Source organism: Camelus dromedarius, chromosome 8 (genome assembly GCF_036321535.1).
Source record: "Camelus dromedarius isolate mCamDro1 chromosome 8, mCamDro1.pat, whole genome shotgun sequence".
In the NCBI taxonomy this organism is placed as follows: Eukaryota; Metazoa; Chordata; class Mammalia; order Artiodactyla; family Camelidae; genus Camelus; species Camelus dromedarius.
This window is the reverse complement of record NC_087443.1, coordinates 75,797,992-75,870,080: the sequence shown is the minus strand read 5'-3', so window position 1 is coordinate 75,870,080 and position 72,089 is coordinate 75,797,992. Positions and strand designations below refer to the sequence as shown.

At 43.5% G+C, this 72,089-nt stretch overlaps 1 long non-coding RNA gene across 1 annotated transcript; it reads right to left on the bottom strand.

Moving 5' to 3' along the window:
- Positions 1 to 14,652: 14,652 nt before the first annotated feature.
- Positions 14,653 to 56,852, bottom strand: LOC135321848 (uncharacterized). The gene is made up of 3 exons (XR_010382005.1): positions 53,924 to 56,852; positions 49,425 to 49,547; positions 14,653 to 17,035 (listed from the first exon to the last, which is right to left on the bottom strand). It is a non-coding gene; the product is annotated as an uncharacterized LOC135321848 (long non-coding RNA).
- Positions 56,853 to 72,089: the final 15,237 nt, after the last annotated feature.

Sequence of the window (72,089 nt, the reverse complement as noted above, 5' to 3'; positions counted from 1 at the left end):
AAAATAAAAATAAAAAAGCTTAAATCTTAATATCTCCCTTGTTCTAGCGTGTGAATGCCTTAAAATCTCCTGACTATTTCACAAGCCGGCACATGGCTGAAATAAAAAGGCCTAAGTCCGGATCCTGCCTTTCATATTACTGCCCACTATTAAAATGTTAGTATGCCTGCCCCGGGGGCTATTAAAAGGTGATGCGCCGTCCTGTCTGCAAACGGTGTAATTTGTGGTCATGAGTCCAGGTCTAGGTCTATGCAGAATCAGATGCAGATTTCACACCACTATTACACCAGGCAAGTAAGTCTAGGTTCCGAGTCAGCAAAATGATCATCCTGAAACTAGCCAGATAATCACCGACAATTAAGAAAATGAAGTATCTGAGACTCAGTCCTCTTTTTACCCACTTCGAACATATATTTGTTCTTTTGATGTCCTGTGTGAATAGGGGTGATTTATCTGACTGCTGATGGGCTAAACAATGCGTCCGAGTTGTAATATAGAGCTCAATTTGCTGGGACTATCATCTGAAAGGCCCGGACAATTTATCGAACACTGCAGATGAAAGAAAGAGAGGGGGAAAAAATTTTAAAACTGACCACTTCTAAAATGAAGAAAATAGGGCAGTAAAGGGTATTGTAATATACTTTAATCTTCCGTAATGTAGAAAAATACGAAATGCCATTAAATCTCCCTTTGAAATGGATGTGGTCACATGTCTTGAGCACCCAAATCTAGTTAATGAATCTATTTTTAAGGCAAATAAACAGGAAAGAAGCGGTGAAGGAGTGATCTGTGCATTATACGACTAATTCAGAAGATGAAAGGCAGAAAAATTAAAGTTAAATTCACATAAATATTAGAGGTAAGGAGAATGGTTGCAGGTGTGAAAAAGGGAAGCCTGCATTTCCCTTTGGTTGGTGTTGGGAACAAGCAGACCCTTTCTTCTCAAGAGCAAAGTCGGGAAAGATGAAAGTGTTTCAGGGGGCCCAATAATTAACATTTTAAAAGGTTTTCTTAATAAAAAAAAAATCCAACAATACTAGCAATTTAATCATTTTATTTGAAAAATTAAATTGATTGCCAGCGTTCATTTGTGAGGAAGTGGCGTTTATAGAATTTGGATGACCCTATCCAATCAGATCTCCGATCTCCACTTTAATCACTTTAAATGGAGCCAAGACACCAGAAGGAAGCTGGAAGCAGTAGAGGTGCATAGGGCAGTAATCTGAGGAGATTAACAGCCCTTCACAGAGGGCCCACACCCACCTATTTACCCTTCTTTCTTTGCTGCAGCCTGAACTTACTAATGGGACTCAGACCACGTGACTGTAAGTCTGCAGGGGAGATGGGCTTTACTGGGGAGTCTCCCTGGTGTCCACAGCCACCACCCACATGGAAAAACGGGCTCGGGGGCACAGTGGCTTCTCCGTAAAATAAAGGAATTTTTAGCAAGTTAACACAGTGCAGAGGATTCATCTTGGCCAACCTTAAATTAAAAAAGGATGCCAAGGCTTAATACCTATTAACTTTTAAAGCATTATAAATGATACTTTGTCCCAAGAGCAGAGTACATGAAACTCTTTCCAGACATTTTTTTTTAACGTGATCTTCACATCGGAGCCCCTTTTCTGGCAAGAAACAGTCTCTTCTTTCTCTGCTTTGGACACCACATGGGCGACAGGGACCTCCCCCACCACCCAACACTACACATTGAAGCAAACAGTGGAGATCGACCCATCTCTCAGAACCCCAACTGCATATCCTTAGAGAGGACCTGAAGGCCCAGCTTGGGTCTGATGTCCACTTCGGCCCCATCCATGGTCAGGAAACAGATCGCATAAAGGTGGCTGCAGGGACATGTTGGGGGTGGGGGTTAATCCTCAGAGAAGGGGAGAATGGGCCTGGAAGACATCTTAAAGGCACCTTTTGCACAGAGCAGAAGAACATAAAAATTAACTTGAATGCCAGATTGCCCAGCTGTGTGATCTTGAGCAAGGGTCTAAATCCCTGTGCCCCTCTGTTTCCTCACCTATAAATTGGCGTGATAAAGTTACTCATCTCCTAGGGAGGGTTAACGTGGGGATTAAATTAGCCGGTACAGGGAGCACTTTAAGAACTATGTCTGGCAGATGGTGTCGGGATGTACCCCTTACAACTGTTGATTGTCACCACCATTGGTGTTGTTTGCCCCATTTCTTTACATGAGGAAACTGAACTTCAGAAAGGTTCCGTGCCAGGCTCACAGTTGTAAGAGGTGGCCTCTGACATCAACCTTTTTCGACTACTGCTCTGCTTGTGCCCCGTTGGGGCTAGACTGACGTGTGCTCACACTGTAGCAGGCTGGCGTTTTACACCATGCACTCACTCCTCAACAACTCTTCCCTGAGTGCTGTCCTGGCCATGTCTTGTGTGACACAGAGGAGAGGAAGGAGGAGGGAGAGAGGGGCGGCCAGGGGACAGCGTTCCACCCTGCAGTGGACTAGCCCACTCATCAAACCAAGATGGTGTGGTTTCCCAGACCCACCCTCCAAGGAAACCCATTAGCTCTGATCACTCGGACTTGCCCCACTTCAACAGGGTGTTCCAGAGTGTTCCTTCCAGCCACGTTCACTCCTCTGCCTGGGAGCAGTGTAAATACACTTAATTTCTCCACCACCACTTAATTAATTTCCACTGATGTGAAGCCACCATACAGGGCCTGGCACTTAGTAGTTGCTCAATAAATGGTAGCCATTACGGTTCCGAAGGGAAAAACAAACAATGGTCAAACACCTGCAGGCTCTGAGGGGTGGAGACAGGTCCATACCTGGGGACACTGCTGGTGCTTCCACGCCAAGCCTTGGGCTCGGGCTCCAACAAGAGCCTCTTGGTGCCGAGATGATCAACAATTTTGGACTGGGAATTGGCCAGCCCAATCTCATAACACACTCTTGTTGTCCAGAGACCCATGGACAGGGGCAGGATACACCAAGCGTCGCTCTAGCCTGGGGCTTGGAGGGTCTTCCAATATTTGATGCACACCAATCTTTTACTGTATGTAGTGGGGTTTTTCAGTCATAATCATGTGCCTTCCAGAACTGAACACCATGGAGACACTCCGGTGCATTAATAGCGTTGCTACTTGTTTTTGAGCACAGCTCAGGATACATTTTCTCCTTTATTGCTGTCTAATTGACAAGAATCTTAAATCTCAAAGTAAGCCATTTTTTAAAAATTGTCATTTGCAGGAAGGATTTATTCACTGCTATGAAAAAAATAATCTAATCTGAATTGGAGCTGAGGCTGCTATAGGTTGCAATGGTAATTCATAGACTCAACTTCAAAACAGTTTTATGGTTCTTATTGATTGATTTTTAAATACTATTCATTTGAACTTCTAAAATAAATGTATACTGCTAAACTGTCCTTTTTATCTGTTACATATGTTAGTTTTCCCAATAAAATTACATTTGAAAAAAGACCAAAAGTCTCCTAACTAATCTCTAACAACAATAATTTTGAGGGATAATTATGTCCCAAACAGTGCATAGGACATTTTTCAGGGTTTTTTTTTTTAAACTGTTTTTAATAATTTTAGTATTGGTTGTTTATCTGAAATTCACATTTACCTGGGAATTCTGTATTTTATCTGGCAACTCTACTCCAAATCCAAACCAACTGACTCACATATTGAGAAATTTTTTTGTTCAGTTTGGTTTGGTTTGCTTGGGTTTTGTCGATGCTGGTTTAGGTTTTGTTTGTTTTTAATTGGCTTCCCTGCCAAATCTCTTACACCAGGCAGTCCTCAGTTTCCTCACATGGATGAGACAAGGCACAGTCATGAATCCACCCACTCTGCAAATGGTGAAGACATCAGAAGATGACAAGAGGGAAGAGTCCTGAAAGTGGAGCCACTAAGATGCGAATCTCTGAACAAGGGCAAAATGGGAAGAGCGATGGGTTTCAAGGAGGCCTTTTCCCCTTCTTTGATGGGGATACTGGGACACTGCACCTCTGTTTAAAGGCTGCGCTGCAGGTACACGGACAATGAGTTAAACAGTCAATCTGCAAACAGCCCCAGTAAGTTAAAGAGAAAGCTATCAGCCCCCAGTAGAAAAATGATGGGACATGCCCCGCAATGCACCAGGTTCTTGCGCCCACTAACTGTGCGTCTCAGGAAGGATCCTCAACCTCACCAAGCCTCACTCGGACCATCGAGTCTATGAATGGGGTTAATGTGAGGATTGAATGAAATACCACATCCCACAAAACACGCGGTGCTGGCACTGTTCCCTCAGTTAATGAAGGCTGTACTTAACCATCTCGAGAGAAAAAGTACACATAAATAAGCAACAAGCAAAATATTCTACTTTACTAGAAATAAAATGAAATAAATTGAAATTAAACTAACAATGAGGCATCGTACTGTACTTATGAAATTTGCAAAGGTTTTAAGGATTTTAATAACATTATTTAAAGGAGCAAAAAGTGTTCATAAATATTCAACATACGAAGAATGGTTAAATAAGCAATACGAGAATGGTTAAACATATGGAGAATGGTTAGATAAACAATGGAATTTTTAAACAAACAAGAGAATGGTTAAATTATGGAATTCTATATGCTGCACATTCTATAATAATGACTAGGTAGTATTTTTATAACAACAAAAAAAATTGTTGGGTAAAGAAAATTGATAATAAAATGCTTGGAAGTGAACATGGATTGGAAGAAGATTATGGGATGTTCAGTGTACGTGTGTATGACAATCTTTTCCTCTTTCTCTTCTCTGTCTCTCTGTCTGTCTCTGTCTCTGTCTCTGTCTCTGCCTCTGCCTCTTTCCCCCTCCCTCCCTCTCAGTGAAAGCAGTGGGCTCTGGTTTCCTCCAATGCACTCACTGCATCAGTGAGGGTCCTACAGAAGTCCTAAGTGTGGGCGTGTGGTTACAGACTCCTGACATCCTATTTGGAAACATCCCACAGCGAACATCTTGGGGGCACTCTTCCCAGTAGAACTGCTCCTTCTCTAGCCCCTGGCAGACAGCCACCCTTCACCCCACGAGCTGAGGCAGACTTGAGAAAAGGGGGACCTGGCCTTGTTGTGGGAACACCGACAGAGTTCACATGGGAAACCTCCCAGGCCATTTTCTCTAATCCTGCACCAACATCCAGTGGCTGCATTCATTCTCCAAAACAAGATGTAACAAGCACCCAACCTTGGGGTACGCTCAGGGAGCCCTCAGTCTGAGGGGAACACCGACACTCAGTTACAGTATCCTGAGCAGCAGTAAGATTGCTGTTGTCATGGTGAGGTACACACGGTACAAGGAGCACCAGGGGAATAGGAAACGGGGTCCAGAGTCCGGGAAGTCTTCATGAGGGGAAGTGCAGGCGTCAAAGCAGGGAAGGATATCCCACACCAAGAGAACCGTACACTCAAAACCACCAAACTCAAGAACGTGGCAGATCCGGGACCCTGTGGGTGTTTACTGTGGGGTCGGGGAGATGTGGTTGGCAGGCCACGCAGAGCCCTGAATGCTCAGTAAGGAGCATCTGTTTTATCCCAGTGATGTAACATGATGGAGGGACAGGAGGAGGCTGGCCAAGATCAGCACCCGGCGGACACTCAATCACATGTTCCCCGCTCCCCACGGCCTCTTTGTGCTCAAGGAGAAGTCTATTTCAACCTCAAAGCCCCAGTTTTCAGACGGTCCCTGCAGAGGGCTTTGTTCAAACACCAGGCCAGACCAGGCCAAGGAGGCTTCCAAGGAACAGTCATCACTCCACCCAGCGCAATAGCCATCCTTCCCAAACACAGGTCCATAGCATTCTCACCACCTTTTCTAGACCTGCCCAGAGTGCCCAGCCTTGGCCCCAGAGAAGACGTTTGCTAGACAGCGGCTGAAGGCCATGCTCCTGTTCTCGCCAGGCCGACCCTACAGCCCCGGGGGCTCAGGCAGACGGGGAGTGGCCTCTCTGCACAGTCCCGCTCCCAGGGGGCAGCTGGGGAGCTGGTACACACTCTGTCCTCCGCCCAGGACAAGGCGTGCCTCCAGCTACGTACAGCAACTCGGAGAAAACAAAACAAAGCACCACCATTAACTCCTTGCCCACACCGGCCCTGTTTTCTTTAAATCCAATTGCAATCTTAGAAGCCCGACATCGCCTGAAACAAAAAAGCCTCACTGATGCCTGGAAGATGGCTTTGGTGAAAGTCGAGCTCATTTCAGAAAATCAAAGCAAAGAAAAATATTGAATACAATTCAGAGGCATAATGCATTATTATGGGCTTTTATGGATTTTATGTATAATTTCATGTAAAGTTAAGAGGCTGAAGCGATCTCTTACATTCAGCTGTATTATCAGCCCGGCACCAAACAATGTTCCCCTATCTTATTATGTTCACAGTTGACACACTGACAGAGAAATGTGCAGCTGTCTTACTCTGCTATTCATTTCCTCATTACTATTTTATAAATATATGATTAACAGTTATTGCAGCTGCCTAATTCACATTTATTGCAAATGCAACCCCACAAATGAATGCTCAAAGCAAAGAGATGTGGTTTTAGAGTAATTTAAATTTTACAGTTCCATTTACCCTGCTTTTTAATTTACTGCATAATGACCCCATTAGAATAAAGCACATCTGGAAGTTCTTGGGGGAACATTCAATTTTCTGTGGCTTCAGTACTAACAGAACTTGTACCATAAAGCCCACAGATGCCTTGAAGACTGTACAAATTTCCACATTTTATGCCGAGATGCCAGTTAATTGTACAGATGAGACAACTCCAGCAAGGAGTGAAGATACGCTTCCTGGTGCTGAAAAGTGAAGACACGGACCCCAGGAGCATGCTCTCTGCAAAGTTTGCATGTCAGAATCCTGAAATCAGATCTCTGCTTTTTGACGTCCATTTAGCCCTCGCTTTTCAAGAAAGAGGCCACCTCGGGCTGTAAGTTCTCCTGGAGTTACTCTTGCTTTTTCCACACAGCTTTCTCCCAAGCCCTATTTGGCCATTATCGTGTATAAGGGAAAGCAAGGTAGTTTGCTGAACTCTGGAAGCCACGAGAGGCTGGTGTGTTAGCTGAGCTCAGCCTAGCCCTCATCCGAGAGGAGGCCGCAGATGCCACCAGATTCCAGCGGGCTACAGGAGTGGGATCATTCAGAGTATTCGAAATTGATTTGAATATTCAATACAGATCACTGCAGCAGAACTCATGTATGAGAAATAATGTGAATCCATTGCCATTGATTAGCTAATTTATGTTCTACAACTAATCGAAGCACAAATCTCATTAGCCACAGGTCAGTAAGGCTCGGAGAGAAAAAGACAATCATTTTGGTAGCCTAGTTGGCTGTAAAGACACAATTAGAAGCCAACCGGTTTTCCAGGCTTCTCTGCCCATCCTCCCAGCTCTCAAGCCGACTGGGAAGGGAAGGGAAGGGAAGGGAAGGGCAGGGAAGGGAAGGTAGGTCTTCCCCAGGGTTCTCGAGGCCACTGGGAAAGAGATCTTTATGTGTAGCGATCTGAGATGCTTCTTTCATTTAATGCAATAACACACGTGACTTTCTTGCTTCTAGATGGACATAGAGCCCATAAGCTATTTAGAGCCACCACATGCACTAGGAGCACAATGTTAATTGTTACCTTTTCCATATTTTAAGCATTGGGAAAATACAAGCGTTCACGACTGGGGCTGGGCATGGTGGTGGGGAGAGGGGAATGGCCAAGTTTTTCCATATTCTGATGTTATATGAGTTTTAAAAACCTATCTTTGTAAAGCACAGGGAAGCCATGCATTATCAAATTAGGTTTTGCAATTTAAACGCTTGAGCCCTGCTTAGTCCATTTTGGGCAGAGATTTTTAACCCATTTTAAATATGGGAGATGACAGTAAAACGGCAGCGGGAGGGTGCAGAATCCTGTTTTAACTTCACAGTAAGAAGCAAAATCCCTGATACTGATCGAATTAGGATCGCCAGCAGCAAGATCCTTCTGCTAATCTCTGCTGGTGATTTCCATAGGACGGCATTTTTTTTAAAAGGGACATGGTTTCAACAGTATCAGTGTAAGCAGAAACCAAGACTCCCATCGGACCAGCCTTCTTGGGGTCTGTAGCCCCCTACTTCTTCTGACATAAAAGACAATGGATCAAACTGGGGACCTTTGTTAAATGACTGGGAACAGAACCCGCAGTGAGATTTTTCTGAATAAACAAATAAGAAAACAACACCCCAAACTCCAGATGCTTTCACTGACCCCTTATTTCCAGGTCACTGCAATGCCACACCAGCTCCATAAAAGGCATTACTGTCGGCCGCTCAGTGCATCTTTAGGAGTGTTAATCCACGTTCTGCTGAAACAAAGGACCATCCACATTCCTTCAGGTCCACTCTACTGAAGAGAGGCCATTTTTTAACAGGCAGGGTTGGGAGCAGAAGAAACAGGCATTTGATCTTTCCCCACTGGGGCCTGGTCCTAATTCCACAGGGCAAAGAGCCTTCTCATACGCTCTATCTTTGAAAGAACACACTACATTTCATTTTTGAATTTTACTTCATTGAAAATTCTCTAGGACAACAGACATTCAGTAGACTAGTTCTTTCCCACTGTCTTTGTGCTTCAAAACCACTGTGTTCCCAAAACTGTAGAAAAGAGAACGTCCCAGGTGTTCATTCCAACAGCACCGTGTCCCTACAGACAGATTAACGGCTGTGAGGCTGAAGCTCACAGACGTCCCCCCATCACAGCAGCCTTATTTTTTATGTTAAAGAGTCTAGTAACAGCCTACACCACACAACTCTAATACTGGACATTAAGTGGGAAGAGAAGTCCCAACAGACCACCGTTGGCAAAGCCGGTTCCCATCACCAGGAACTCTGGGCTCTGTTCTCTTTCATATGTGAATTTCCATGGGTGGTCCCCCTCCTTTCCCAGGATGTCCCCAAACATGTTGGGGATCTTGGAAGAAGCCTGCATGAGAACGTCACGTCTCCCCTCCTCCCAGGGTGAGCTCAGCCTCTTTGGTTACATGGCTCAGGGGTCTTGTCACTCCCCACCTTCCCGAGAGCCAACCATGCCTGCAGCCACAGCCAGTCAAGCCCTAGCCCTTCCACACACTCTGTGCTATTTCCGGTTTTAATTACACAATACTTGACTCACAAAAGGAGTATGACACACAAAACATATTTGAAACAGTGTGTGCAAGCTATGAAAGAAGCATAATAATAACACACACACATTGTGAAATCAACACGCACCCAAGAAACAGGAGGTTCCCAGCACTGGTGATGTGGTCTGTTTGCTCCAACCCAGTTCATCCCCTGGCCTCTTCCAAAGGGGTAGCCTGGATCTTGAATTGTGGTCTTACCATTCTGTCATCCAAACAATATTCTTCCATGTTGAGTGGGTTTTGAGTTTTATAAGCATGGCATTTTACTCTGTATGATCTCCTGAAAGTTGCTTTTTTCACTCAGCACTTCGTTTCTAAGATTCACGCAGGTGTTTGAGGGGCACGGCGGCTCATCTGTTTTCACGTATGTGTAATCCTCATAGCCAATCTAACCATTCTCACATCAGTGGACATTAGGGTGGTTTCCAGTGTTTTCCTTCTCCCCACAGGGCTGCTATGAAAGTCCTCAGAGCACGTCTTGTGCGGTGCATGAAAACAAGAGCTTCCCTGAGGTCTAGCATGTACCTAGGAGTGGGAGTGCTGGGGCGCACACACGTAGCTTCGTAAGACAATGCCTGTTTGTTTTCCAAAATGGTTATTCAATTTACTCTCTCTCAGCAATAAGTAAGAGTTCCCATTCTCCACATCCTCACGGATACAGGGTATTGTCAGACTTCTTAACTTTCGTCAACCTGTCAAGAGTGAAACAGTAGGACTTTGTGGGGTTGTGTGTGTGTGTGTGTCTAAATGTAGCTATATCGTTATTATCCTAAGGTGATGAGGAATACTTAGGACAAAATCAAGGAATAAAGAAACTTCAGTGGCTGGTTGTGTGGAACAAGCAGAATTAGTCATAGTACATGACTGGTGGACAGATAATGTTTTTCTAAGCTTTATGAAGACTGACATCAAGCAAACATTGTATAAGTTTAAGGTGTACAATGTAATGATCAGATTTATGTATATGTTGTGAAATGCTCACCACAATAAGGTGAGTTAATACATCCATCATTTCACACAGTTTCTTTGTGGTTTTAATTTGCATTTGCCTCATAACAATTGTGGTAGAGCATCTTTGTAATTGGCCAGTCCTTTTTACTAGTTCATAAACTATACGAACAAGTCTTTGCCCACATTTCTGTTGCACTGTTTATTGGTTTCTTACTGATTATTTCCCATTTCTCTATACTCTGAATACTAATCTTTTGTTATTTGTGTTGCAATTAGCTTATCCAAGTCTTTGTTGAAACAAGTTGTGAGTTTTCAGGCAGTCTAACTTACCAACCTTTCTGTATTTTTCTTAAGGAACCCTGTCCCATCTTGAGGTCATGAAGGAGTCTCCTCTGTTTTCTTCTTAATATGTTCAAGGTTTGCCTCTCACATTTAATCTATCTGGGATCAACTTTTGTGTATGGTGTGAGGTCAGGATCCCATTTCATTTCTCCCATGTGGTTAACCAGTGCTCCCGGCTTCCCCACAATGGTCTGCAGTGTCATTTGTGCATGGTCCACATCCACCTTTTCTATCCAGTTCCATTAGACGTGTTGTCTGTTGTTGGGCCAGGACCACACTATCATGATGACTGTAGCTGCATTATATATATCCTGATATTTGAAGGGGCAGGAACTCCTCACACCCTTCATGCACACACAGCTTTTATTTGGCCATTTCCGGTTTGGCCAGCCCATTTTCAAGGAAGAAAAAGAAGGAAGAGGAATAAAAGGAAAAGAAGAAAGGTAGCTGATTTCTATGTGCTAAGCTCTGTGCTAAGAATCTGACATATTATCCCATTTAAACCACAGTAACTCTGCAAGATGCTTATTCTTTACCTTTATTTCATAAATAAGAAAGATGAGGCTCCGAATGGTTTAGTGACTTGCAAAATTCGATGGCAAATAATTTGGTGATATCCAATGAGCAGCCAAGATGCAAATCCTAACTCAAGTCCATTGGGCTCTCAAGCCAGTGCTCTTTCAGCATGATGGGGGGAGCCGAGATTCCCAGAACCCTGTTTGGAATCTCTGCTTTCAATGCCACCAGACTTGCACTTTGCCTCTGTCCTGCTGGGAAGCTGCGGCTGGTGTCTGAGGCTGGGCCTTCACCCGAGGGCTTCATGACGCTGACTTGACTCCTCTGAATCCCTGCCCCTGACACACATCCTCTCCCAACATGTGCTGTCAGCCTGGCTAATTGCCCTTTGTTAGACATTTCTCTCTCATTGTGAAGCATTTTCTGTTCAACCTGGATTGTGGAGGGGATGGGAGGAGGCAAAGTGGAAGCTATTCCAGGTGAGATTCAACTTTCCACCTCTAGCTTTTGCCAAGAAACTTGAGAAAATGCCTGCGAGGGAACTAACACAGTCCTTTTCAGATGAGAACGGCCAAGCTCTCCATGCACAGAATAACGCTGACCGGCCTGGTGGATTCACTGGCGTTAATTATGTGGTTGAGGTTAAACATATTTTTACGGACAAAAGCAATGATAGACGGGTTCTTCGTACAAAAGATTTCAGCTCATTTGAGATTTAATCATTTTTAAATTTAATAATTAAAAGAAGAAGCCACAATTGTAAAGGTCAGATCTAATTCCACCGCCTATTATGAGCTGCCCAGCCCGAGGCTGCTGCTCGGAGCCAGCTGAGGATGACTCAGGACTGGGTGGGAGGGACAGCTGGACGAGGACAGGGCAGGCCTCCGAGTTCGTGTGAAGATCTGCCGCGTCAGTTAGGGCCAGTCTCGTTTCCTAGCAGGTCTAATGGCAAATGTCTAATTCACTTTTCCAATCTTATCACGGTGTTTTCCCTTTCAGTGTTCATCTACTGTCCTGATTTCCTTTGCCAACTGCCCTGCCTGTATCTGTGAATTTATTTTTAAATGGTGTTGTGAGGCCTAATATTACATTTCAAAACCAATCCAAGATACAACAGGATACTGACTGGAGCAGCAAGGTGAGACAGTGGGTCTCCTACACGTGTTGACTTGCTGGACCCTGCGCCATTGGGAAAAAGCAGTCCACAAGTCAGAAAGAGCTACCAGGAGACTCAGCTGTGAAACCCACCAATCCAGAAGCTCTTTCTGGATTCTGCTCTGTGCCCAGATCACATGGCCAGTTAGCACAGGTCCATAGCCTCACCCCACTCCCAGCATCCCGACTGTGTTTACATAGAGCCCTTGGTCACTGGACAGAGTGAGGGTTCTGCAGGGGAGGCGGGAGGGACCCTCAAACCCCAGGACTCTGAGTGCAAACTGGGCCACAGCCCCAATGCCCCAACTCTGTGGTACCATGCTCCACACCTTGCCCAAAGTGGGCACTTGAAATAAAAGTGAAACAGGAGGGAAGGGGGCCAGGCACAACCATTATAAGAATGACATAGCTAAAAAAAGAAAAGAAAAAAAAAGACATAGTCGTTGAGGATACGACACAAACTGGTTAGAATCAACCTGGCCCAAGACAGCAGAGGATTTGACTTCCAGTAGACTTTGAGCCTCATTATATGCTCATTGTAATACATTAACATGCTAAATAACACACCCACAGGTGCCATGACAGTTCCCAGGCTGACCATGAAATGCCAAAAAGTGGGTGGGTGGGGGCCCGATTCCTGGAAACCCTCGTCCCTTCCCCAAAATAGTTGGACTAATCCTCCCACTTGTTAGCATATGAAATTACCCAGCCCATAAAATCTAACCACCCCCACACCTCGGGGTCTCGCTTCTGAGACATTCTACACTCTGTCTGTGGAAAGCCTATCTCTCCAATAAACTTGCTTTCACTTTACTCTGGCTCACTCTTGAATTCTTTCCTGTGTGAGACAAGAACCTACTCTCTGGTAAAAAAAAATGTAACCTGGCTCTACACCCACTGGGCTGGGCAGGGGGCTCTGACAGGGGGCATTCCGAAATAGTTCCGTCCAAGGATCTAAATTCTCCAAAAGCTCTCTTAAACAAAACTATGTAAAACACCATTCATGATAAGACAAAATCCACCAAAACCTACCACCACCAAGGTTCTCTTTGGAATTGTTGCCAAACCTCCCTGCCCCTCGTCTCACCTGAGTTTGGAGGGACTCATTCTCCACCCTGTAGCCAGAATGATGTTTCCAAAATGCCTGATCATCTCCTCTCTACCTCCTCCCCGGCTTCAAGGCTCCCCGTGGCACGGTGGTGAAGCCCAATTTCCCTAGCCTGGCACCCAGGCTGCCCAAGGATCCAGCCTCTGCTGCTGCTCCCCACTCCTCTCCAGCCCAGCCATGCTCAAGTGTTCCTTCACAGGGCTGGATCTTAGCATGGGCTGAGCCCTCACCCTGGAACACACATCCTGTCCCCACCCCTAACAAATCCCTGCCAACTACTTAGTGAGTCCTTAGTAGACGCCAGACAGTCTAATAAGCACTTCAACATAGGTACCTACTTTACCTCCCCACAGCCCCAGGTAGATGCTTTTAAAGGTGGAAAAGCTGATGCCCAGGGATGCTAGGTGATTTCCCCACGTCCCACAACCAGCTGAGGCCAGGCTGGGATGCTGGGATGCTGAGAGGGCTTCCTCCCTCCACCCCAGGAGGTAGATATGGATTGGGGTGTTCCTCTGCACCCTGATAGCCTTCTGTGCTGTGTTGACCCCCAGAAAGTGGACCCCCTGAAAGTATTTGTTTTTGTGCCCAGCTCCTGGCCAATGCCCAGCACATGACAGGTGCTCAATTAGTATGTGTAAAAAGAATGAATGAACCACTGGGAGAGATACTTATTGGTAAATGGATTTGTTACACAACAGCCACAAAAGAACCCCGCAGAGCTGTGTGCCGTGCAGTTACTGTGACGAATGCTATTGGTGCACAGTGTCTGCAGGGACAGACGCACTCAGGACCCCAGTGATGGCTTAAGAATTGGAGGGTTGTCCTTAGCAAGTTTTGGTCCCCAGCCCTTCCTCTCTTGCCACCCAGCATGCTTCTTGGTTGTCTCCCAGTGCCATTAGCTGTATAATCAGGGCCCAAACTTAAGTATTTTATTAAACATATTATTAGAAAGATAAAGCGGTTGCCTGATTCAATGTTTTTTGAGGCACATGCATGTAAATTACATTTATCCAGATGTTTAGCAGGTCCGCGCCAAACCATTTAAAACATAAAACAGATAAGTTCCTTAGGCCTAATTTTCAGCTTCCCAAGGATCAGTCCTCGGCAGATGGCTGGGCAGATGAACGCTGGAGAAAAATTAAGGGTGTCTGTATCTTTCAAATTGACATGGAGAGCAGTTGGGTTCTGCTAGAAACTAAGAATGACCACAAAATGTAATTATGATTGTAATGAGAATGGGTTAAGCTTAAACTATTTCTCATTTTCATTGTAGTCACTGCCACAAGATGGAGTGGAGATTAATGCCAGGCCATTTCCTGTGCTTGTTATACCCTTTGTCATTAGAATAAAACATCATAATTTGAGCATCTCATGTATACTGAGAAGGATGGCCAGGGAGGGGTGGCCACACTGAACACCGGCCCAGTCTCTGTGCTCTGGCGGGCTCCCCTGGTTGGCACAGGGAACAGGGTGGCTTCACTGTACACAGAGCACCCATCCCGTCTCACCATTCTGCAGCCCGCACTGAGATTCAGCGCCTCATTCTCTTCAACTGTAGAATGGGAATAACAGCAGGTCCTCCTTCGCAGGGCTGCCACAGAAGAACTGACTGTGAAGCACTGTTCAAGGGCAAGGCAGGAAGACAATAAGGGCACCAGCCTCTGAGCTAAAAAGGTCTGAGTTCATTTCCCAGATCAACAGCCCTAATTGTGTAAACTTCATCAAGACAATTCTGAGAGCCTCAGGCTCCTCACTTGTAAAATGAGAAGACCATTCACCACATTAGGGTTGCACCTAGAATATCGAACATCAAATATTGCACGCCTAGAATGCGGCCCGACACATATTTAGTGGCCCGTGAATGGTGGCTACAACTGTGGGTGATGGTCACTGCCAATGTCATCATGTTCTTCCTTATTAGATGCAGACTCACTAATATTCCAGTAGTACAAGTGACAACGCTGAGGATTGCTCACTAAAGTCAGGAGTTTTGCATCACAGAAATTTTTGTTTGAACAAAGTCTTACCTAGAGGCACCACCTTTGAAACAGGCAGGAGCAGGGCTGCTTTGATTCAAGAGGAAATGGGGGGTCCAGGGCCCATTATCCAACCAGTGTCCCCAGCAGCATCTGAGGATGCAGCTCTGGAGAGCCTAAGTACCAAGTGAATATATTTTTTTGGTCCAGATCTTCCATCCTGGACCTGCTGCCTGGCTCCCTGGAACTCTTCCTCATCCCTTCTGGACCTCCTTTAGGGTGACCTCTATCTGACACCCCCAAGAGTTCACCCCTGTCCCTTGTGGATTGAATTGGCATTTAGCCTCTGGGAAGGACCTTGGCAGCCACCTATTTCCATGAGGTTGTATAGCAATTATTACCAGTTGCAAAAGAATTTCATCACCCCAGAAAGAAACCTGTGCCCCACTGTCAGTCACTTCCCATTCCTCTCCCACTACTGGTACCTGTCAACCACTAATCTACTTTCTACCTCTATGGATTTGCTATTCTGGGCAGTTCATATCAACGGAATCATACAACATGTGGTCTTTCGTGATTAACTTTTTCTGCTCAGCATAATGTTTTCAAGGTTCAGCCACACTGTAGCATGCATCAGTGTATCCATTACTTTTTATTGCCAAATAATAGCCCATTGTATAAATATACCATACTTTGTTTATTCTTTCATCGGTCAATGGATATTTTTTAGTTGTTTCCACTTTTTGGCTGTTACAAGTAATGCTGCCATGCCATCCATGGACACGTTTTTGTGTGGACATATTTCAGTTCTCTTGGGAATAGATCTAAGAATTGCTGGATCACGTGGGGGAATTGCTGGATCATGTGGTCACTCTAGGTTTAACATTTGAGAAACTGTCAAACTGGTTTCCAAAGCAGTTGCACTATTTTATATTTCCACCAACAGTGAACAAGAGTTCCAGTTCTCCACGTCTCTGTCAATACCTGTCATCTTTTGGGTTTTATTTTTAATTGTAGCCATCCTAATGTGCATAGGGTGGTATCTCACTGTGGTTTGGGTTTCAGTTTCTCTAATGATCAGTAAGGTAAAGTATCTTTCCGTGTTCTTGTTGGCCATTTGTATATCTTCTTTGGAGAAATGTCTAAGTCCTTTGCTCAATTTTTAAAACAGGTTCTTTGGTTTTCTGTTGCTGAGTTGTAGGAATTCTTTATACATTCTGGATACTAGACGCTTATCAGATATATGATTTGCAAATATCTTTTCCACTCAATGGGTTGTATTTTCACTTTTTTAATAGCATCTTTTAAAGAGCAAAAGTTTTTTACTTTGATGGGGTCCAATTTATTTTTTCTTTGGTTGTTTACCCTTTTGGTTTCATATCGAAGAAACCATTCCACAAATATCTGTACCTGCTTTCTCCTAAGAGTTTACAGTTTTCTGTCTTTCATTTAGGTCTTTTACCCATTTTAAGTTAATCTTGCATAGGTGTGGTGTGAGGCAGAGGTCCAATTTTATCCTCTTGCCTGAGACATCCAGCTGTCCCAGCACCATCTGTTGAAAACACTGTTTTCCCCATTTGAATGTTCCTAGCACTCTTGTTAAAAGTCATTTACTCATGAATATATGAGTTTACTTCTTGACTCTCAATTCTAGTCCATTGATCTGTGTGTCTGTCCTTATGCCAGCGCCTCACTGTCTTGATTACCTGTTGCTTGGTAGTAAGTTTTAAAGTTGGGAAATATGAATCCCCCAACTTTCTTCCTTTTTCAAGATTGGTTTGGCCATCCTGGGTCTCTTGGATTCCATATGAATTTTAAGATTGGTTTGTCAATTTCTGCAAAAAAAAAGCCAGTTGAGATTTTGATACAAATTGTGTTGAATCTATAGGTGAATTTGGAGAGTATCGCTATCTTAAAAATATTAAGTCTTCTAACCCATGAACACAAATATCCTTTCATTTACTTAAGTCTTCTTTAATTTATTTCAATGCTATTTTGTAGTTTTCAGTGTACATGCCTTAAATTCTTTTGTTAAATTTATTTATAAGAACATTACTCTTTTTTGATACTACAGTAGATAAACTGGTTTTCTTAATTTCATTTTTGGATTGTTCACTGCCGATATACAGAAAGATGATTTTGTGGATTCCTTACTGGTCTCCATATACAATATCATGTCATCTGCAAATAAAGATATTTTTACTCCTTCCTTTCCAGTTTGAATACTTTGTGTTTCTTTTTCTTGCCTAATTGTTCTCATTGCACTTGAAGTCTGTCCCCTCCAACTGAACTGTGAGATCCTTAAGTCAGGGGCTTTGTTTTATTCACCTCATCACATGCCCAGGCTTGGCACAGGGCCCAATCACTAACAAATGTCTGATAAATGGATGTGAGGACATAAGAGTAAGAATTTCAGTTAAAAAGTATCAAGTTTCTAAAAAGATTTCCTCGCCAAACATCAAGTGCATTTTGATGTGATAAAATAGGAAGTACCAAACACCATACACCAATATGCTGTGAAGGATTCCTGCCCCAAAATGTTCATTAGAGGTAACTTCTGGCTCACAAGAAATATAGGATATAAAGATACAAGTGAAATGACACCACAAAGAAGCAAACAGACGAATTCAGAATGGAGAACATTCTGCCGGACAACTGACCATTTTCTCCAATGGGTCAGTGGCTTGTGGGGAAAAAAGTATGCAAGTGAGACTCTTCTAGAATAAAAGATACTTAAGAGATAACTTGGAGACTCCATTATTTGCTTTAAAATATACACCCATTCAACTGTCTCCTAAAGACCCCTCTCTGTGGAAGGACTGCACTCCCAGCCCATGGAGAGCAGGATGAGCAAAGGAGAGCTGAGAAGAAGTGACATGGACACTTCCTAGATGAAGCTTGAAAAGTCTTTCATGTTCTTCCATCTCTTTTCCCAGAAATGGGCACTTCCTTCAAACTGCGCCTCAGGATAGAGAGCTGACGCCAAAGAAGCATGTGGAACATGAGCCAAAAAAACAAAACTTTGTAGTTGGAAGTCACTGAGATTTGGGGGTCATTTATTATGACAGCATAACATACCCTGAGCTGACTAACATAACAACTCCTATCAGATATTAACATAAAATTGTAGTTACACAAAGAAAATGCCCATCATTCATAGAAATGCATATTTAAGATGGTAGGGATGAAATGTTCATGGTAGGCAAAATTCTAAGACAGCTCCCAAGATGCACACCCCCAGGTGTATCCATTCTGAACAATACCCTCCCCCTGCATGGGGGCAAAACCTGTAATATGATGGTATATTGCTCCCATGATAGGTGGTTAATCAGCTGCCTATGAGTTGATCAAAAGGAAAATTACCCTGGGTGGGCCTGACCTAATCAGATGAGCCCTTAGCCCAAGGTAAATTATCAAAGAGATTCCCCCACTGGCCTTAAAGGAGAAGCAAACAGCCATGTGGTGAGATGCCTGTGGAGAGGACCTCCTCTAGGACCTGAGGGCCTCAGTCCTACAACCACAGGGAACTGAATTCTGCCAACAACCACATGAGGCTGAGGCCCCCGAGCCCCAGGTGAGATCCCAGCCTGGCTGACACGTGGACTGCAGCTTTGTGCGACCGAGCAGAGGACCCAGCTAAGTCGCACCCAGGCTTCTAAACCACAGAGACTGTGAGATAACAAATGTGTGTTGCTTTAGCAGCTAAATCTGTGCAAATTTGTTGTACAGCAACAGAAAAGGAATACAGTGTCTGCGATTTGCTTTAAAATAATTCAGCAAAACCCAGGAAAGATCAGCAAAGCACACACACAACAAAATCATATTAATGCTTGAATCTGAGTGCTGGGTAGGTGAGGTTCATTATAATATTCTGCCCACTCTGGTAAAGGTTTGAAATTTTTCATAATAAAAAACTTTAAGAGATGCCTCATCAGACCATTATTTTTTTTAGGTCAAGGGCCCTGACAATTCTGTTCATCGCTGTATCTCCAGCAACTAGCATGGTGCCCAGCACACAGCAGGAGCTCTGTAAATAACTGTTAGAGCAATCCTTTGACATACGGGTATGTCACAGTTTATGAACTCACAACATCTCTTTGCAGTCAGCATCATTAACTCCATTGTACAGATGCAAGAACTGAGGCCTGGGGAATTTGTGACTAGAGCCGTGTAATAAGTAATTGATGAGGCTAGAATTCAGGTCTTCCAGTTCCTGACCCAACATCCCTGGTCTCTCTTTGGAGTATAATATCTGCCACCCAGAGTATCTTTGGGATTTAAATAGCTGCTGTTTCATTCTGGTTTATCAGGAGAATTTACGCACACCGCCTCAGTCATATTGAGACATCCTTTAGAAAACCCAGCCAGGCAGGTTAAATGTTAATTTCCTTTCTACTGTACCATTGTCTAACCTCCTTCCATGAATCAAAGTGAGTAAAAGGTTCTTCACTTACTGACATAAAACAAATTGAACAAATTATGTTACTTAACTGAGGAAGAACTAGTCCTGCCATTGATTCCAGTCCAGCCTGAGCTGAGCTTTTGCTCCTTATTAACATTCACTTGCAAATGAGGTTTGGATTTTTTAATGTAACGTTGCATCGATCTCATTAGCATATCTGGCTGCATCACATTGGTGGACCTATTCCTCGGCACTGCTTCTAAGTAACACACCGCCCGTACCCGCTTCTTAGCAGGCTATGAATCACAATCATAACCAGGCCATGAATCAGAGCCGTGGGTGGAAGCCATTCCCAACGATGATATCAGTAACTTCGGAGAGCACGGAGGGCTCAGGGCGAGCAGGAGCCTTCCCAGGTGTTAAATAACTAGCACAGGCTGCTGCATATTTCTTTTCCTTGAAAAATGCTGATCACAGAGAGCGGGAATTTTAAGCTTTCATCCAGGGTCATTTTGGATTCAAGGGGAAGGACCTTTGGGGGACCTTGGGGGAGCCCTGTCTCTGAACCCAAGTCGTGCACAGACACACCGGTTGGTTATTGCTGGAGGGGTGACAGCTCTCTGCGTGGAGTGTATGTGAGAAGCCCCGTGCCCTCTTGGTGAGGCTGGAAGACGGGGCAAGATCTCACTGGTTTGGAGCTGGAGACTCAATGGCCCTAGGGAGGGTCGTGCCCTGCCATACTCACTCCTTATTAGTGCCCCTTATTCACCTCTCTAAATCTTATTTTCTTATTTCTGCAAAATGAGGATGGCAATCATCCTTATTTTTAATCCTATTTCACAAATGGGGAAATTGAGGCTCACAGAGTAACCAGGGAGTGGTAGATCCAAGCCTGGAGCCCAGATCTGCCCATCTCCACAGCCCAGGATTTTTCTCCATGGGACACTAGGTCTCAGGGACATCCTGTCTCTGGAGGAATGGATTTCTGCAGAGGAGTCAGGGAGCTAACAAATGACACTTGCAGCTCCCATCACTAACTTGCTCCCTCAACCTCTCAAAACTCTACGTGACCTGAGGAACAATCAAAGGAGGAGAACTTAAAAGCCACTTTAAATTTTCAGACCAATTCAATTTTGGAACATCACTCGTGAGGTGTAGCTTCTAGACGAAATATCTCAATGACTAATACTCTTCTTTGTCCATTTCAGGGGAAAATGAATGTTGCTGCTAACATTTGACATCAATCGCCCAATCACATGTTGTCACATCATTACTCAGCTCCGTGACAAAGGCAGAGGAAAGAGATCGCGGCTGAAATTGTGCTGTTGGGTGAGGAACCAATTCAGGGACTCTGGAGATGATGGAAGAGGGAACAGAATGAAATTTGGCTAAAGAAGCCCCATGTGATGGGCTATGTTGAGAAGGAAATAGAATAAGAAGTTTATGCTCTATCAGGATGGCTATTTGTTTCACATATAATTTTTAAAATTCTACCTGACTATTAATTTGGTCCCAGTGTGCCACTGAAGAGCCTGTCTGTGAAGGCGACTGGCCACCAGGGCAGAAATGGTGAGACGTCCATTTCTGAAGTCATAGGTCCACCACCAACAACTTCAAAATCAGGCCTCCACATTTCCTGTTCACATGCCCATGGGGAATTATTTTTCTACTGCCAAGAGGAAGGAAAGGAATCCTCTGAATCTAAACCAAGACCAGCCCCAGAGTGCGAGGTGTGTGGAAGTTGATAATCAGAGCAGAACTGGAACCACCACGGCTCAGAGACACCTGTGAAATCTTCTTGTGCTGGGAGAACAGGTAAGAGGCTCCGAAGATCTGGAGAGGTCCTTGTGAGAGGACTAGGCCAGTGGTTTTGCTGGCTTCCGTGTATACCATTTTGCCTGTAAGTGGCTTATTTCTATAGGACCCATTTCTCCATCATGACCCAATTTTCCAATGATGTTATTAGCTTGCCACCTACATGGGCAACTTTGGCAGGAGAGAGCAGACCTATCAGAGATATTAATATTCACAGAAGAAAGCAGTCGATACTTCATTCTTTCTTCACTGTCTAAGGGAGAACACAGGGCTTTTAGACCCTTAACAAACTTAATTTTTGCCTTCCACCTGGAGCTGGGCTTCCAGATGCAAGTGTGCAGGTAACAAAGGTGGATGAGGGTAATCCCACCCTCACCCTGTGACTCCACCCCAGGGATATGCTTTTATGACCATGTCTTTGATGACACAGCTTGGCTGGTCCCTGTGGTCCTTCCTTCATCGTCTATGTAAGTTATGCTCTATGTCATTGACTGTCGGGGACAGTATTAATAGGGAGCAGGGACCTCACCAAGGGTTAAGGTTTTTGACATTAATTCTCATAGACATACTTCCTCTTTATAAGTCCTTTCTCCATAGGTTGCATTTTCCTGGGATGCAATCTTGACAGATAACATGGAGCCCCTCAAATGAGCAGCAGTGGTGAGAAGAGGGGGGCTGCGAAGGCAGCAGAGACCGTGAAAGTAGAAGTGGCCTGGCCTGATGACGGTCGAGGTAGGTTTGGGGCAAAGTGGTGGGAAGACCCGAAAAATAACTAAAGTCTCAAGTCTGGGGAAATGATGGTCCCATTCACAGAATAGGAAGCTAAGGAGGAGATGAAGCCGCCTGCAGAAATGGACATGGTGCTGGCGGGCATCCCAGGAGAGACCTGGCCTTGAGAGGAAAGTCTAGACAGAGCTGCGTGTGCACTGATTACGCAGTAGCTGAAGTCCTATGGTCAAGCGGGCTCACTGAGGGAGACAGGCACATGTAAATATTTACTTGGAACCATTTCTAAATCTGCACAAAGGATAAGAATTTTAATTACCCACAGAAATGAACAGAAATGTGATCAAGACCGTTAGGAAAAGGGGATCTCTTGCCTGATGCGTTCTTGTCAAAATATATATGGCCCCTTCCTCATTGCGTAAGTGGGTGGGCTAACCTCCCCTCAGATCTAGAATATTGACATGAGTTGCTTATTTTCCTAACAGCTCTAAATTCAAATATGTAGGTTTGTGTTTTCCTGTAATTAGCATAACGTATCTACTCAGAATAACTACAACATCCCTTCCTGGTAATGAACAGTGATTAATTACCAATTACAGCAAGTATCCAATTTCATGCAGTTTACCACTGGTCTGTACCGCTGAGTGGCTAGCATTCTAATTGCAGACATTAAAAGTTCTAGGTAATTATTGTTGGAAGATCAGTAATATTAAACATATTGGCTGCAGCTATTATTACATTTGCTCTAAACACAACGAAGACTTAAATTTACGTCTGAACTGCCAGCCATTTCGTTGGGCTATTTCTGTGATTGTTTTGAAACGACTAGTCTTTTTTCCCCTCCTTTTCTCAGAGCCTGTTACAACAAGTCTGTTAACAGCTCTGGGCTCCCCATTTTGTAAAGCTTCCGGTAAGTGAAACAGGCTAAAAAAAATCACTAGTAGGTGCCTTTAGCAAAGTAGGGAGGTAATTATCTCATTTACAGATAACTACGTGCATTTCATTTGTCAAAGCACAAAGAGAAAACTAGCTCTAAATGACACTTTCTCGTACTCATTACATTCACTAGAGAAATATCAAATTAGGAGTTTTCAGTGCAAATGCCATCAGGAACTCTGACAGCAGCTATCAACAACAGGGACATTTAGGGTAAATGTCTTCAGGCCCAAAGAAGAAATCAAGGAAGAGTTCTGGGAGCTTGAAAAGGTTTTTTTGTTTGGGGTTTTTTTTTTTCTTTTTTCTTTTTCTTAGTGTTGTTTCATTTCAGTCCTCCAAATACCTGGGTTGTACCTCTAAGTGACTAGTTTATCTGTGAGCGTGCCAGGCATAGCTCAGGAGACTGGAGGTTCCACACAAGCCAGGCAGTCCTGGGCAGCCAAGGGTGGCCAGAATCAACAAGGAAGATGACTTAGCTACACACTGTGCTCTACAGATCAACAGAGGGAGACCAGAGAGATGGCTAAGTACCATTCAGTGAGCCCACGGATGAACTAGCATGGAAGCTAACACAAAGAAGGGTGGGGCAAACTCCATGGAGAGAGAGAATCTGGAAGTCACAGAGGAGGGGTACTTCAGCTGGGTGTTGAAGGATGAATAGGAGTTCATCGGCTGCATAGAGAAGGCAAGGAAAGGGCACACTAGTAAGGGTTCATATCCAGAGGGCATTGGGGATGCAAGCTGTTCTTGCAGTGAGAGAAGATATTTAGAGACCAGGAAGTATCCAGTTCGGTAGGTCATTAAATTTGGAATTGCTTCAGCAAGCCCCTTTTGTTGATAATAACAAAATATGATAAACTATTAAAACACTCAACACAAAAGAATTGACTAAATAAACTATGATACATACTAACAATGGGATCAAACAGAAAAAGTTAAACTGCTTAGAGAATTGTTTCAAAAGCTAGAGACAAAATTGTACAGATAGATTATCTCAAATATGTAAAATCTCACAGAAGGCAGAAAATACAACACATACTAACAGAGGCTGGCCTTGGATTAAAATGAGGGCTTTTTTCCCCTCTTTTCCATACTTCTCTGTATTGTTCAGGTTTTTCAATAATGAACTTGTCTTTGTGATTTTTTTTAAGTGAAAATAAATCTGTATAATAAACGCTAGCCAGGGCACAGAAGCCAGAAGAAACACAGAAAGTGTATTTAAAGGAGCCCCCACAGGATTAAGTGGCCCAGCCCTGACAAACTTACTCAGGAAAGTAGGCAGGGATCTGAAGGCAATTCAAATCTGCAAATAGATCTTATGAATTATTGAGTATCTATTTAGATTCTGTAGTCACGAAGATTTTTTAAAACTTCCGTCTCATTAGAGCTGAATTTTGCCCCCATCCTCCTTATCTCATCACCACATGCTTGTCTTTGGCCTCTGAAGGCACCATTTTGAGACGACCCAGTTATGATGCTAATGGGAGTTGGTAGGCTTAAAGTGATGGGGTTCTCCTGGACAAGGACATCCCTCTCAACAGGTCCAAGAGCTTCCGGCTGTCATTATGAGCATTGCAGGGTGGAGCGTTATTGGTATGTTAAGCACTCTAGAGCCCTCCAGGAAGGGGTGAATTTTTTTGATATCATGTACTCATTTTGGGCACATCTACTGTGTATGTGGTTTTCCTCTTAACACACTGCATACAGCAGGCAGGTCTGCTGCAAGGGAAACCAGGGCTATAAAAACCCGATTGATTGATATGATCCATCACCATTTTTAGGGTCCGTTGCACAAACTATTTTGACAGTTGAAGCTCATAAATTAACAGGCAAGCCCAAAGTGACACAATGAAGAAGATGTCGTGGCTGCTTCAATTTAACCGCTGGGTGATTACTCAGAAACTCGGGGTGCAGAAGATGCAGAAGGCTGCCTCCCTCCTTTGTTCCTGCTTAGCCAGAAGATAAATGTCTGAAACTAAGGACCCCAGGCACTCAATAATAAAAACCTTTTAGAGAGGAGAGCCTTGCACTAGTTAAAAGAAATCTGTTCCATTTTTCTGGGGGAAAAAATGGAACTAAGGTTTCCCAATGGCAGACATCAGCCCTTTTATTGAGACTAAAAAGTTTGAATCCACGAAGGAAGAAAAGGAAGGAAAGAGAAAGGAGGGAGGGAGGAGAGAAAGATAAGAAAGAGAGAAGGGGAGGGGACAAAAATAAAGCTAGCAGAACCATAACTTAAGGCAGCAGGAGAAATTATTGAGAAATTAAAGCGAGTGAGTGTGGAGTGAATGCAACTGGGAGGCACCCGCATACCTTCTAAGGTGCTCGCAAGATTAATAAGAAAACGTGTGGCTCCAAATCCCCCAATCAGCTATTACAGGGCTTCACAGCACTCTGTTTGCTCAAAACAAATAGTGGCTGCTGCGTTTTAATCTCTAAAGAGAAGGAAACTCATACGTGAGCGGGAGGCTTAGATCCTAAAAGGATTTTATATATATACACACAGACGTCACAGAACAGAGCCCCCCAAATGGACTTTTTGTTCACAACCAAAAGTAATTATTGCCAAAGACAAGCGATGGTTTAAGAGATCGCCCTTCCCGGGGGTGCGGTGAAAGACAGATCCAATTAGAAATAGAGTCGCAAGTTAGATCAGAACATCCATTTTGTAATTGAGTAAAATGTACTCCTCCTCCTTCTTAGGAAAGTAATTCCTCAGGAAAAAAGAAAAAAATCAAGTGAATGGAATTACCCAGGTACAAACGGTACCCTTTCAGCTGAGTAGCTATCACCCCGTATTTCAGCTGGAGCAACTTTTAAATTACTTGGAGAATTCATGGAATGTTTTTCAGTTTGACAGCTGTCGAGCCAAAAAGCATGCTGCTATGTAGGAAGCAAACCCTCCAAAGATTTATTTTTTTAATGGATTGGAAATTAAAAGGGCTTCAAAATACCCTTTAGGGACCCAGCTTGGGGATTGGACTGTGTTACAAGGAGACTTTTTCTTACAAGTGCTGAGAATTGGGACTGAAAGGGCAGGTCAGAGGCACTTGGATTGTGTCCACATGAAGCCAAAGTGAGTGTTTGAAAAGTGAAAGATGCAATCAAGCCAGTGGGTTATTGTGTCTACACAGGACCAAAACGCCGAGTTGGCTGGATGTCTTCTATCAACTCTTAAGTCAAAGACAGGGAATCAGAAAGGACCACGGAGAGAGAATCCAGTGCAGAGAAGGAAACCAGGGTACAGAATGGGGGGTGGGGGCGGAGGACTTGCCCAGGGCCCTAAGACCAAGGAAGGGACAGAGGAGAGTCAGATCCTTGGCCCAGTGATCTCAGAGGGATTCCCCAAACCACTGGACAGTGACCCCAAATCTTGCACTTTCATGGAGCTGGAGGGGCCATTGAGTTGCCAGGTTTGGCAAATAAAAAATTCAGGACGACTGATTACATTCTAAACCAAACAAGTAATACTTTCTTAGTATTAGGCTGTCCCTTGTGGTGTTTGGGGCATACTTAAACTAAAAAACTTATTCATTGAGCATCTGAAATTCAATTCCTGTAGTGCATCTGGTACCGCCCTGAGGGGGGTCATTTCTTGGGGACAGGGACAGAATTCCTACAGCACTGGAGCCTAGGTAGGCACAAAGAGGCCCCCAAGTGGAGAACATTTGTCACCTAATGCGGTAGATGGAGTCAATGGCCTTAAATGGCTGCCAAAAAGATCAAGATTGGAGACAAAGAATCTGCTAAAAGAACAAATGTCCTTAAGTTGTGGAAGACCTGGAGGGAAAGAAGGAAGCAACTTGTGTTAAGAGGTTGTATGAATCTAATGCTTTCTACAAAGTGTCCCATTTAATCTTCCCTGTCATCCCTCAGCATAGGCCTCATCACCTTCCGTGGTTATCAGAAGAGGAGACCGAGGCTCAGAGAGGGCCTTGCTGAGTGGTGGGAACAGGGCTTGTCCCAGGTCTGTGGGCTCGGAGAGCCCCGTACTTTCTAAAACGTTAACAAGAGCAGTGAACGCCTCTGGAGTATTAGATGGCATGCCAGACACTACTCTGGGCACTGGGTGAGTTTATCATAGTTCAGCTTATCAACAAACCTATATGACTGATACATTTATTCTCTTCATTGTCCAGTCTAGAAACTGCAGCACAGAGCAGTTAAGACACTTGCTTTGGGTCACACAGCCAGAACTTAGCCAGCTGTCTGAGCCACATTCTCCCTGCTCTGCAGCCTACATCACATGGCCCTGCTGCCTCCCTCTACCATAGCTCACCATCCAGACACTTGCTTCATATTTGCAGGTCATACAAACACAGGTAAGCCCCACTCAGAGCTCTGAGTAGAATGCAAAGCCGAAATGTGCATTATTGGCAGACGGCTCTGGGTTCCCGGCTGGCCCGCTGCTCTTGACTGGACTTGCAGGACAGCAGGCACTCTCCTCGACTGAGAGCCAGATGTGGAGCAAAGGCACTGTGGGAGCCCACAGGCTCCCTGCAAGCAGCAGAAATTCTCTCTCGCCGGTCCTCCACTCTGGAAACGAACATTCAGGTTTGCTAGCAATTTTGACAGAACTGCAGTAAACCGTGATGTCCATTTGGTGAACATTACCCTTTAATTATTTTGCTTCTAGAACAATTTGACAATTCTCCTCATAGGAACTAAAAGCATATGCTTTGTGTCTCGAAGGTCTGCCAAACTTGACTTCTGCTTATATTTAGAGATGCCTTTCTAAGAGATCACATTTAGCAGGAATATGCTCTGAGGGGCCTTTTAAATTCCCGGTGATAATTCAACACAAAACCACAAATACTCCTTGAGGGCTCATGCGCCAAGCACTCTGCACAGACCTGGCAGGGAAGACGTAGCTGGGCCCAGCCAGGGCAGCCCTGGAGGGGTGCCATCTACAGATGCACAGCCAGATATCCCAAAGGCGCATCACAGTCCTAGATGCCATTCTCACCCTCAGCTTCCAAAAGAATAGGAGTTAAGAGCTAAACTGTGCCATCAGATGGCTGTGGGTGTTCAAGCCTGGGGCCAGCACCACCCTCAGCTGTCTTGGGCAAGTTTCTTGCCTCCTCTAAGCCACAGTCTCTCGTTTCTTCCTCATAACACATATTGAGTGCCCAATAAATATTAACAAAAATCAATCAAGAAATAAGTCCTATCTGAACTGCAAACTCTACTGTGCTATATGAATTAGAATCACTATCCAAACATGAAAAAGTAGAGTTTACAACAGACACAGTGGAAACAATCTACCTTTTAACCAAAAAGAGTATTCCACAATATTAAGTCTATTGTGTAAAGGAGTAAGACCTATAAAAACAGTGCTGAACAGACCTGGGACAACATTTCTATATATGACATGAGAAAACATACTCATTTCTGCATAAGAAATTGCCCACAAAGAGGTCGTGATGTATGTTCGTTCTGTTTTTTCATATGTTCTTTTCACTAAATGGAATGAGGTGTGTCACCTCTGCCTGTCCCAGGTCTGCCAATGGGCGGGGGGGGGGGGGTCCTAAGACCTGCAGCCCACAGCCTCGGCCTTGCTCTGTGGTTGAGCCAGTGAGAACCAGGCCTGGCAGAGGCCTGCTCCAGAACTCTAAAGTCACCTAGTATGCTTAGTGGCCCCTCCCCAGGGCCACCCATGCCTACCTGACACCCCTTTTCCTGAGGGCTAGGGTGCAGTGCACCCCACAGAATCCCACAGGTATCAGAACACATGCCGCACACCTGGAGCCCTCCCTGGCCAGGGGGCCTGGGGCACAGAACCTTTCCTCCCTCTCTTCAGGCGTTCACCTGACTCATTTATGGGAAAGGACCTTCCACCAGGCATCTGTGTCAGTTTCCTGTGGCTCCTGCATTAATTACCGCAGACTGGGTAGCTTACAGTAAGAGAAATCTATCCTCTCACAGTTCTAGAGGCCAGAAGGCTGAAATCAAGGTGTTGGCGGGGCTGTGTCCCTCTGGAGGCTGTAGGGAGTCCGTTCCTCACTTCGTCCTGCTTCTGGTGGCCGTGGGCTTTCCCTGGCTCATGACAGCATCACCCCAATCTCTGCCCCCATCTCCACACTGCCTTCTGCTCTTCTGTCTGTGTTGAATTTTCCTCTGCCCTTCTTATTAGACATGTGTATTTACAGCCCACCCAGATAATCCAGAATAATCTCCCCATCTAGAAGTCCTTAACTTAAATGCATCTGAAAAGACTCTTTTTCACCTCACACCTGTCAGGATGGCTATCATCAAAAAGCCAAGAGATAACAAACGCTGGTGAGGATGTGGAGAAAAGGCACTGCTGGTGGGAATGTAAATTGGTGCAGTCACTATAGAAATCAGTCTGGAGCAGCTTCAAAACATTAAAAAGAGAACTGCCATGGGATCCGAAAACCCCACTTTCTGGGCAAATATCCAAAGAAAACAAAGTGACTTTCTCAGAGAGACATCTGCACCCCCAAGTTCATTGTAGCATTATTTACAATAGCCAAGACATGGAAACAACCTAAGTGTCCACTGACAGATGAATGGATAAAGAAAATTGGTGTATATTTACAATGGAATACTATTCACCTATGAAAAAAGAAAGAAGGAAATCCTACTAACTGTGGCAATATGGATGGACCTTGAGGGTATTAGGCTCAGTAAAATAAATCAGACAGAGAAAGACAAATACTGTATGATCTCACTTATACACGGAATCTTAAAACACAAAATTCAGAGAAATAGAGAATAGATTAGTAGTTGCCAGAGGTAGTGGGTGGAGGGTGGGGGAAGTAAGCAGAGGTGATCAAAAAGTGCAAACTTCCAGTTATAAGACGAGCAAATTCTGAGGATTAATGTACAGTGTGGTGACTATAGCTAATAATACTGTATTACATATTTGAAAATTACTGAGAGTAGATACTAAAATTTCTTATCACAAGGGAAAAATTTTTTGTTAACTATGTGAGGTGATGGATATTAACTAAACTTAATGGTAATCATTTCACAATACGTACATATATCAAGTCATTATGTTGTGCACTTTAAACTTATACAAATTTTATATGTCAATTATATCTCAATAAAACTGACAGGTAAAGATCCTTTTTCTCTACAAGGTAACATTCACAGATTACTGGGGTTGGTTTCAGGACCCTCCACAGATACCAAAATCCAAGGATGCTCAAGTCCTTTATATAAAATGATGTAATATTTGCATACAACCTACGCACCCTCTATTATACTTTAAATAATCCTAGATTACTTATAATACCTAATACAATGTAACTACTATGTAAATAGTTATAAACATAAATACTATGTGAATAGTTGTAAATACAATGTAAGTGCTATGTAAATAGTTGACAGAGCATGGCAAATTCAAGTTTTGCTTTTTGGAACGCTGTGGAATTTTTTTTTTCATATATTTTGGATCCACCGCTGGTTGACTCCATGGATGCAGAACCCCAGGAATATGGAGGGCCAACTGTATCTTTAGGGAGCATTATTCAGCCCATGACAGCATCCCTCCTCTCATGGCTCTGAGGGCAGACCTGGGAAAGATGTTTCCTCGTTCTCAGGCCAGCCACCTCTGCAGTCACTTCTCCCTTGTGATTTTGTGCAAAGCACAACTTTCCTAAGTGGTCATTAACTACATGGATGCCTGGTGGTATAAGTATATTGGCACAGTCACAACCCCACAATCACAGGAAATTCAGAACATGCTCTGCTGTTCTGAGCCCCAGAATCAGGCTGCAATCCCACCCCCCCACCCCCCACCCCCCCCCCCCCCCCGTCCTCTAGATAATTAAGAGGAATCCATTGAACCTGTAGAGGATAAACAATGCCGAATATGAATGGGTCACCTCCCTCTGCCTCAGGCAGTGAGTTGAGTGTCTTATCAGCATCACCTTATGGACCCACAGAAGCCCTGCTGAGAACATAGAAGCTATTCTTATCTGCATTTTACAGACTTTTTTTAATGGCTTAACAAAACAAATTAGATTGCTCCAGGGTCAGGACTTGAACCCTAAAGCTTGGAGAGAAAGGGACCAAAGGGATGCTTTCCAGGCTGATACCTTTGGAAAACGCTCTAAAGAAGCCCCGTCTCCCTCCACTCCTGCAGATCCTCTCTCTGGGAAGGTTTTCACCTCTGAAACATCTGCTGAACTTTGATCTGACAAATCGTTCCAGAAAGAGAAGCCTGTGTTCAGAAGCCACAAGTGGGATGGATGAGGAAACAGGGATTACCATGGCCCGCCCATCCGCCATCCCAGTTCCACCCCTGCCCTCCCCAAAGCTGTGTGTGTGTGCGTGAGTGCAGGTCCTCAGAAGATGATGGACCCCTCCTTCTCCATATGCATTTATGAGCCTGCATTTGGAACCAGCCCAACCTGAATCCCTACCCAGCCCAGCAGTGCAGGCGAAACCCTTCAAGCTTATCTCACAGAAAGACCTCATCCATCAGCCCAGTTTGGGATTGGCTCCTAAAGGTGAAAGAAGCAAACTGTGTATGTTGGATGGCAGAGGTTGGGGTGGGGAGGGGTCCTGGAATAGCCACAAAACTAATTTTAATTCTTTTTTATTAACCAAATCCAGGTGCATTGTTAATAGTTGTCAAATGGATTTTTTTCCTTCCACCTTGCAAATTTGGGCACTTAAAGTTGACCCACAGCCATCCCCCTAACAAGAAGCCCCTTGGATGTCCCCAAGCTCTAAGCTTGGCATCAGATCCCCACAATCCACACCCTCACAGCTCCCCTGCTCCCTCCTGCAGCTGCCAGCTCCCTCCCTTCCCAGCAGCAGCAGCAGCAACTACCCAGCCGTAATTGCTAAAGAAGAAGGGCTGCTTGTTTGCCGCCTCATCCGGGAATGATTAAAGGTAGAAGTTTTTCAGACATTAGCGACAGAAAGAGTATAGTTAAAGCTGCTTTAAAAAGGGAGAGGCGTCTAAAGAGATGGTACTCAAAGCACTATTAAAAGCATCATGCCTGTTAAAACCGGTAAAAAGGCTGGGAATCGGCGAGGGAAAGGCAGCTTCCTCTCCAATTACTGTGAGGGGCACACACCTTGAAGGTCTCTTTGAATTGTGGCCGCCAGCCCCTGCCCCCTCTCCTCCCCTGCCGCCCCCTCTGCAGGGCCATTCAGCGGTACATTAGGGAGGAGGCGCAGGGTGACAATGCTCCCCCAAGTTCACTTCTCGCTTGTTACAGGCGACCCATTTAGAGCTGAATGACTATGTTCAGAGACAGCTCTAAATGACACCCTCCACCTCTTCACGAAGCCACTTGGTTTTGTCTTTTTTTTTTTTTTTTATCCTGGAGAAATAATTGATACACCGAATGGCTGTCCACCTTAAAGCAGGGAGCCTCCCTGCCACCTGGTTAAAATCCCTCCTCCTCTCCCCACCTCCCTACATCCATTTTGCTCTGTGCTGTTTAAACAATACTTCATCAAACGCAGCCTAGAGCAAATAAGAAAGCTCAGTAGAGTAAATAAAAAGTCAAAAAAAAATCACCGGCTGGAGGGTAAGTACTTTTATTCCTGTACTTTCATTGCCTGGGGAATTATTATTCCACTGCCCAATCTGGGAGGGAGGGAGGCCGGGGAGGACTGTGTTATTCACAAAATGGATTGCTTCTCTCCCTTTTCACTCCTCTGGCTCTCGAGAGCCCACTGATTACAACCAAGTGTGGCCATCCATTCCGTCTTATTGACAAAGGTCCTTAATTACCGCGGCAGCAGTAATACCTGCTATTAAATTCTGCTAAACAGAGGCCGCAAATTAGCTGTGGATCTCAGGCACCTTTTGTGTGTGATTATGGGGAGTGGGACTGACTGGGAGGCCGGATAACTGACCCCAGCCAGAGCAGCAGGGAAACCTTTGTTTATCACCTGCGGTGGGGGCCAAAATGTGAAATTAAAAGCTCTCCATCAGCTGAAGGCCTTTGGAAGGCCCAGGGGAAGAAGAAAGGAGAAAAAAAAAAAAAAAAGCAACAGGCCAAGCAAACTGTGCTTACCGGTATTTATAAGCAGGTTTCTCAACCGCAGTTTACACTGACAGTTGATTAACCGAAAGCTCCGCTAATTCTGTGGGTAAGTAATGCAAAGTCCAAAATGGCAAAAATTTAGGCCACGTTTTAAGGTATATTCTATATTTCATGGAGGCCTTTAACCTGCATTTAAGAGCCTGTTTAATGCAATTGCAAACCATAAACACCTGTCACTTCCATTCTGAACTTTTCACATCGCTCCTTCCGGAGACCCTGGATTAATGAAAACCATTCCAAACATGGTTGCTCTCATCTGCAGCCGCCAGATTTATAAATTCAATCCTGACGCCTACTTGGTGTTTCATTGAAGGCAATTACTTTGGGGGAGATTTCATTTAAATATATTCAACTTTCTTTTCCATTAAGGGAGAGGTGGGTTAGCTGCCCCGAGCTTGCAGCGAACAATGAGTGGTCAGAATGCAATAACTTAACACAAAATGCTTAACATCAAGATAATTAAATTTCATTAAGGTTTTAATCACTCTGAATGGAGGCTATTAAAATTCATGGGGTTCCTGGCACACTACAGACAATGGGCCCAGGGCCCAGAACAAGTCTGAAAAGCCCACTTCTAGCCTTGTCCCAGGAAACAAGTAACTGGGGGCAGTAAGCTTTTCCTCCAACTGCCCATGGGCAATAACCAGTTCTTGGACAGACTCTGAGGGCCTCTCGAAGATGCGGTGCCCCAATGCTAGCCAAGTATTAAACTGGCTCTGTCTCCCCACCTGTCTCCATGCCTCTTGTTAGTACCCAATACAAAATGTGCACCTTCCACTCATGAAAGCACAGAAATCTTTAGATGGATGTCATTCGGCCCCATGCCGCCCTTGCACAGGTGAGGTGAAGTTTGAGGCTGAGGGTAATAAACACCTTGCTCAGGTCAGGACTCAAACACTGCCTCCTCTGGAAGCCTTTCCTGTCTCTAGGCAAACCAAGGTGCTCTCACTCTCAGCACTGAAGAGAGAGGGCTATCCTGAAGTTATTATCTTATTACACAGTAATTATTTGTGACACTCTTCCCATAAAACACTGAGTCCCATGAAGGGAGAGATAGTGTCTTTCTCATATCTGGTTTTCTAGTCACTAGTAACTGTGGGTGTTTGGTAATGATGGATAGATGGATGGATGGACAAACAGATGAATAGCAGATGGATGGATGGATGATGAATGGACAGGTGAATAGATGCTTGAACGGATAGATGGACAGATGGATGGATGGACGGACAGATGTATAGATGGATGAATGGACAGGTAGATGAATTTTTAGGTGGATGGACAGACAGATGACTTGATGGAAGACTAGATGGACGTTTGTAGATAGATAAATGGCTGAATAGACAGATGGATAGACAAATGAATGCACAGCTAGACGGTTGGGCACAATTGACCTAAGGTCACAATGAAGCAAAGCCCAGGCCTCTTGGCTCCCTTCCTCTTTTCACTACAGTTGCCTCTTTTGCACACATAGCTCAGCTCAACCTCTATCCTTGGACTGAAATAATCTTTTATTGCCCTTCCTGTCCATACCAGGTCCTTGGATCCTTTCCAGAAGCTCCCAGAGATTCCTTTTTTCATCATGGTGATTGACTTTCTCTCCCCCTTCACACACTCTTATTGATTCATTCATCGACTTATTCAGCATTTTCTCTGTTAGGAACAGTTCCTCTTATGGAGTATTGAGAGGTTCCAGTCTCTGGCCTCCGATACTTTCAGTCTAGGAAACCAGTCTAACCCTCATGGCAGAGCAGGCCAGACTGAGGGCAATAAACTAGCTAATAACAGGATGAAATCTGCCTGCTTTCCTCACACATAGGACGGGGCCCCACCAGATGCTCTGGTTCAATTTCCTCCAGGCAAAATGATGCCTAACTGAAAACACCTGTTTGAATGTAGTCTTTCATTCATTTGTCTCACCAACTAATCTCCTCTTACCAGGCAAGAAGCCTCCTTTGACATGGGCACCAAGCAAAAAGTGGAGAAGGTTTACAATTTTAACATGGCAAATGCTCAGAAAAAGTTTAAGGAATATGGAGGACCTGCCCTGGGAACCAGAGCAGCGAGTCTTGAGGGGAGGTAGGAATTTGGTAGGCAGAGTTGAGAAGTCCGATCCCAGCAGAGGGCCACAGCAAGCTGGAAAAGCCTAGAAAGTGTCCACAGAGGAGAGGTAAAGCCACAGAGCTATCGCAGGTAATGCTCAAAACCGGAGGACCAGGAGTCCTGGTACAACTGTCCTTGGTCGGTCCTTGGTCCCTGTGTGGTCCTACATGTCAAGGGTTATTGGCATGGCCTCTGAGGGGAACGGTGTCACAAGGCCAGGGAACAGCTACAGCAAAGGCGGAAAGAAACAAATGAGCTTGGGGCATCTGGGCTGCCAGCTGCGGAAGGTGAAAGAGGAAAAGGCCATCAAGTCCCATCGGAGGGCCTGGGTACCAGGCCTGGAAATTGGGCTCGATTCTTCAGAAAACTCACCAAAGGGTTTTTAGCAGAGGGGGTGACAGGATCAGGTCTCCATTTAGAAAACTTAACAAGAGTTTTCATTTTGGCCTATTCATTTAGAATTTGTAAATATGGGAGAAATCAGAGGAAAGAAGACCAGTCAGGATTTAGTTATCCAGGTTAGAGATGATTTCCAAAAACTCTTCTTCAAAAAAAGTTTTAAAAGTTCCATACCTACAGGGCACACGCTGGCAGGTTAAGGGGGACAAGACAACAGCAGGTAACACCAAAACCTGTTCTCAGTACATGAATCATCTGGGAGCCGCCACTCTTACCAGCACACAAGGCGCATCAGCATCCAAGCTGAGCTGACCGTGCATCACAGAAAAGCGCAACACACTGTTTTCCATCCTCCACCATCTGGGCTAATTCCAGTCTAACGTGATTGCTGTCACAAAACCACAGCCAGCAGAGCCCAGAATTTAGAAATATCTAGAGTTCCAGAAGAGAAACGAAAGGCCCACCCACTTGAAAGGGGAAAGGTCGGCTCTAGGTCCTTTCAGAAATTATCAGAAGGCACTGATAACACCATTCATAGGGCAACTAGGAATCTGAAAGGAAGTTAAACAATATTGACTAAAGGATTCTCCTAATTATCCCATTAGGGGTAATCCTGGTTTCTTTTCTCTTCATGATCTATTCTACCCAGAAACCTGCCTGATACACCACGTTTTGTGGTGTGTTTGGAGTTTGACTTTGGAATGAGGCCAAAAGGATCGTTTAGTGATTTTTTTTTTTCCTCTGCTCAGGCCTACACTGCAGAAATATGTAGCCCATTGCCCTGGGTCCTCACATCTGAGACAGAGACAGAAACTTTGCATAACTGGTATACCCGATTCTGAGTAATACTCACAAACTCAATTTGGTTACAGATAAAATTTTAGTTTCAACACATTAAGAGAAGTCCATCCTTAAAGGGTATTTTTACATAGCAAATGATCTTTTCACTCCCAATTTCCATTTTACTTCTCTACCTTGGTATAACTTTTACAAAAATACGCATTGAGTTTCCTCCAGCAACATGGAGACATGAGATTCTGTAGAATCCCCTCCCACTCATTATACATAGAAATATATACATCAAATGTAACCAAAAAATGTAGTACACAGAAAGGCTGTAAAGAAAGAAAGGGAAATCTCCAGGTACCAGAATTAAAGAGGGCCTTCAAAACCAGAGTGGTAAACAAAGAAGCTGAAAACGTGATGCCCAAGAGGGTATCAGATCCAGACACAGGTTCCACCGCTCAGGGCTGTAGGCAGAACACCAGAGGAGGACAGGAATCTGGGCCTTGGCCCGCAGTGGGAAGGAATCCCACACCGAGAGACAGCATAATAGAAAGGCCTCAAAAGGCTGCGCCCTCCATCAAAATGTGGCTAGAAAATTCCACCTTAGGAAGAATCAGAGAAATAGTGTCATCTGATGAGGTTCTAGGTGGGGGAAAAGTAACCCCCCCAAACATCCAAGAAGTAGAAACCCCAACATGCTTAAATGAGGGGTCCAAATTTGTACTTTCCATGTGCTACAGGAATCTCAAGATACAAATTAATGTTGTAACTGCTCCCAGTAACTAAAGCAGTGTTACAATATACTCTGTCGATGATGCTGATGTGGTGGGGAACAGGCAGGCTCCTACGTTGCAGGTGATTACAGGGGTGCACAATGAGAAGTCACCAGGGAGGGGAATTTGGCACTGTCTAATAAATTTACTCTGCAGTTACCCTTTAACCCAGAAATCCATTTTTAAAAATCTATCCCAAAGATACACTGGCAAAAATGCAAAGCCATGTAATCACAAGCCTATTGATTTCAGCATTGATTATAATAGCCAAGTGACGCAAATAGCCCAAATACCCAGCTCTCAGGACAGCATCGCAGTGCAGTACCAAGCACACTAAAAGATACGTATCTTTTGTCTAAGAAAAGAAAAAGTATGTTCTCTTTCTTCCCAGAAGAAAGGAAGTTGTTTATAATTTCAAAAGGAAACAGCTGAAGTATAAGCCAAAAACTAATGAAAATGATTATAATTCATTAGGAAGAAAGAAACAGAATAGGAAAGGATGGAAGCAAGACTTCTGTGGATATATCTATTATATATAATTAAAATATATATTATGTTAGTACATATTACACATAGTTTTTTAGTTTAGGATCTTATGTTTCTTTTCTTAAAAAAAAATTCTAAAATTTGAAAGCATGTTGAAATGAATGAATCTAACTATATATCAAGTTGGTGTTATAGATACACAAAGGGAAAAAATTTACTTTGATTGATGTTAAAGCACTGTGTTTGATTGTATATACCTAATGGGATATAATCTAAGAACAACAACGGGGGAAAAAATCTGAAACTGCATTCAGCATCTTATCATATGTATGTTGGTATTACTATTTTGAAGCCACTATAGACATATTCTAGAATAAAATAATATGTTAACTCAACAGAACCAAGATTTTCATTATAAAAGATATACAGGTGTAAAGTCAAAGGAGTAAAAACACTGATTAAAAATATCAGTATGAGTTTATAATTTTTCTCTTTAAAAATATATATATATATGTTAGCTCTGTTTACCAAAAAGCCTGGAACAGTGATAATCCACCAGCAGTGAGCACACAAGTACCCAGATTGTAGTGTCTGAAGCCCATGCCCCAGAAGAACCAGGTCTCATTGGAAAAGTGGCTGATTTCGGGAATGAGTAGTGTGATATTGTGATTTATAAAATATATATAAATATATATAAATATATATTATCTCATCCCCATTTCTGGCACAGAGCTCCTAAAACCCTTAGAATTTCCTAAGTGATAAGAATGACCAAGATGAAAGGAGTATCTTCTATTATTCTTAACAAAACCCTTTCAACCACACCTAAGCTTATGTTAATAAGGTGATTTTTGAAAGCCCCTAGATAACCACAGAATGGTGGCCTGTTGCCAGGGGAACTATCTGATTAGAGAAGCTGGAACTTTCAGCCTTACCCCAAATTCTAGGGAGGGGAGAGGGGCTGGAGGTTGAATTAATACCCAATGGCCAATCATGCCTACAAAAGAAGCCTCCATAAAAATCCCTTAAGTGCAGGGTTTGGTAAGCTTCTCGGTTGGTGAACACACGAAGGTGCTGGGCGGTAGGGGAGGGTTGGGCATGCAGAGGGTGGTCTGCCTGCCCAAAGAGGACATGGAAGCTTCACACCCCTTCCTCCATATACTGCCCTATGTATCTCTTTCATCCAGCTATTCCTGAACTGTATCCTTTATAATAAACTGATAAACATAAATGTTTCCCAGAGTTCTATGAGCCAGTCTAGTAAATACTGAACATGAGGAGGGGTGATGGGAACCTCCAATTTATAGTCAATCAGAAGCACAGGTGAAACCTGGACTTGCAATTGGTGTCTGAAGGGGGAGAGAAGAAGGGCAGTCTTTTGGGACTGAGCTTTTAACCTGGGAGATCTGATGCTATCTCCAGGTAGACAGTGTCAGAATTGAATTAAACTGTAGGACACTCAGATGGTATCCACAGAGAACTGGAAAATTGCTTGGTGTTTGCTGTTCAGAAGTGAAGTTCTGAGAGCAGAGTGGTGAGTAAAAAAGAGAAAAGGAGCTTCTTCCCGTCAGGTAGGAAATGTACAAGATTAGTCTGGGACACTAATAAAAGTGTCAGAAATAAAAGAAGTGATAAAAGTCTACTGGAACGCTGTCACAGGACACAAGAACCAACTTTAGAAGCTGTAAAAAAAAGTTGGTTGAAAAAAAACCCAAACACCTCATTGGTCACCTTTATGGGATACTGGTACACTAACTCATTATTCTGAAATTGGTAAATAAACAGAAAATATCAAAAAGTCACCATTTTATGACCTACAATGAAATATAGGCATACCTCAGAGATACTGTAAATTTAGATCCAGACCACCACCATAAAGCAAATATTGCAATAAAGTGAGTCATATGAATTTTTTTGTTTTGCCAGTACTGTAGTCTATTAAGTGTGCAGTGCAGTTGTATCCAGAAAACAATGTACATACTTTAAATTACAAAAGAATAAAAAACTTACAATAGCAACATCAAAGACAACTGGTCACAGATCACCATAACAAATATAATAAAAATGAAAAGGTTGGAAATGTTTTGAGAATTACCAAAATGTAATGCAGAGATACAAAGTGAGCAAATGCTTTTGAAAAACGGCACCAGTAGACTTGCTCAGCACAGGGTTGCTACAAAACTTCAATTTGTAAAAAAACACAATATCTGGAAGTGCAATAAAGCAAGGCATAATAAAATGAGGTCTGCCTGTAATGGATCTAGACAAAGAGCATCAGTCAATAATGAAAGCACCAAGAGAGTGCACCCATGTTCATAGCAGCAGTATTCACAATAGCCAAAAGCAATCCCAGTGTCCGTAAACAGATGAACAGATAGGCGAAATGTGACCTATCTCTACAATGGAATATTATTCAGCCATATAAAGGAAGGAAATTCTGACACATGCTACAATACAGATGAACCCAGGGGACATTATGCTAGAGGAAATAAGCCAGTCCAAAAGGACAAATACTGAGTGATTCCACTTACATACGGTGCCCAGAAGAGGCAAATTCATAGAGACAGAAAGGAGAATGGTGGTTGCCAGGAGCCGGGGGAGGAAAAATGGGGAGTTACTGTTTAATGAGTACAGAGTTTCAGTTTCAGATGATGAAGAAGTTCTGGAAATGGAGAGAGCAATGACTACACAGCATTGTGAATCTGCTTAATGCCACACAACTGTACACTTAAAAATGGTTAAAATGACAGGTTTTATGTTATGCATATTTTACCATAATTTTTACAAAGCATTACATGAAAAGTTGATGGAGAGGTTCATAATGAGAAATGTAGCTGATACCACCTGAACCCTGATCAATCTTAGTATCAATAAAACTGTGGGACACCAGACATTTCTGTGCCTCGTGGTGTGATGCAATCAGTACGTGGCAACATCTCGGAAGGGCTGTTACCCAAAAAGTCCTGAATTTCAAGTAGTCACTGAATTGAAACAAGAGTTTATAATACCTCAGGGCATAGAAGAACAAATCATAGGACATCAAGTAAAAGCAACCAGCTAAGTCCAGGCCATGGGGCATTTTACATTTTTTTCAAAATACAAGTATGATATGCAGACCTTATTTGGCCACTTATTCAACCAAATCATCTGTAAAAAGAGATTTTTGAGACAACAGGGGAAATTTAAGTATGGAAGGGATAGATGATCATATTAAGAAATTATTGCTAATTTTGTTTGCTAATAATGGCATGGTGGTTATATTAAGGAGAAAAAGTTCTTATCAACTAAGGTATTTCTAAGTGGTGACACGTTATATCTGGGGTTTGCTATAAAATATTCCATAATGATAATAACAATGGTAATAATGGGACAGATAAAATAACATTGCCAAAGCGTTCATTGTTACTGCTGGATACGTGTAAAGTTTTAATGACCTCATAGTTTAGAAGAAGGATAAAGATACTGAGAAACTTTATTATTTGTTAATATAAATATGCATGTTAAAATGTTAAGGGTAGCCATCAAACAAATGGAAATAACACGTCACTTCCAAATTTTGATTAATTCAATGATGGGTAGTTAGGGAAAGTATTCAGAAGTAAACCCAGGTAGAACAAAATCTCAAGTAAGGAACTGGGAAAGGATTATTCTGTATACAAACTGTGATAAAACAATCAACTTGACTTTGAACTTGAAACATTCCACAAGCCCAGAAATAATTCGTAAAGAATTGAGCTGGCCCTTTCTCTGACGGTGCCTTTTTGACCATGGGCCATAAGGTGCCCCTGAAATTGTGGGCTCAGGGTCTGCACTTACACTAGAATCAGCACACCCCCAACCAGCCAGCAATGGGCCCCTGCCCACCAGATCAGCCCACAGCGCCCAGTTAGACTTCGCCAAATGACGGCCACGCATGTTCTGGCACACCAAAGCACTCAGCCCTTAGGACTTTGGTTAGGGTTGTAGCTATGGCGACCCATTTGGCAACTCTACAGCCTCAGTCTTACCAACTCCACTTCTCAGATGAGAAAACTGGGGCATAATGTGGGACAGAATTTGTCCACAGTGACACAGCCAGGGGGTGGTAGAGTTAGAATTCTCTGATTGAACAGGTCAAAAGCGTCAGATCGGATGTTTCAGATCAGATGTTGAGAAGCCCGTGTCTGTCCAACAAACTCAACCCTGAAGGTGAAATCTTAATAATGAGAAAGAAAGCAAAGTGACAAGACGGTAAGGGTTTCACTACTTGGGACCCACGAGCCTGTGCTGAATAGCAATGGTGCTTTGCTGGTGCAAATTACAAAGTAACAAAAAAGGCATGGTGTAGAGGTTGCAATTTGAATTTATAATATCAAAACAGTAGAGTATTTTGTTGTTTTACAAGTTTTCACTGAACACATAGGGATGGGGAAACTTCAAATACCCTGACATAGGATGGAAGCCTATATGTAGATGTTTCAATTCATTCTCAGAAGAAGACGGGATAAAAATTATGAACAAGAACAAAGTATATATATATACATATATATATGTATATATATTTGTGTGTATATACATATGACTGTATATATATACATGTGTGTATATATACACATATATAACAATTCTGGATAATCATCTGATTGAGAAGCTGTAGGCATAATTCTTAAATTGGAAGGGAGAGTAACTTCAGGCACTTTATCTGGAGTTGGGGCTTTCGCTGGGGACCAACCATTCCAATTTGCCTGAGGGTCTCTGGTTTCTGGAAAATCAAGGACACATTGGTCACTCTACTGATGGCCTTGAATTCAAATGCATAATACAGCCAACTCTGTCAGACAGTATTTGATGTAGATACAACCCAAACTGAGGAATGAAACTAACACGCATTTCCACAAAACACACTTGCCTACCTCTGCAGAGAGAATTCTGGGATGAATGATATTTATAAAGTATAATGAATAAGTCCATCTTGAAACTGAGGTCTTCCCCAGAAACTGTGGGTTGGAGCCTCCCGGCGTCCCTGGGGACTATTTGTAGTGAAGGAAAACTTCTGGAATTTGAAGTCAGGCTTAATGCACCCACTTTCGCTTTGCCTCCTTGATCATGCTTATTATTAAGAGAAAGAATTTACAGAAGGACTGGCAACTTAAACCCCTATCCTCATTGGTCCATCCCATGAATTAAGACCAAGCCTTGGCAAATGTGCTGAGTGGGAAAGAACAATTACCAAGTTCATGGCTCCAGGTTCTGTTTACCCTGATACTGTCCAGGATAATCATTTATTTCCTGCTGCCTTCTAAGTTTTATTAAGCTGTTCAGAAAAGTTTCAGCCATGCTTTATGGCTATGTGAACTGCCTGTGTATCCTTTTCACAACTTGATTCATTCTGATTAAATTGTTCAACTGTTAATGAGTTTTAGATTGCAATATGGAGAGGCAAACAATTCAGAACATTAAGGCCGTAAAATATCTTAATATTTCACAAGTTCTCGCTGAAAACATAAAACAAAAGGCTCATTTCAGGAAGGAGAGGCTGTAATAATTACCCTCTGTAAAAATAAACGTGCTTGGCTCCCTATACATTATCCAGGCATCTGTGTAGGCACCCTCACATGGCGAGAGCCAGATGGTACATGGAAATCTCATAAATATCCACAGAAATTCTGATATTTTCAAGCCAATCGCAACAGATGAGATAACCATTTTGACATATTATTCCAAAGAATTTCAGGGGCTAGACAAAAAATTGATTCCTACTCGGCTTACTTCACAGTCTAATGGGTTTTGCAATCTGGAGGCAATGGTGCGAGGTGAGGTGCTGAAGGGTCTCAGGTACTGAGGGCTGTGGAGATAGATGGGAATTCTGAATCAGGTGACCAAATACTGCTCTTCAAACAGTTCAATGCCCCTCTCTCTCCCTCCTGCCACCTCCTGTGGGTTCCTGGCCCACCATCTGCTTCTCGGGTGATGCAGTTTGTTTTGACAGTAACTGAGGAAAGATGCATGCACTGGCCTCCCCCTTTGAACACTTTTCCTTGGAACTGCCCCCTTCTGGTGAACCCCCTGGGAGATTAAACATATAGCAGGTGGGGGCTACCAAAATACTGAGGGTGGTGAGGTCTTGGATGGGTCACTTAAGCTCCAGAAAATTCAATTGTTTCATTTGTAAAATGGGAATTAAAACACATTATCAGCCTAAAGGCAAAAAGCTCAAATTGATTTCTTCTGTTCCTTGCAGACCAGAAGCCATGCCTGTGATATATACAAGACTTCGTTTCAAACCAACTTTTCAGTTAAGCAGCTCTTCAAACTCAGGAAAAGAAGATGAATTTGCATTAGGCCATGAAGACTCAGAAGGGAACAACATTTAGGAACCTGGGAAAGCTTATGCCATATCATCGCAGAATGTGAAGAGCAGCAGGGCATCTCTGAGGCCGGCAAGGCCAAGGATACCATTTTGCAGATGAGAAGACTGAGGCCAGAGAAATCAAATGAGTCTCTGACATCTGGGACTGGCCAGCGCAGGTGTGGGAATACAGAACAGCTGTCAAGAGATGGAAGTCATAGCCAGATGCTCAGCCAGAGTGTTCTAGCTTCATCCAGTCCCTGCTGATCAGGGGGGTATTATTAGGAGCATTTTACAAATGAGAAATATTCACAGATTCCTTCCCTTAGGCCACAATCCTAGGAAATGGCAGAACTGAGACTCGAACTCAGGTTTTCTGGCTTCAAAGACAATGCTTACTTTATTCTGTGTCATCTTGTGGAGAGAAAATTGCTTAAGAAGAGTGTGAAGTGAGGAGTATGTACAGATGGAGACATCGCGATGCAGTCAAGTTTTGTTTCCATCACTATGATCATTTGGGGCTGGTGGGACCCTACCTCTGAATTTCCCCTTCTTAATAATCCCCTATTCTACCCCCAAAGAAAAAAGCCCTAATTGACATGAGTTTTTAAATTAAATTAATGTAAATCAATTTTGCTTTAAGAATTTGAAAGGTCTGGTAGCACCCGGAGTTTCCCCAAACCAGTTTTGGAAGTGGTGCTATATAGCAGTGAAAGGCAGAGCAACTGCTGGGGGAGTTGTCATGGAGTCAGCAGACAGGCCCCCAAATCCAAACTGGGACCTGAGTTATTAGGGTCAGCCTGCCAGACTCCCGCACACAGCAAAGTGGCAACTGCCCGCATTCCTCTGTTCTCTACTGCCTCTCCATCAGCTTCAGCCCTGGATGTGAGACAACTGCAGTTCATTCATCACAAGTCCTCCTTGAGAAACTGTAATTGTCTCCAGAAAGGATCTCAAATCCTTTCTAAAATCGCACTAACCACCAAATACCCCATGATGCATAACATTAAAGACATAACATGACAGCCTCCAACAGCATCTGAATTCTTGGGCATTCTTGACCGTTGGGTTCACCTTGAGCTGACCCATGTTGGCCTACACCTTGCAGAATGTCAGGCCCACCACAGAATTCTCCCCGTGTTGGCCATCCAAGATGACAACCAGGACTCCTTCAGAGATGCCCTAGGGATTGGGCTTTTAAAGGGACATTTCAGGAAAATATCAATAACAACAAACCAACCCCAGGTTACCTGTAATTGTACATGCCCATTTCATCACAAATAAATAGTAAAATGGAAAAAGTAAAATGGTTATGAGAAATGTTCCCTTCACATAGTGTCTTTTTGCTCCTAGAAGTCTTTTTTTTTTTTTCTTATTCCGGTAAAGTACAAGATATCTCAATAGCAACATAAATGCCGTATTATCTACTAGTTACTATAGCAACTACTATTCAGGTAATTGGCTCATGCCTAAATTAAAGCTGCCTAGGGTAGCTTTAACTTGCATCTCTCACGTATGACTTTTTGGTTGATGTTTTTCTTTAAAGAAAATTGTGTCTCTCAAATTGCAGGCAGCATGCTGTACCAGTCTTCCTTACTTGGAGCTAACTTTTGCCATTACCGGACTTTGTTTCCTCTGTTACTTTTAGGCGTTTGTCAAAGAGAGAACATGCTCTCTTAATGGTGTATATATCCCATGAGAGCGGAGGAGGGGGCGTGGAGAAGCAAGCTTTCCAAATGAAAAGAACAGAAGCATCTGCCCAGCAATGAACTTCACTGCTCTCGAGCTCGTCAATTCTTTTCTACCTCTTCATTCAACACAATGCAAAAGGCCGTGATGGAAAGAGGTACAGAGATCCACTAAAGGAAAAGGCACAATAGTTAATCACCTCTTCTCTGGCATCCTTCCTCCAACCCTACAAAATAAACAAGTTGAGAAGTTCTTCAGTTTTTGTGACTATAAGCAATGTGGTGGATTTGTGTTCCTGAATGCTAGCACTGAATAAATGAATTCATTGTTGACAAAGTTCTGGATGAGCCAGTAGCCAAGTACTACTAATTCCATTATATATCCTTGTTTGTGTCCACTCTGAAGTAGAGTTGGAAGAGGAACATTGTCACGAAGAAACCAATTAAATATACCTACCTTTGTAAAATAGTGCATTTCAGACCAAAGATTGACCATGTTTTTCTTAAAGAATCCAAAATTCTCAGTGGCCCTACAGAGATATGCAACAAATTTCTCAAAAATCACATCAGTACATAGCTGCTTATGACTCTTCGGTGAATCTTTAACCAATATATATCCATCTGGAATTAAACCAGGATGGATTCTTTAGAAGAGTCATCAGGTTCACTGTCCAACACAGTGACCCTCAGGACAGATAGTGAGAAAGTCTCTAACTGTCCCTTTGCTGGGTTTTCAAAGACCTCTGGATTCAGGTGCGGAAAACCCATCTTTAATATTTTCATTACTGCTCCCGGTGCATTTCCTGTGTCATTAATTCACATGCAGCATTTCGTTAAATGGGATCCTCTTTGCAAACACTATTTCATACTTTTCTTTCTTTTTCCCTGTAAATCTTTATCTAAATCCGAGCGCGTTTTGTGCTGGTTGTTCGCAGCAGTGTGGAAGATTGGAAACACGGTCAGAAAAGCACCGCGTGCCTCTGGTCTGCAGCCAGCCTTTCTATTTGCTGGTTTAATCCTCCAGACTTCAGCCAGTTCCCATTTGGCCCTTCACATCATCTCAAGCTAATCCGTCAAACATTTTCGACAGCCAAGCCAATCTCCAATTGCTTTGCCACAAGCACCATGTCTGTTAATAAGATTTTCATTTGGAAAGATGCCAGGATATCCATGTTTTCTATCGTATATAAATACTAAGATTTAATAGCTTCAGGTTTTGTTTAATATTAACACCAACTATTAAAAAAAAAAATCCTCAAATGCCTGGCCCGACAGTGAAATGCCCCACTGACAGCTATTTGCAAGGGTAATGTTGTGGAAAACAACATCCATCTTGGAAACAGTTTCATTAGCCCTGTCTAGCTGACCTCTCCACATAATGTTGTCAAATGTGACGGGCATCAGATTATCGGGAATATGGAGATCAATAAATATGCAACACCGCCGCTTAGAATGCTTCTGGCATCGGAGCCATACAAATGCCATCTAACATGGCTCAGAGTCGCTGTCATCTGTCACACCAGCTAGTAAATAGACAAGCTTAAGGGGAAGGCTATCCGTAATGGTAAAATATATGGGTGAAGATGAATTAGACAGGCAGTGTGTAGTCAGGGTCTGACGCATGAAGGTTCCAAATGAAAAACACCAGGCAAACACTCCAGAGCAGCAGCCTGCCTTCTTTGGGGAATCGATGCAAATTCTAGCAGCGGTCAAAGGCTGCTCCATAGTCCCGCTTCTGTGTCTTTGATGTCAGCTGCCAAGGGATTTCTGTCTGCATCCGAGATGCTTGCTAGAACCTTGGAGTATCAGAGATGCATTTCTATACACGATGAGGCAGCCAGACCATCCACTGACCCCAAATTCCTGCGTGTGTGAACCACACGATGTCTTCCCGTGTGACAGCTACCCAAGGCCAAAGAAAGTGCCTGCCTTGTCAATTACTTCAGCCTCAAATGCCTGCAACTTTGGCTCCACAAAAGAACAACCTGGTTGAACAACTAAAGGAAACTTTCACCCAGCTGGTGGTCAAGTTGCCCAGATATCAGACTTTCGGGAACCACTTCTGATGACAACTTCTCCAGCAGGCCACCCACTTCTAAGATCTCTGCATGCTGCCAGCCCCTTCTGCCAGAAGCCAAATGCCACCGCCCACCCTTTGCACATATCACTACCCAAAGACACCAGCTGCCAGCCCTTGCTCAGTCCTCAGCAGGGTTTTCTAGATCCCCCACAACAGTCATCCCTGTTTATAAACTCTCATCCGACTCCAAAAAGTGCTTGAGTCCAGCTATACCCACCTTTAAATTAAAGAAACTTAAAACAAGTTAAATTCTTGAAACATCCAGCACAGAGGATGTAAGCCACGCGTATGCATATACCCAGCCACCCTGCGCCCGAACAAACACGTTCCTCCAGCCCGAGTGATGTTGATGACCAGTGATGACCAGCATGCATCCACCCCTCTATGTTTTAAGAAATGTCATTCATCTCTATGGAAAAGAGAACAAACAAGAAGCATAAAGGTATTTTTGAAGTACACTGTTACGAGGTACTTGGCTAGTAATTTGCAGCCTAGGTACACACCATACCTTTTAGCACTGCTATTTATCTCTCAGGGAGAATGCTGCCGTGCTTACGATAAAGGCTCTGTTGGACCTCTTTATCAATAGCAAACCTTTAAGCACAGCACATCTCATAAATAGGAGTTCCACTAACACAGACTTCAAAAGGATAGAACTTGATAATTCAAAAATAGAGCTATATTAAGTGTTCCAGCAGTCCATCCATAAAAGCCATCGTATATTCCAAACGCCAGAGTCCTTCAAGCAACATGACAGGTCTATTAGAATAATAGCAGGGGAAAGCATAATTACAAGTAATCATTGGCTGGGAAGGAGCTAGTTGTTTTTGTAGAGCAAAATGCTGCTCTGAGCCCCGCGGAAAATGCAGCCCGAACAGCAGCGGCGAGGGCAGATAACCATCGAAAATAACCATGGCGCAAACCCCGCACTATTTATTTCTATTTATTAAGAACTCTTTGTACACCTTAATGTTTTCCTGGTGAAATCATCTTAATTTGAGCCCACATTTTCTTTGGATAAGATTATTACATAATTGCTACTTACCAGCCACTATTTTCTATACATTTGTTGGTCAAACAGTCAGGGTGTCTGTCTTTTCCAGCCCAACGGAGATCATTCCGTCAAGCAGGGGCTTCTGGTTGGCTCCGTGGAGCCATATTGAATATACACCATGCGCCAAAAAGGATGAAGAAAGCTTGGCTGGCCATTAACTTTTTAGTTCGCAGATTAATGACTCTAGTTACAAAGGCTTGGGCTGTTTCCTCATTAGGGGACAGCAAAGGATGAGGCACCTGTAGGGTATTTCCCTTTGGATGGGACTGAGTTCACTACCAGAAACCCCAGTCATCTGGTGGCTTTTGTTTATCCTCCTCCTTAATTAGATGGCCTTATCCTTGCCAAGCCCTTTACAGTTTCCAAAATGCAGGGAGAATATCGCACTCCTGCTGAGCCTTGCCAAACGAGCCCAGGAGGGAGTCAGGGCAGGGACCACTAGCTCCACTTTGCAGATGTGCAAATTGAGGCTCAGGAAGGGAAGGGGCTCCCCAGAGGTCCCACAGTTGATGTTCTTCCCACCCCATTCAACCCTGACAAAATACTTGCTTCGCATGGGTTTTTCCATCTCACTGACTCTGCGGGATGCGCGCATGAAGATAAAAGCAACATACCTGGTGCTGTTGTGCAGGTGTCAGCTGGGTCTTAACACACGGACATGGGTCATATGCTTGGCCTCCAGGATCCAGAGAGACGGAGCAGAGGCTCACACCCGACATGGACGGCAGCTGTGCTCTCTGTGTAAAGAAAGACATGATCAAGTCAGATTCACCCAAGTTGTCGCATCATTCACTTACCCAACATTTATTGATTTAGGGGCAGGATACCAGGAGTGGAGGGAGGTGGCAGGAAAGGGAGTAGAGAAATCTAACTTTTAGCCCAGAAATGAAAATATGCACCTCTGATGACTCAACCTAATAGTAGAAGGTAGAGTTGATGTGGACCACATGGGACAGACACCAAGGAGTCAGGAAGCCAGTGTTCCCAGGAAACACTTGGAACTCTAGCTTCTTCATCAACTTTTTAGCCATCTGAGTCTGAGCCATTGACTTAACACCACTGAGCCTCAGTGTCCTCATTTGGAAAATGGGAGGAACAATACCACCTGCCCCAAAGGGCTGTTGTAAAAGTAGGACATGATTCGTGTGATGTCCCCAGCACACTGCATGGCTCATAAGAAGCGCTAATTAGGTGCCCCCCAACACAAGATACACCATAGGAAGCCAGAGGAGGGAGTGACCCACAGGCCCTGGTTCTTAGGAGAGGCCTCCTGGAGGTGCTGGGAGGCTAGCTGGCCCTTGGAAGGTAGGGGACAGTAATCCACAAAGCTAGCACCCCAGGCCTTGTCATGGTGGTCTAGAAATTCAACTGGCCTCCTGCTGGGGGCTCATTTTTAATAAAAGCATGACAGAAGACCCTGTGGGAGCTCAGGTTTGTTGGGATGCTTGCTTCTCACTTGGACTCCTAGCAATATTGTATGAGCCAGCACTTAAAGCTTTCGGATTTCAACAGCATATCCACGTTGGTTATAAAGCTGTAATACACAACCCCACTCCTTCCCTCCGTGCAAAATATTCAAGTTTAAAATTAATTCTGTTTTGAAGAATCAGGAGACTTGGCATCTATTTCTGACTCTGCCACTTTGTGGGACGGGCAAATCTTATCACTCTCTGTGCTTCAGCATCTTCATTTGCAAAAATTGATAGTTGCATTGGATTATTTCTGATTTTAACCAAAAATAAATACAATATATTTTTGAACACACAAAAAAATTAATTTGGTTTTGGGATAGAAACACCAGGATATTACCAAAGCAAGGTTAGAAATCCAATTCAGGGAATATATTTAGAATTTAGGCCATTCGGCTCCACAAGAGCTGGGTCTTCCCCCAACTTGTGGACTAAAGCTCCAGTAATGCTTAGAAAGACTGTATCACACATCCAACAGACACGCCACAGAGATAAAGACATCAAGAAAGAGGATGATGGTGGTGGTGGTGGTGGTGATGTGATGGTGACCATGACAACCATTCAAGAGGAGGAAAGGGGCGACTCCAAGTTCATTTTGAGAAAAGGATCCAGGTAGGCAAAGAACACTGATCCATCCGTTCACATCAGTGTGAGACGTGAACACGGGCCTGAGACCTGAGACAATGTGTTTTGCCAGCTTCTTCAGAATGAGGGGTTCATGCTGGACTAGCTGGGATCTCCAAACACAGACATCTGACCAAAGGATTGACTCTGGAGAAGATTGTCAACCCCAGCATAACCCTTTTAGGCGTATCTTGGGCTTGGAAAAGGTACCAACAGAAGTTAACCCAAGTAAGCAAGAATCTGTAACAACAAGATAAAATCCACCCACCTCCTGTTTTACCGAAAGCCACACGTGTCCCTGCCACTCGCTCCTTGGAAACCAGCACAGCACGTGTCCAGGCCCTCCCCTCCTTGGCCCCACCAGTGGGGTTGGAGGATGATCTCTGAAATCACCTCTTGAAGGAAAGCCTCATTACCCAGTGACATGTTTTAATCCCAGCCAATGCTTCCAGAAAAGTTTCAATGTCCATTACATTAGCTAGCCTTAAAATTGAATACAAATCCATTTTAATCAATATGTTGTAATAAATAGATATTAAGGCACCATGGCACTAATGTACAGGTAGACTAATTAAAGCGCCAGCATTTGCAGCACTCACATACCTCAATTTTCTCTACAAAATCCTTATTGAACCACTGCTTTAAAAAAAAATAATTGCATTTGCAATTAGAAACACTGAAGTTACATTATCGATTTTCTGCTAAAAACCTTTTTAGTAAACAAGCACAAACTACATTCATTAAATGTAAGTGCTTGGAGCTATGGTGTGAAATTCAATTCAGCCATTATCATGAATTACACTGATTATTGCTGTAATTATTTTCTCTTGGATACAACTGCATTTCTGTCCCTTGCTAGTTCTGTTGGACATATAACCATGTTCATTTTATAGCTAATAATACTCAACTGTAGTCCCAGCAATTACTATCACTTATACAAATCATTAAGTTAAGCTACGGGTACCTAGTAAGATTCAAAAAAATTAAGTAAAACATCCTTTTTTACCCTTTAAATAACTAATAGCATTAGAGAACAAGGGAAATTACAGATGTTAACTGATTTACATTGCAAGCTTTAATCACCTGTACTTGACTCGTCAGAAATTTCTGCTGTCCGAAGCACGCATTTTGAGAAGAAATCCACCAACAGACGTCTTTTTTTTTTTTTCTTTGAGAAATGAACAGTCGATGGACTGCGTTATGCGTCTGAAATGCATAATCTCAGGAAGGAAAAAGAGCCATGATCATCTGGTGTGTTCAACAAAATTCTATACTTTAATCAGAGAAAAAAAAATGGCCTTGCATTTTATATGTTTGTTTGTTTAGGTGTCTTATTAACCTAACAGATTTTAAGAGAGAAAACTCCACTTTCCTTTTTTCTCCAGATGCAACTGTAGCTTTCCATAGTTTTTTAAGCAAATCCTCTAGGGAAAACAGGTATTTTTTTTCCCAAGGAGACCTGTCTTCCTCCCCTGAGATGAGGGCAGTGCGTGAACAGGACAAGGACAGACACAGACTCAAAGTGAACATGGTCTCTGGTGGCCCTGGCGGGGAGCCACCTCCACAGGAAAACTGGTGGGGAAAGAAGAGGGAAGTAAGGAGGGGGGCTTTTAAAGTGTGCACACGCATACGTATACAGAGATGGAAACAGCACATTCACCACAAGAGGGTTTGCAGACTATAATCTCCAGGCTGGGGGCAGAAGACCCCACCCCGCCCAACGAGCCCAGAAGGCCCCTGTTGCATGTGCCAAGACTGCGCTCCAGAGCCCTGGCTCGAAGAAGACTTCATTCACAAATAGCAGAATTGCTTCCTCCCGTTACGTGTAAGAGCTCTTTGGAAAGTGAGTTTCCTGGGCCTCCTTGCTAAGCCCTCCTCAGCCACCGTATCACCCCCAACTCTGTATTCACACTGCCCTCCCCATCGGGCACTGGAGGGCCCAGCTCTGGGTGAGACCCTAGAGTGAGATGTAAATGAAAAACCCTAAGTGAGAGGCAGCCCGGTGGGAGAGCGCAACCCCAGAAGGAAAATGAAAGATGCCTTCTTAGGGGCTTCACCATTTTCCCAATGAGCAATTTTTTTGTTGCATACTTCATGCACTCCATTTAATGTTTTTTAAAAGTGGAAGAGGGAAGTAGGTGACATATAGACATCCACAAACAAAATTTTAACAAATCAGAGAGAAAAAGTTAAGTCGGGGTGGTGTGGAGGGGAGCTGGGTTCATACACCCCTCTAAGTGCTAGAAGCTGGCCACAATTTTGGGTCAGAGCTTCCTAGTGGTCAAAGCAAAATGGAAAACACAGTCTTATGGACATAAGATTCACTATTGACAAAAGGAGAAATGCAAATTTAAAAAAATTAAAAATCTTTTAGTCTGAAAAGAAAAACATAAACAAAATCTGATGTCAAGATTCAGAAACCAAGAATTAAAGGCATCTTTTTTAAAAAATCAGATATTACTTCTTTCCTAGATTTTTTGTTTTATATGTAATGTAAAACTCTGAAGAGCATTATTTGAAAATCTGATGCTAATTTTAACCATATAGAAAATAAAAAAGAAAGAAAATGGGACAAAATCAGCACATTGTAAAAGCTGAATAGCTGAAGGTTGTATGTGTTCACTGTGTTAAACCACATTTAAATAATGCTAAATTAGCTGATTTACACCATCATTTTGGAGTCATTAGGATTTTTCCAAAGCTGCTAAACAAATTTTCTGACCATTTTTTACCATTTAAAGTATTAATTGGTATCAGGCATTCAGTATAAAGAAGTCACTTTGCTATTCTAAAAAATAATTTTAAGGATTTTTGAAAAGAATATTTCTTGCTTCTTCTGCTATCTGGGAAATTACCTGCAATAACTGAATATAGTTTTGAAAGGTTCAGAACTCAGAATTCTCAGCACCCTCCTTGTATTTATTTTAAATATATGCGCATCTTTTTTTTTTTTTACTAATATGATTGATAGGAACAATATACATATATCAAAGGAACCAGTAAAAAGAAGAGACAAGTACCACTCTAAAAGAAGCAGGGGCATGTACTCTTGACTTGCACCTCCAGGGAAGAAAAGATTTTTAAAATACCAACAATTTGGCTATATCCGGTTGTCTGTCTGGCTTGGGTGCTTCCTGGGGAATCACATTAAAGAATTCAATAGGCAGGCTTGAAAATTCAGAAAAGGGAAAATTAAATTCCTAGAGATAGTCAAGAATATCTGATTCATAAAGAGCCTTTTCCGCGGGAGCTTGGACACATGTAATATAACCTTCAAAGTAAAAATGGTTTGTTGCATTAGTTCTGCTTAGCTGACCATGAATACTAATTGCAGGAAGAATTAACTGTGCCCAATACCTGGGGGCAGGAACACACAAAAGTGACCAGGGAAGGCAAACAATGGAAAAGGTAAAAATGAACATCCACACCCCTATTCAACTCAACTTGATCTGCAGCAAAACCCTAAATTACAATGAAGCCAGTATCTGCCTCCTGACCCTCAGAGATTAGAAGAAAAAAGAGAGGCAGCCGCAGAGAGATTGGGTTTTTTTGGGTAAAAATAATACATGCTTTTGCTCTCATATCTCTCATTCAGTCTCTCTTCTTTTGACCCCTTTTCTCTTTCCCAATTGTTGTGATCCCTCCACAGGGTCAGGAACTTTATCACTGTGGGTCAAGTGTCCCATTTGCAGGATCTCTTCCCATCAGAAACAACTGGTTGGTGGAAAGCAGGCTTTGGAAGTAAGGATGGGCTTGAATATGAATTTCAACTCTGTGATTTACTACCTGTGTGACCTGCAGCAAGTCATTAAATGTTTCCGGGCCTCAGTTTCCTCATCTGTAAATTGGGAACAATAGTGCCCAGATCACAGAATTCTGACTACAAAATGAGAAAATATTTGTAAAGTGTCCAGTACATAATAAATCCTGAATGCTACCCTCTGAATATTCCCCATGGACATAGAAGCTACTAGAAATTCTTGCAACACACTCAGTATCCTTGCCCGTTCCTGGAAAGAAAAGCCTCCACCCCACCCTCAGCCAGGGCTGATTGGCCAAAAAGAACACCTGACACAGTCTCAACCAACCAGATCCTCTCTCCCTGGAATGTGGAATTGGGCCTGAGGTTGTTAGGGACGGGAGCTGTGGGGCGGGCCCTGCTGCTTTATGTTATGCACTTAAGTGAGAAGCCAGTGATGTGCTCACATGTACCAGCTCACAAAAGCTGACTATTAAACCACAGGGAACTTTTCGAGCCAAAACTCTTAGCACAGCCATTTTTAAAAATCAAATTACATAGCCTTACAACTAAATAAATTGTATTAAAAACAAAGGTCATGAATACTCAACATATCACTTCTTAATCATTTCCTATTATTTGACATTATTATTATGACTTTATATTTTATTCTATCTATGCTCTTGAGAATACTTACATCCATGCACTGTGTGGTGGAAACTCTGTATAATGGTGTGCTCCTGGGCATCTCTGCCCAGCTCCACCTCATGCAGGAGCTTTGACTCAGCCACAGTGGGAGTATTTACACCATGGAAATTGGCAAACACTCCAGATCAAGGCTTTATTTTCCCCCCAGAAAGCTGATAGTTAGATATTTACCCGAACAGCCATGGAGAAAATTTCTGGGGGGGGGGAGTGAGGCAAGCTACGGGGAACAGAGACAGGAGATTGTGGAGAAACTACAGCAAATTTTCCCATTCCCAAATCACTCCTTCCCAGAAGTCGAGCTGTATTGATCCTGGGTTCCAGCAAAATATCCCCGTAGCCTTACGGTGAATTCCTCTGTTAGGCTGAAAATAGCTCACGTTGCTTTCTGCATCCAGTCTTAACCAGTGAATGGGACATAAAATCAATAAGAACACTGCACTCTCTCTTTGGGGGTCATTTTCATCTATTCTTAGCTAAGCATAATAATAAGGCCTTAATCACTAGTCAGCCATTGTTGAGATTTTTTTTTTTTTCCTCAAATCTCTGTACAACACACCACGTATCCTGGAGATATTCCTGCTATTTCTTCCTCATCACTGAGAACAATTGTGCATATGTCCCGTTGGCTGGTTCCCACAGGCCCTCTCTGACTTCCCCGCAGTGCTGGGTGCTGCTCAGACTTTCATTTATGTAACTACTCCAAGCCGGGAGTTAATTACTGCGACACCACACCAATGATCCAATTAGGCCTTAAATGTTTACTTAAAAGAAAGCTCTGCTCATCAAAAAGATTGGGTGGCTGGTGGGAAACCAGAACATTTGGTGTACTAAGTGATCCGCGAGCTGGCTTCTCACGTATCAGGCCAGCCAATTAGGTTTTCCAGGAAGACAAAAATGCTTTTTCATCTTGAAATTTCCTCCGAAGAAGGAGAAACTCCAGCTGCTTGCTTGTTTCCACCTATTCTGCCTCCCTCAAGCTCATTTCCTCCATACTTCTCTTTGCTAAATTTTCTTTCCTTTTAATAGTGGTTTCCTGTCCAGTGCAGTCTGCATCCTCTTCAAATCTATTGGTTTTCAAGATACTGAAATGGCAAATGCTCCCTAGATGGAAAAGAAATGGTAATGACACAAACCCATGCAGAGTGGTTCTCTCCACTGAGTTCGGCTGGTGGGATATCCTGGTGCCTACACAGAATGGTAAATTTGAGTACAAACAACACATGAAGTACACGTGGTGATTTTAAAATTTATTGCCAAAGAAATAAAAGAGATCCAAATTGGAAGAGAAGAGGTAAAACTGTCACTGTTTGCAGATGACATGATACTATATATAGAAAACCCTAGAGACTCCACACAAAAACTGCTAGATCTGATAAACAAATTCAGCAAGGTAGCAGGATACAAGACTAACATACTGAAATCTGCTGAGTTTCTTTACACTAGCAATGAAATATCAGAAAAGGAAAGTAATAAACAATCCCTTTTAAAATTGCATCAAAAAATAGGAATAAACCTGGGGAAAGAGGTGAAACATTTAATACACTGAGAAATATAAAACATTGATTAAGGAAATTAAAAATGATTTAAAGAAATGAAAAGATATCCCATGCTCTTGGATTGGAAGAATTAATATTGTTAAAATGGCCATTCTATCTAAAGCAATCTACAGATTTAATGCAATCCCTATCAAATTACCCAGGACATTTTCACAGAACTAGAACAAATAATCCTAAAATGTATATGGAATCACAAAAGACCTAGAATTGCCAAAGCAATAATGAAGAAAAAGAACAAAGCTGGAGGACTAACCCACAGACTTCAGACAATACAGAGCTAGAGTAATCAAAACAGCATGGTAATTATGATCCAACAGTCCCACTCCTGGGCATATACCCAGAGATATATGGATACTTGCACCCCAGTGTTCATAGCAACACTATTTACGATAGCCAAGACATGGAAGCAACCATGTCCATCGATAGATGAATGGATAAAGAAGATGTGAGGTCTGTGTGTGTGTGTGTGTGTATAATATTAATTATACACAATGGAATATTACTCAGCCATAAAAAAGAATATAATACTGCCATCTGCAACAACATGGATAGACCTGGAGATCATCATCCTAAGTGAAGTAAGTCAGACAGGGAAAGAAAAATACCATATGATATCACTTATATGTAGAATCTAAAAAAAACTGACATGAATGAACTTATCTACAAAATAGAAATGGACTCACAGACATAAAAAACAAACTTATGGTTACCAGGGGGAAAAGGGGGTGGAGGAATAAATTGGGAGTTTGGGATTTGCAGATACTAACTACTATACATAAAGTAAACAAAAAGGTCCTACTGTATAGCACAGGGAACTATATTCAATATCTTGTAATAGCCTATAATGAAAAAGAATATGAAAAGGAATATATATATATATATATATATATATATATATATATATATATCTGAATCACTATGCTGCACCCTAGAAGTTAACACAACATTGTAAACTGATATACTTCAATAATAAATAAATAAATAAATAAATAAATAAATAAATAAAAATTGATCACAAGCTCTCACACATCTCCTACCGTTAACTGATACCCACCTGAAGCACGCAGAGCTGAGAATCAAGGTAATAGCTAACCCGCGCATCTCAGAGGCTATCTGACAGATTCAACTTTCTATCTCATCAAAATCCTAAACATATTCAGATTTCCATATTGCGCATACACCTGAATTAGGGTTTAAAAAACGAGTTATTTAACCTACTGTCTGATCTATTCAATAAACTCAAAACAGGTTGGCCGACATGGAAATTGCACATAAATACTTGGATTACCAGATGACAGTCCAGTTCCCGAGAGCCGTTAGGACGACCACAGTTAAAGGCATCTACCCTCGAGCTCACTTTTCCTGTCAAGGCTTAGTACTACTCACATGTGATTTCTACCCAGATACAATTTAGGTTTCTCTTTCTGACGAGGGTCAGCAAACCAGCCACAGCCTAAATCTGGCCTGTCACCTACTCTTGTATGTCCTGCAAGCTCAGAATGGTTCTCAGTTTTACATTTTTTTAAGTTCTTTAAAAATCAAAAGAAGAGTTTTTCACATGTGAAAATTGTATGAAATTCAAATTTCAATATCCACAAATGATGTTTTATTGAAACACTGCCCCGTGCCCATTCATTTATATGTTATCTGTGTCTACTCTCACACTTCGATGGCAGAGTTGAGTACTTGCAACAGAAGCTGTATGGCCAGCAAAACCTAAAATGTATACTATATGCCCTTTACATAAACAGTTTGCCCCCCTCTGCTTTAGGAAATAGAAATTGGCTGAGCAAACCAAATTTGTACTCAGCCAAAAGGCCAGTGACGCCGCTATAGCATTAAACAGTTTTCTAGCATTTCTTTCCCTTCTTAGGCTAGAAATGTTTCTCAGTAGAGGGTGGCAAAGTTATTTTGTGTGTGGGGAATTTGTCACCAATTACTCTGATAGATAACATTTGCCAGGAGTCTTGTTCAGTGCTGGTACACAGCAGGTGCTAAATAAATATTCTCACCTTTCCCTCAGTCCCTGCCTTCCATCACATGGGATCACCTGCTCTTAATTTTTTGTTTGTTCATTTGTTTTTATTTTTGTTCTTGTCCTGAGCCAGCACTTCTTACCCTTAAGCCTGTCCCACTCCAAGATCTGATTGTTCTCGAATTTCCCAGAACCTTGTCGTGAACCAAGTGAATTTCTCTTTAGAAATACCAATTATTGTTTGTTCGAAACCTCACTTGTTGGAGACAAGAGCAGTCTTTTTTAAAAGAAAATTTTTTTAATTGAAGGATAGTCGGTTTACAATGTTCTATTAATTTCTGGCGTACAGCATCATGTTTCAGTTATACATATATATGTATATTCCTTTCCATATTCTTTTTCATTATAGGCTATTACAAGACACTGAATGTAGTTCCCTGTGCTATACAGTAGAACTCACTGTTAATCTAAGAGCAGTCTTTCTTACTAAAATATGGATCACAGGAGACTTTGAAAGAACTATGATTTTATTGAATTCACATATGTATGGTAACAAATTTGTGGGTAAGACTGACCAAATAAACCTTTGGCATTGGGTAAAATTCTACATAGTTGACCAGTGCTAAGCCCAGATATCTGCCAGAGTCAGAGGGGGCGTTTAGTCCATGCAGAGATTTTTTTTTATTGAGTTATAGTCAGTTTACTATGCAGAGATTTATAATAAGCGCCAGAAATGTTTTTTAACTTGGGGCTTTCAAGGGGATTTGCTGAGAATGACAAGGTTCCCACACTGGGAATAAGAACTCCTGAGTATAAAGATACACAACAAGTATAAAGGACAGCCAGTAGCCTTCTGTGTTTTTAGGAAAATCACTTAACATCTCTGAGCCTCAGGTTCTCTGGGTGTAAAATGGGGAGAGCAGTGGTCCCCACCCGCTAGGGTTTCCTTGAGGATGAAATGAGGTCATGACTGTGAAGCTCCCAGGGCAGGGCCTGGCACACAGTAAGCACTGAATAAATGTTAGCTGTTATCACTGGAGTTGTTAGTATTAATACTGCTGTCCAGAGATGGCGGCAGCAGGCACGAGCCTGAATCACAGGGGTTTATTGTCAAGTCTGGCTCCCACACTAGACATAAAAAGATCCAGCATGAGACTAAGTTCATCTCAGCATCGCCAGTACCTGGGACCCCAGGGGACCCATTAACATTTGGTGAACAAATGCAAGGATTGTCAGGAAATGTGTGTTAATGGCAATTGAACTGGAATAGATTTGTCTCCACCAATAAGCCAGCAGGTAATACCTATGACCTTCCTGTGCCCAAGCAGAAAAGCAGAGAGCATGGCCCTGACCTCAAGGTGCTGAGATCAACACACCTGAAAAAAATTAGTAAAGAGTAAATGACATAAAGAATTACTTGACCACTCCTTGTGCGTGACCCCTCTGTTTCTTGTGTGCACCACCATCACAGCTCCTATTACTGTGGGGGACATTTGTATCTTGGGCTGTAAACAGCCGTACCTTTAGTGACCACTAGCTACAAAACAGTGCCAAGCACGTCACAAACATCATTTCACTTAATCTTCACAGCGACCCTGTGAGGTGAGAGCTTTCATCATCCCTGTTTTGAGGATAAGGCAATGGAAACACAGACAGGTTCAGTAGCTTGCCTAAGGTCACACAGTAAGTGGCAGAGGCAGGATTCAAACTTGGAAGAGTCTGGCTTCAGAGCCTGAGACCTGGAATATTCTATTATAATGTGGTCATTTATATGGCAGGTATCTTTGGAACTGGATCGTGTCTTGGCCATTTCTGTATCATCACATTCTGACCCCGTACCTGGAACACACAGGCATTCCTCATAGATACTACCGGTTCAAGATATGACTATCTTGGCTTTTGAGTTGCCTTCCCCACTAAGTCATTTCTAGCTTTTGATTTAAAGTGAGGGACTTGCGACTCTTCCTTTCACTTGAACACTTAGAAGCCATTATAGGGTTATTAACTGGCCTAATTTCAATATTGTTGTGTATCAAGGAATAGGAAGGCCTGATCAGAGGGAGAGAGACGGGGGAACAGTCAGATAACTCCAGTCGGTGGAGCAGTCAGAACACACACATTTATTGGTTAAGTTCATCATCTTATATGGGTAGTTCGTGGTGCCCCAAAACAATTACAATAGTAATATCAAAGATCACTGATCACGGATCACCATAACAAACACAATGACAGTGAAAAAGTTTGAAATATCACGAGAATTACCAAAATGTGACACAGAGACACACAAAGTGAACAAATCTATTGGAGAAATGACACCAATTGACTTGCTCGTTGCAGGGTAGCCACAGACCCGTGATTTGTGAAAAATAAGCACTTAACTTCAGAGCACAATAAAATGAGGTTGCCTGTAGTAGATTCTCAACAAATACTTGTTGATTAAGCAGGATCAGACTAAACTGACCTTCAGCTTAGAATGGGCTCAGTTTTCCACCTCCATGCCCATGTCCACCGCACCAGCCCTGAGTTCAAATGAGCAAACATCCTCCCCTCCCCCGGGCTCCAACCTGCCCCCGTATCTTCCGATATCTCAGTGAGTTTCCCTGAAAACAATTCGGCACGATTACCTGGCGAGGAAGCACAGGTGGGAGATTGCTGGAGTATCTGTCATTAAGGAAAAGGCTGTATTTATGTCTTGGCAAAATCCGTTCATTCGTTTAAGTGCCCAGAATCCTCTGGGGAGTGTCACAAATCTACCTAATGTGCCCAGTTCTCAACTTTGTAACTGAGACTCTGGTTTAGCTGACAGACAAACTCCCAGGAGGTCCACACCACCAGACAAACCCCAGGTGGCTGGTCCAGAGGACCAAGAATGTAAGTTATATTAGCTGAGGGCAGTGGAACTCGGACTCACAGATTTCCCCTGGAGATCCTCCCTCTGGCCTTGGAAGATAATCATGGTGACAATGATGCAGAAATACATGGGTTTCACGGCTTCACCTCCCATGCATCTCATGGAAGGGAGCCCATCAGACCCCTTCCTTCCAGACGCCCAGCCATTGTCACCCAGCCCGGCCACTGTCCCCACACAACACGTCCAGTCTTTCCTCCACACTCAGGTGATGCTTCTCACTCGCTCAGAACGCGCTTGCCTCTCTTCTTTTTGGTTGTTTATGGTAGCAGATTTCTTAGACATCTATTCGTATCACAAATTGGTGGTCACTCCCTGTGAGAAGCCATATTGATTCCCAGAAATCTTAGTAGAATTACTTCCTGAGAGCATTGAGCATGAACCTCTATTCCAGTGAGTATCAGTCTATTTGGTAATTATTTATTTACCTGCCCCACCTCTTGGCTCTGAGTCCAGCACCACATCCCCAGAGCCCACTTTGAGCCCAGGACATGAGGGATGTTCAACAAATACGCGCTGAATGAATTAAAGCCCGCAACCTCCCTGAATCTCATTTACGTGTGACTCCTTGATAGGCACTTGCTACTGTCTTAAATAGCAGGTGCTTATGTGTGCAGCCCATTGGACTGGACCACAAGTTCCTTAGAGAAAGGATTATATCTTGGTAAATTGTATCGACTGCCCCTATTACAGTGTCTGGCACAAAGTATGTATACAATAAATATACAACTCCATGCCAATTACAGAGTCTTTAGAGTCTTTAAACCAACATTTTAAGTTATTTATCAAATGAACTGAATTTATCTATTCAAGCACCAAGGTTTAGCTGGTAAGTTCCCTAGAATTGCAGAAGACTGAAGCTATTCCCAGGAAGCAAGAAAGTATGAAGCTCACACCAGTCAGAATGTCCATCATTAAAAAGTCTACAAATAATAAATGCTGCAGAGGGTATGGAGAAAATGGAACCCTCCTACACTGTTGGTGGGAATGCAGTTTGGTGCAACCACTGTGGAAAACAGTATGGAGATTCCTTAAAAAGTTAGAAGTAGAGTTACCACATAATCCAGCAAACCCACTCTTAGGCATATATCCAGAAAAGACAAAAGCTCTAATTCAAAAAGATACATGCACCTCAATGTTCATAGCAGCACTATTTACAATAGCCAAGACGTGGAAGTAACCTAAATGTCCATCAACAGATGGATGGATAAAGAAGATGTAATAAACACACACACACATATACACAAAATGGAATATTACTTAGCCACGAAAAAGAATGAAATAATGCCATTTGCAGCAACATAGATGGACCTAGAGATGATCATACTAAGAAAAGTAAGTCAGAGAAAGACAAATATCATATGATACCACTTATACGTAGAATCTAAAAAGTAGTACAAATGAACTTATCTACAAAACAGAAACAGACTCACAGACATAGAAAACAAACATACAGTTACCAAAGAGGAAGGGGCGGAGAGGGATAAATTGGGAGTGTGGGATTAATAGATGCCCACTACCACATATAAAATAGATAAACAACAAGAATTTATTGTATAGCACAGGGAACTATATTCAATACCTTGTAAGAGTCCATAATGGAAAAGAAACAATTAATTAATTAATTAAGGGGTGGAGGAGAAAGTACGAAGCACTCACCCTGGTCACTCAACAAATCAAGAGTGAAGGCTGACCAAAAAAAGAAAAAAGAACAATTTTCCAAGGTTATTTTTCACCCATTCAATGATGCTACCTTTTAAGAAAACATGGATCCTGGATGGTCTGTTTAATAAACACCTTGTCTGTTAACTCCCTTTGTTTCTGCTCAAACCACACATCCCCGAGAGATGGAAAAGTGTCCACTCTAAATTGTCTCCTTTGGAAACAAAAGAACACACTTCTTTGGAAATGTGTCTCCTTTAGAAAACTGGACCAGGCTAGTGGCAACTGGGAAGGAGCGCGTGGACAGATAAAGTTAGGGACACCAAGGGCTCCAGGCTGTGGGTCAGAATATGATACTTCGTCAGAAATCCCTTCCAGCTCTTCAGAATCTGGAGGAGTAAAAGCTTTGACTTTTAGCTTCCCTGTGGTTCAGAAGCAAGGAGAGAGGAGGGTGTGGTGCCCACAGCACCCTAAACACCTGCATGGTGTTGTGAGTGAGCCCTGAGTGGAGACTGGGCGGAGACTGGGTGGGCTGCCGGGGCTGCCCGAGGACCTTATAGGTTAGAGAGGGACTGGGTGGGTCAGCAGACAGCTATGCCCAGGGATGTGCTGGTAAACCAGTTCTCTGGGGGAAAAGCAAACAAACAAAAATGCCCTGATTTGTAACACAGATTCCTATGGTGTAAATACTTCCACTGGGACAATTTCAAGCTGTCTGTGTGAGAGCACTGGACTTGGGGCTGGGAAGGGATGCCTGGTCTTTCCTCTCACAAGCCAGTTTGAGCTGGCATGAGCTGGTACTAGCTGGGGTGAGCTGATACGAGTGGGCGCCAGCACACATTGAGTGTCCACTGCAGCCTGAGGGGGTCTTTGAGCAGGGCAGAGGGTCCCTTGGGAAAAGCACCAAACCCAAACTTGGAGCAGGGACTTGGAAGAGGCCTCTCAAAGGAAACTGAGTCTTGAAGGTCAAAGAAGAGGCAACTAAGGAAGAAAAAAGAAAGGAGGTGAGGAAGGGCCTTCCAGGCAAAGGGAACAGCATAGACAAAGACCTGTGTGCTGAGGTCACAGAGAGCAAGGCTTGCTTATATCAATATGTCTGGTAGCTCAAGCCAAGATGTAGGAGGAAGAAGTGGGAAGGGACCCAGGAGCTAGTCTCAGTCATAAGATGAGGGTCCCCTGTTGATTTTCTGGGTGGCAAGGAGTCACCAAAGATTTTAAGCCAGGGAGGGACATCATGCCCAACTTTGGAAGGGCCCCCTGGCTCTCAGATGGATGGGTGAGAATAGCCCTGGAAAGTCCAGGACTGTTGAGAAGATCCTGTCATGGTGATGCTCTGACTAGACTCAGCAGTGAAGATGGGTAGAGGTGGATGCTCTTGAGAGATTATGAAGGTGGCAGAGGAGGTCAGTCTAACTTGGTGAATGATTTCATGGGCAGGGTGAGAAGTGAGGGAGGGGAGGGGACAAGGACTCCAGTTAGGGCAACCAGGTAGACAGCAATGCCGATCAGTAACTGAGAGAGAGAAGGCAAAAGGAGAAGGAGCTACAAGGTAAGAAAGAGTCCCCTTCACCTTGGGACACATTAGGATAGTGGTGCTGCCCAGACATCCAAGTGGAAATGAGCAGAAGGCATCTGGATCTGTAGAGAGGTGAACTCAAGAGGAGGGTGTGAGTTCAACTTAAGTCATAGTACAATTTAAGTATAATTTTAGTATAATTTTCATCATACAGGAGAACCCTGAGGCCCAGGGCAGGTGTGGAATTGAGAAGAAAGTCGAAGACAACACTGTGCTGAGCAACAGCCTCCAAGGGATGGAAGAGGAACACGCATTGCTAAGGTTGCTTTTGGTTACAAGTGACAGAATAGTCACCTCAATAAAATAAATTCATGAAATTGGAAAGTCCAGAGGGAATCTCTGGCCTAGGCCAAGCCTGATCCACGGACACAGTCAGGTCTGCAGGGACTCATTTTCTTTCCATCTCTCTGCTCAGCTTTCCTCAATGTTGTCTTCATCCTAAGGCTGGCTCCCAGAGCTACACCTTTCCTCAAAAAGGAGCATCTCTGCCCCAGCACAAGTCCTGAGCTTCCTCTCTTGCAGACTGGCTCAGATGGATACCCCCTTATAAATAAATCAGTGCCTCTGGCCAGGGGCACGGAATGTGCCAAGTGGCTTAACCCAGGTCATGGGCTCTACCCTCAGAACCTGGGGTGGTATCAGCTTTCCTGAACTGCAAGGATCAATGAAGTTAGACCTGGGAGAGAGAGAAAAGGGAAACAATGGTCAAGGGGCCACCAACAAATGTCCACTGTCAAAGGACTCACAGAAAGGAGGCTGAGATAGATGACCCTAGGACCAGAAGGAAACCAGCAGACAACAACAGTTGAGAAACCAGGTGGGGAAGAGTTTCAAAAAAAGAAGTTGTTACAAGTGTTCAGTGCAATGGAGCAGTCAAATGAAAAACAGGGGTTAGAAAGCACCCTAAGTCTTATGAGGAAGACAAGAACCTGCTCATCAATCAGCAAATACTTACCAAGACCCCAACCCATGTCGGGCCATGCACTAGATCCTGGGATAGAGTGGCACCCAAGTGTGGCTAGAGCCTAGAGCCCAGAGGGACAGCAGACGGCTAAACAGGCACGTACGTAAGTACAGTAATAAAGGAGACATGGGAACGTGCAGCAGGAACACCAAACGCAGGCGTGAGGACTCAGGGGAAGTCTCCAAAGAAAGAAGTATGTAACCTGACATTTGAAGGAGGAGCAGGAGTTGGGCAGGGAGGTAGAGGAGGGCAATGCGGGTCATGTTCCAGGCAGAGGAAGAGCACATGCAAAGGTCAGAGATGAGAGGACACATGGTGTGTCCAAGGAGCAGCATGAAGCTAGGTGTGGCTGCAGCACAGAGGACAAGTCAACCGTGCCCTCACCCAGCGCCTCGGATAAAAAAACGTCAGAGCCCTTGGCCCACCTCCAGAGGCCTCACCCACTCAGACCATGAATCGCCTGTCTTCAAGGAGGATTACAAGTCAACGTGCAGTGTCTCTGCCCCAAGGATCCCAAGGATCCCAAGGAAGTCCTGTCTAACATCTTCCTGAAGGAAAGGACATGAAACACACTTGACTATAAGCTCCCCGAGCACAGGAGTTCATATCTGTTTCATTTACTGCCATCTTCCAGGCCTGAGACGGGGGGCTCTCAATAAATAACTGTGCAAAGAGTAAAGGAAGCCAACAAGGAAGGAAGGATACCATTGACCTCCCTGCATGAGTCACCTTTCTGGTCACCTCATCAGAAACAACAATACATAATACAGGTTAGTGAACACACCTGGTAATGACATTACATCCTCACAGGTCACAAGGTACCCTTAAAACCACCTGTTTGAAAATCAATGTCAAATCTTTGGGTGACTCTGTCATTTTGTTGTAAGTGTGGGCTTCGTTTGCTTGTTTCTATTCATAACGCAGCCTCAGAGAAGGTAGGTAATGGGGAAGGGAGGGGACAGATCACATCTCTAAGTGCCATCTGATGCCTACTATTTCCATGTGCTTTTTTCCACCTAATAGGTATACTGTATCTTGAAATGGAGTTGGTCAGGATCTTTCCACCTTCCATTTCAATGAGGCTGTAGTTTAATTGGAAGCAGAATAACATTTACATATGTAATCATCACACCTCAACAAGAGGCAACTAAAAGCTTCTTATGAATACATATCCTGCCACCTTGGCATGGGTTTCATGAAACATCCTTAACACCAGATAATTTTCCGTTTGGGTGATATTTCTAGGCCACATCAATGAAAAACTTTGTTAAATTACAGTATGTGTCTGAGGCTGAAGAGAGGACCTTTTACAAAATGTCAGTTTCTCATATTTTGAATGAAACTGATCATGATCCTATGTATAATAATAATTTATGTGCACACAGATATTTAGAGCTTTTCAGGTTCCTTCAAACAGTACTCTCTTGTTTAAGCCCTGGAACAACTCCACCAGGTACATAAGCAGAGACATCATCCCTCACTTATCTGTGAGAAAAACAGAGGCCCTGCAAGTTGAGGTGACCCATCCAAGGTTAACGAGGTGACCAATGGCAGTTCTTAATCCAGAGCTCTTCCTACCAGTTCATGTCATCAGGTGATAATGCAGCCTGTGGTTTTCTGGAATTACTGTTTGCTGACAGTTTGTACTACTTAAGTGCACGGTGACATTCTTAGCAAAGAAACTGTAAGAGAGGTGTATGAGATATTCACCACAAGACTTGAGTTAGAGAATGCTAGAAGGATGATGGCTTGAGAAAGGGCTCTTGAGTACCTCTGCTTGGGTTCAGATTCAGGCTCTGTCACTAACACCTGCATGAACGATGGACCAGTTACTTCATGTCCCTGTCCCTGGTGGACTTGTGGGGTTGTCTTCATTCCCCAAGCCTTCCATATTGAGGTCCTCATAGATACGAGAACACTGACACTAATGCCAGCTCCCAGGGTAGCAAAAGTGATCTAAGCTAAGCCAGTCAATTCATTCCATCCCCCAGGCCACATCACTGATTCAGCCATGGCCATGTGACCCAAGCTAGTCCAATCAGAGGGAACCCCCCAGGACTCTTGCAGGGCATGCTGGGACAAAAGCATCCCACGCATGTGGACAAGGAAGCACGGAGTCCTGGGAGCTGCTGGCGGCCATCTTGGACCCAGGAAAGGGATCAGCCTTAGCAAGACGGAGATACTAAGGAAGGCAGAGCAGTCACATGGAAAGAAACTGGATCCCTGATAACACTGTTGAAACTCTGACTCAAACCTGCCATTAACTCTGGATCTTTCAGTTACTTGAAATAATAAGTTATTGTTTAAGCTGATCGGAGTTGAGTTTCCTGGTACAACCAAACACATCCCGACTGATTTGCCCAGTCTCTTCAACGGTAGAACAGCAATAAATAATAATATTCACCCTCATGAGTTTGTCATGAGGCTCAAGGAGGTAACACATAAGAACACTTGGCAGCATCCTGTATGTGACAAGCCCTCTACTCCACCTACGGACAGTTGGGAACATACCCTTTTCTCACTGTAATGTCTGATTCTTTGTGGCAAGAAAGCCAAGTCTTTCAAAGGTAAATATCACATTTAACCACAGGGCCCCAGACAAACCACACTCACCCACAGCTTTATGCATGGGCTCAGCTAGGCTGTGCCACTTTCCTGTTATATTAGAACCTGCTGTAGCGGGAGGGCAGCGCCCTCTTGTCACCATCATCCTGCTCATCACTTCCAGGCATTGGGCGATTTTACTCCCTTTTTCCCAGTGTCCCCTGGGTGGGTGTCCTTAACCTACTATGTAATGATACTTCAGGGTCTGGGAGATAAATGGCTCTCCACATAAAATATGGCAGCAGATCTATACCCCTAAGCCCTGATAATTAGTTTTTAATACAACTACAATTCTTTTGAGGAGATGTTTGTGCGCTCTAAAATCTTCTTAAAAGCATCCCTTAGGCTGAAATTAAGTTGGCAGAAGTGTCATGGAGGTCCGTGGCAAGGGGCGCGGCAGGCTCAGGTTACCAGCTGGCCTGACGTGACTCATGGGACTTGGGCCCTACTCTCACCTCCGCGGCCAGGCCTGTTCCAGCACGCAGCCGCCAAAGCAAAGGGCGATGAGGCACTTCATCACCCAACGTGACACCCAAGTAATGGTTACAAATGGGTTTTCAAGAAGGGGGAGGATGAGGAGGCTGGGGGCTCAGAGAGGGGGATGGGAACAAACTGGGGTGGGGAGCACCTACCAAGGCCTCCCTTTCCATCACAGCAAAGAGTTTTGCTCCATCCAAACAATTGTGGGTTTCTTCTCTATTAAGTCAAAAATACCTTTTTCCATTAAGGTATTTAAGATTCATAAGGGACCACAGCCAATCTGTTCCTTAGGAAGAAAGATCAGATTTTTCCTGGAAATGCTTCCCAGCTTGGCTTCCCAGCATCCTCCCCATCTTTGCCCACTCTGCCCGCACAAGCACCCTCTCACCCCATTCTGGTATGCTCAGAATTAGTGTTGTTTGTGCTCTGCAAACACGAACTAGCCGACCTGTCCAGAGGTAGCACTATGTTCAGACTGAGGGGTTCCACAGCCGGGGCGCCATCTGGAGTAGTATTGTTATTAGCCTCCAGGCAATTAACCCTTGATATGCTTAATTGACTGCGTAAAGGAAAGTAAATGGGAACCAGCATAAACATGAAGACCCAGAGGGGACAGGATACCATAAAATGCTACCTTCTCTGGAAATTCCAAGTCCCTAAATGTCCAGCAGATCTATGAAAACCTTTCCTTTCCCCTCACCTGAAGCTAACCTTAGGAAAAATTTAAAGTGGTTTAAACATAATACAAATGGGTGATTTACTTTGATCACGGGACACACAAAGAGGGCCTTTCCCTCCGCAGGTCAGGGGACTGGCAGCCCCGACAGCTCTTGTCAAGATGTCAGGTCAGGAAGCCTTGGTGTATGAGCCAAGGGGCATGAAAGGCTGAGTCCCTCCTTGTGGTGTGAGGTCTCCATGGCCTTGGACAGCTTCCTGAAGGACCTGCCCAGCCTCCCCCATTTCCTGGTCTTTTTCTCCAATGCCTCGGGACAAAGGCTATCACTGGAGATATACACTGAGGCTCAGGAAGGAGTCCCTGGGCTTCCCATTCACATCAGCCAGGCAGGGTTCGCATCTCTCCCCCTTCCCCCCCACCTGCTCAGTGCAGCCATGCTCACCGCCCCCAGGAGAAGCCGGATAGGAGCACCATCTCTGGTCCACCGTCCAGTCCATCCCGCCTCCCCCAGAGGAAGCCAAACAACCACAAAGACCATTGGAGATAAACATTGCACAAATTATAACATCAAGTGTCAGCAAAGGAGGAGGGTGGGGTTGAGCCCTCTCATATGCATGGATGGTTGACATTACCTGCTAGGTGGCAGGTGGAATGTTCCAGAACTGGAGGCTGAAAGAACTGGGTCAGATCCTGGCTCCACCACTTACCAGCCGTGTGACCTCATGTGAACGACCCAACCCTCCAACCCTCATTTTTCTTATCAACAAAATGGGGAGTGGTGACAGAATCACTTTGTCTTACTATTGGGAGGCTCGGCAGAGGGCCTGACCCAGTAAAGCCTCCAATGGTAGCTGAATGTCTTCTTACTTCCGGAGAATAGTTAGTGACGTCCATCCCTCTGACCTAGTTGCCCCTTCCTTCTAGGACTGTTTTCCAAGGAAATGATCAGACATGTCACATAAAGACTCATGCACAAGTACACTCATCCAAGCATTATTTAAAGCAAGAATAAATGGAAGTGAACTAAACACCCAGAAAGCATGACTGGCTAAACCATTATGGCACAACCATGTGTCAGGACACTGTGCAGCACGGTGTCCCCAGAACACCACCCCGGTCAGCGTGATCAGCAAAGAGCCAGCTCGTACTGAATGTACTGTGGGATGTCTCCGGACGTACAGCCAAGGCAATATTCCAATGTCCAAAAAGTTAGATGTCTGCTCATTGTGATTATTAATAATAAAAGTCAGTATTAATAACAATAAGCTTTATTGGTAATAACCACAATTTCTTTAAAAGAGAAAAACAGAAATTTGTTTTCTCACCGTTCTGGAGGCTAGAAGTCCATGACCAAGGTGTCCGCGGGTTTGGTTTCTTCTGAGGCCTCTGTCCTTGGCTTGCAGATGACACCTTCTCACTGTGTCTTCACATGGCCTCCCCTCTAAACAGGTGTTCCCCTGGATGCCACTGTCACCACCATTTCTACATTTGCTAGTTAACTCTGTGCTAGAGATGAGGAAGCTCTACATGCAACCTCATTTTACCCTCACAAGAGATGGGCACCATCATTTCTTCTCATGTTTCAGAGTGGGGAGGTGGACACTCAGTGGTAGAGTACCTACTTAGCATGCATAAGGTCCTGGGTTCAATCCCCAGTACCTCCTTTAAAAACAAACCTAATTACCTCTTCCGCCAAAAGAAAAAAAAAGAAAATTTTAAAAATAATAACTTTTAAAAAGTTTTTTAAAAAAGGACATCATTGGGGAATTGTAGTCACTTAAATATGAACCTTCAGTTGATCATAGCCCACATGGATCAATGTTCTGTTTCCCCACGTTGACAATCTCACTGTGATTGTATAAAAGAACGAATGTCCTTGTTCTCAGGGCGCATACACTGAAGTATTTATGGGTAAAAGAGGAGTTACAGAAATAAAGCAAATGTGGCAGAGGGTACCAACAGGTGAATCCAGGTGACTGGTACATGGGAGTTCTTTCTATAAGTTTGACATTATTTCAGAATAAAAAGGTTTTTTTAATTATGTACATGTACATTAGTAAATGGAGAGAATAGACAGTTTTAGGACAGGCTTTGAGCTGTGGCATCCTGCAGCCAGTCCAAAAAACAAATTGCCTTGCTTGGATTTCCTCAAGGTCTGTAAATGCAGGCCCCGCTCTTTGCACTCCCCTGCGTTGGGAAGAGGGCCCCATCCTCAGAGCTGCGGCTCACTGGCCTGGAGCTACCACGGCTGGCCGGCCGAAGGAGGAGCAGCTAAGTGCAGGGGAGGCCTGTGAAGCGCCCGAGACCGGAAGAGAAGCAGCCCCACCTCCGCCATGGC